The sequence below is a fragment of the Mytilus californianus genome, unplaced genomic scaffold (genome assembly GCF_021869535.1).
Source record: "Mytilus californianus isolate M0D057914Y unplaced genomic scaffold, xbMytCali1.0.p SCAF_22, whole genome shotgun sequence".
Classification (NCBI taxonomy): Eukaryota; Metazoa; Mollusca; class Bivalvia; order Mytilida; family Mytilidae; genus Mytilus; species Mytilus californianus.
The window spans coordinates 5470448-5542536 of record NW_026262671.1 but is presented as its reverse complement, the minus strand read 5'-3'; the positions used below and the strand labels follow the sequence as shown (position 1 = coordinate 5542536).

The following is a 72089-nucleotide window of genomic DNA, read 5'->3' as shown; positions in this document are numbered from 1 at the left end:
TTCAGGTTGTTGTAATACTTTTTACTTGAAAACTATCTGTTCCATTTTAACTATCAAAAGTTAACAATACTCACAGTATATATTTATCCTCATCTGAGATTCAATTTTATATATAGGAAATTGTCTCATTTTACTTATCACTCCTTTCTTTTAATGGTCTAAAATACTTCCATAACTCAACAAGTCCCCTGGGAAAGAAACAAAACACAATTTTAAATAACGGACCGATTTAATCCCGAATAAACATAATTATTTGACAACCGTGCACGCCATAATTACAATATGACAAACAAAATTTGATATCTCGTGCAAATATTTGAAACAGAAGACATAAGGGCGGGGCATGGTGTGTTTGTGTGACAAAACCTACCTGGGAGTTCTTTATTGTCCTGATGGACAAAATATTAATGAATTCTCCTGAAATGATCATTCCTGATATAATATCTGCCCTGACAATAGTCAAACTCCAACTCCAAGTTCCAGTCAGTTTTCAACATCTGACTTCAACACTGTCCAGGTGTTATACTGACAACACCTTATCTCAAGACTAGTGTTTCTAAATTAACCTGCCTAACCAGTTTCTCACCTTCACATTACCTGTTTGTCAAACTTGATTACTTTTGTTCTATTTATAAATCACTAAGATTTAAATCCAGGTAACACTCAAAGAAGGATAACTCAAAAACTTTACAGGGCGTAACTCCTAGAAAAAACCAGAATCATAATTTCCTGTCGATATGCACATCTACATAGTATGTCCTTATTATCTAAAAAGGTTTCAGAGGAGTTGCGATGACAAGAACAGGACTGACGGACTGACGAACAGACGGCTTGACGGACGGACGGGTAAAAAACATTATACCCTCCGCAACTTCGTTGCGTGGGGTATAATATAAAGATATCGTCTCTTATTTCCAGGTTGTCATTGTTCAGCTAACCGGCGCAATTAAAATCGTTTGGAAAAAGCCCAGCATTAACGATCATTTTGTGTTTAATACACTACAGCAAAAAACAATTTTATAAATGAAATAAGAACCCTTATCAATTATAAGTAAGCCCGTAGCATATAAATTATGATTTTCAACATTTTACTATTTTCGTTCAGAAAAAATAATATTTGTGAATATAATTTTTACCTAAGACCTAGTAAATTGTAAAGCAATAAGGATCTTTCTGTCATCATATGTCACCATACGTCAAAGTAATGTTGGGATCTCATATAAAAGACATTTAAACCAGTTGCCTGCAGACATTTTATGTTTCTTTTACTCATTTTGAGCGTGACATCAAACATATTATCCTAAACATAGAAGAGAATCTTCCACTTATTATATATGACTATGCATACAAGAACACCATCAATTTTATTAAGAATCCGGAAATCACTTTCACAATGTCCGTTTTGTTTTAGTTAATATGACCTTGACCTCCGAATTTTTACCTCAAAAACAAAAATGACCTTCTTTGCATTGGATTTCAACACATATTAAAAAGTAAAATCACAAAAATACTAAACTCCGTGGAAAATGCAGAACGGAAAGTCCCTAATCAAATGGAAAATTCAAAGAACAAACGAACGGACTTTTTTAAAGTATGGTTGAAATTCCATATGTTGGAAATGACTTTTTTGACACACAACATTTTAGTAAAGAATGTAATGATAACGCTTCAACCATGTCAATATTATTTTTCTTATTTAAAATGAAATACAAGCATATGCTTAAAAATTATTTGACAGTTATCCACACGGTGATGTGTTTAAGCTTTAATTTTGCCTTTTATATTAGTTTTTTTTTTAATTACGCGGAGTTCGGTATTCTTATTATTTTACTTTCTAGTGAACGTAGGACTGTATTAAGTTTACCACGAATTTAGATAAATATTCCGTTTAGCCCTTTTTCAAATGGAAAAATTGCTAAATTTTTCGATTCCGTTTGATTGAGTTAAGCCATTTCAATTGATATTTTATAGTGTGTCTTTTTAGCTCACCTTGCCCGAAGGGCCAAGTGAGCTATACTCATCACTTGTTGTCCGTCGTCCGTTGTCGCCCGTCGTTGTTCGTCGTCCGTCGTCGGTCGTCGTCCGTCGTCGTCCGTCGTCCGTCGTCGTTAACTTTTTACATTTTGAACTTCTTTCACTGAATGGAATGGAACCAAACATGGCAATAATGTTCCTCATGAGGTGCTGACCAAGTGTTGTTACTTTGTAGCCGATCTATCATCCAAGATGGCCGCCAGCGGGGGACTAAGTTTAACATAGGACTCTATGGGAAATACATACAAATGTCTTTAGAGAACCACTGAAGGTATAAAACCACTAATGTTTTGAGAATCACTGAATGAAATGAAATCCAAACATAACATGGATGTTCCTTATGAGGTGCTGACCAAGTGTTGTTACTTTGTAGTCGATCTATCATCCAAGATGGCCGCCAGCGGGGGACTAAGTTTAACATAGGACTCTATGGGAAATGCATACAAATGTCTATAGAGAACCACTGAAGGTATAAAACCACTAATTCATGGCCCCATTGCTTTCTATGTTAAATTCTGCAATTTCAAGCAAAAATGGCTACTTTGTCTTAAGTTCAAATAAAGTGGCAGTTATTTCATGTCAAAACTGTACCTTATGCTGACTTGTGCTGAAAAAATAAACATACCTTTAATTGCATATTAGAGCGTACTGGTTCCCGGAAGTTTGATAGTACAAAAACAGGAACTTCTGATCTGAACAACAGGCCAAATGAGCCCTCCTATTAAAATTTCATATACTTCTTTATTTTTCAAATAAAACTTTCAACAAGGGTTCTACAGTGATTCCAAGTCCCCAATCTTTCATTTGATACTAAAACTACCCAAATATTCCCACTATTGACAAAGATACAGCTATGCGTAGGAACTATTTTGTTTAAAATATGTACTACTTTCTTGTATGTTCTTTCCGACCGGGCCTGAATTAGTGGTTCTATACCTATAACATCACCAAACTTGTTATATTGACTTCTGCTTGACTTTTATTTCCTTCTATGATCTTTTCTAGCAAAGAATAGCACATAAAGCTTTTGTCAAAACACTATATCACTGAATTCAAGCTCAAATTGGACTGGTAGTAACATATGCGGTAAACAAAGAAAACTACATATGGATACTAATAGTGACAGATATGACACTTTTTCAATTTTTACCAGTTCTGATATGTTAATATCTACTCAAATAACAGTGTTCTTACCTATATGTCTTTTTTTTTATCAGAAATTCTTCTTTGAATATAAATACAGTGGTCCAAACATAAAATATAATTGATAATTTTGTCCCTCCTTTTTTCTACATGTTGGAAAAGGAGAGTGATTTGGTAAAAAAAACATACTTTTATGTGTAAACATGGATCAACAAGAGCAATTAATGTATCTCCAAGTTAGACAACTTGCTAAAATGGTTATAAAATGCATTTCAAGTGAGATTTTGGAATTCCTATATAAGTATACACCAATTTTCCTTGAAATAAATAATTCACAAGGAAACACAATAAAACATGAACACATACTAGATAATTTGACCAAAAACAATATTTATACTATAAACTAGTCATAATATACAAGTTTCATTGGTTTCAGTGTTAGATAATCCAAATATTTAAATTTCAGGTAAAATCTTAACTGTGTGCATGCTAAATGAAAAAAAAAAAGGCTAAAATGACTTATTGTAGCAATTTGAGGGCTTTAATTAGACACTAACATAATTGTTACATAAAAAAATAATGTAACATGATTTCTGACTACAAATGTGACCAATTTTCATTGTATAGGGTATGATTTCTAAAAATAGAATTTCACATGCCTGTAAGTAATAGGTATACAACCACAGCTTTCTATGTTAAATTCTGCAATTTCAAGCATTAATGGCTACTTTGTCTTAAGTTCAAATAAAGTGGCAGTTATTTCATGTCAAAACTGTACCTTATGCTGACTTGTGCTGAAAAAATCAACATACCTTTAATTGCATATTAGAGCGTACTGGTTCCCGGAAGTTGGATAGTACAAAAACAGGAACTTCTGATGTGAACAACAGGCCAAAATGAGCCCTCCTATTAAAATTTCATATACTTCTTTAATATTCAAATAAAACTTTCAACAAGGGTTCTACAGTGATTCCATCTCCCCAAGCTTTCATTTAATACTAAAACCACCTAAATATTCCCACTATTGACAAAGATACAGCTATGCGTAGAAGATATTTTGTTTAAAATAAGTACTACTTTCTTGTATGTTCTTTCCGACCGGGCCTGAATTAGTGGTTCTATACCTGAATGAAATGAAACCAAACATATCATGAATGTTCCTTATGAGGTGTTGACCAAGTGTTATTACTTTGTAGCCGATCCATCATCAAGGATGGCCGCCAGTGGGGGACTTAGTTTAACATAGGACCCTATGGGAAAAACATATAAATGTCTTCTTTTAGAGAACCACTGAATGGAATGTAACCAAACATAGCATGAATGTTTCTTATGAGATGATGACCAATTAGTGTTACTTTGTAGCCGATCCATCAGCCGATATGGCCACCAGATGGGGACTTAGTTTAACATAGGACCCTATAGGAAATGCAAACAAATGTCCACCCATAGAGAACCACTGAATGAAATGAAACCAAACATAGCATGAATGTTCCTTATGAGGTGCTGACCAAGTGTTGTTACTTGGTAGCCGATCCATCATCCAAGATAACCGCCAGTGGGGGACTTAGTTTAACATAAGACCCTATGGAAAATGCATACACATGTCTTCTTATAGAGAACCACTGAATGAATGGAATGCAATATTAAACCAAATTTGGTCTCAATCATTATTTAAGTATCTGTTATGATTTTTTTTTATATATCATTAAAAAAACCCAAGTAGAGTCAGGTGAGCGACACAGGCTCTTGAGAGTATCGAGGTATGTTGTGGCTTTACAAGGGTGAAGGTTTGGTACCAATAAAACGTTTAAACCCGCTGCAATTGTTTGCACCTGTCCTTAGTCAGAAATCTGATGTTCAGTTGTTGATGTGGTTCATAAGTGTTTCTCGTTTTTTATATAGATTAAAACATTGATTTTACCGTTTGAAGTAAATTTTGGGGCCCTTTATAGCTTGCTGTTTGGAGTGAGCCAAGGCTCCGTGTTAAAGACCATACTTTGACCTATAATGGTTTACTTTTATAAATTGTGACTTGGATGGAGAGTTGTCTTATTGGCACTCATACCACATCTTCTTATATCTAACTAAAATCTTACAACTGCTAGACATATATTATAGTGGTTATCAGAGATGTACTGTAATTTTGTTAATGTTTTTTGTAGATGTAATGTCTGATTCAATATAAAATATTTATCCATATAATTCAATGTATTTGATATGATATAAACAAATATGGACAATGATCATGATTCCAAATAATGCTAAACACACCAAAAAGAGTTAACTCGATTCCATTTGCTATGTTATTATTCTAAATCTAGCATAAAAAGGGCATTGGGCAAACTGTTGGAATATACAAGTACCCGGCCACGTCCACTCTGCGTTTTTGTTAGAGGTATTACTATTTGTATCCCAGGTTAGGGGGAGGGTTGGGATCCCGCTAACATGTTTAACCCCGCCACATTATGTATGTATGTGCCTGTCCCAAGTCAAGAGCCTGTAATTCAGTGGTTGTCGTTTGTTGATGTGTTACATATTTGTTTTTCCTTCATTTTTTGTACATAAATTAGGCCGTTAGTTTTCTCGTTTGAATTGTTTCACATTTGTCGTTTCGGTGCCTTTTAAACCTGACTATGCGGTATTGGCTTAGCTCATTGTTGAAGGCCGTACGGTGACCTATAGTTGTTAATTATGTGTCATTTGGTCTCTTGTGGATAGTTGTCTTATTGGCAATCATACCACATCTTCTTCTTTATATTAGGTGGTTTCATGATAATTAACACTTGTTAATGGAAACTTGGTTTGAAAGAAGAAAAATCGTTGGGTTTTTATTCGTAGTAATTATATAAAATAGAAATGAAAAACAGTAAACGGTTCTGTTCTGCCAGAAAACAATCGGAATATGCAGACAGTGTTTAACCGGACTTGCATTCCCATTACAAATGTGGTATGGAAAAAAAAAAAAAACACACACACACACACACACAAAATAACAACCATACAAACGACAGAGAAAGCACAAAAAGTCCAAGATGCCTACCATTAAGTAGACTAAGCAAGTTCTTGTAATCGGTTTAAAAATGGATAGCTGTTGCAGTTACAAAATTATCAGGTAGATGTTTAGTTATTTGTTCTCTTTTGATATATTCTACTTCTTTTGTCTGTAATTTCTGAACTTAAATGTCGTAGTTTTATTAAAATAAGAATACTCTTTTCATGCAGAATACAAATGTACTTGTGCTCCCTTATTCAGAAAAGTAAGAATATGGAATGATAAATAATGAGAAAAATATTAACCAAAAGATAAAGATAAAACAATGATGGCAAATAACTACAGCGAATTACTTTAAAACTGACTATCTGTTTGTTGTTTGTGTTGCCCTGGATTGTGTCCTGTGATTAAGTAAACTGAATTAGTGAGAATGAATGTGTGTGACAAATTGTGACATATGTCTATTTAACATTTTGTTATTGATTTGTGGTCATTATCAATAATTATGACGGATGGGTTTTTTACGACTTAGTAACATGTTACCACCATGACAACTAAGGTAAGTCGTCTTCATGACTTATTTGTTATCACGACCTAATAACTCATTGTAATCTCTACGTAACTAGTAGTCACGAGTAGGTTAATTCGTTTTAACTACAGCCTGACACTAGCCGGGGTTCAAAGCATCGCTTGTAGCCCACGAAGATTAATTTGATTCTTGTTGACGTATATTCCAAATCTTATTTAATTTAAAAAAAAACGAATTTACATTAATTTCTAGAATATGAATACGAACGCAAGTATCATGACCTCAATTTTAATGCCGTGTAAAAAAATAAATATATTAATATTTTAATATTTATTTCTTTCCGTTGCAAATGAATCGAAATTCGAAATAGTTACCGGATTCACTTCGCTCTGTTCATTATTTAGTTGTTGCCTCACGTCTGCATTGTATATATGCGGAACGTCCATTGGAACACCAATTATATCGATGCTAACAATATGGCCATTATAATATTACTTTTTCCTTGAAAAATTTAAGGCGTCCTCATAGGTCAGACACGCGGAAATATACTTTGAATCCCTTTTCATCTTATAATGGCTACCCCATGCAACATGATAAGCAGCTGTTACCGTCGACCGCTCCCTAAGATAATAGTCTTTAGCTGATAATCCATACTCAGGATTATCATCTTGTGCAAGACGTCTGTACACTTTTCCATTATGAAATACAAAATGTGACGCCATTGCTGTATAATGTTGAATGACACTGCACGCACTATCAAATATTTGGAATATAACTTGATATACACTTTTGCATTTCTTTACTAGAAATTTCTCCTGCAAGCAAATGTTTTTCTCATTTAGATATTAACCATTCTGAAGTTAACAATACTATGAAAACATAATTCATGTAATAACAAGTTTTATTATAATCTAATAAAGCAAAAATCCGATTGGTGTTTCTTTGGTTTCAGATCATGATCGACCACGTCTTTATTTGAACCATACATATGTTTGATGCATAAATCGGGAAAGAATGGACACATTATGTATAAAATTCTTTAGATAATCTTTTAGACATTTGGTTTCCGGATATTAACTTGAATATAAGTGTTTAGATCTCTATGAAATTGTCCCATAAGGACGTATACCATTAATTCATGGCCCCATTGCTTTCTATGTTAAATTCCCTCCATATCAAGCAGGCACAACTCTTTTGTTCAAATAAAGTACCTCATTACATGTCAAAGCAACACTCTATGGTCTCTTGTACTGAAAAAATCAACATACCTTTAATGGCAAATAAGAAAGAACTGGTTCCCGGAACTTCGGATGTACCAAAAACAGGTTCTTCAGATCTGACAAACAGACAAAATGTACCCTCTTTGTAAAATTTGGTGCAGTTTTTTTAATATTCAAAATTATAATTGCAGTTATCACCAGTCCTTCAGCTTTCATTTGATACCAAAAATACCTAAATATTCTACATATTTTGAAAGTTACACTCATGCGTAGGAACTATGTTGTGTTAAATATGTACTACTTTCTGGTATGTGCTTTCTGACTGGGCCCGAATTAGTGGTGTTACACCATAAGGTTCCATAACTCAAAAGGAAGTTTTGAATTAAGTTTCGGAGTTTTGACCTAAACGGTTAAGTATTGTAAAAGGGCTAAAAAGATGACTTTCTGGTTTCTGAACAATGGCTTGAGTATTAGTCTATCGATCTCTATGAAATTAAACCAAACGAAGGTTGGTATTGGTCTTGGGGTTATCGTTCTAATTTGTTTAGTAATTAGTGGGACAAAACTTTGCCAATACTTTGTATACATTACTTATTTGTCGATCCATTTCAAAGAGGTCTAATTCAAAGTCTTGGACTCTTAGGGTTATTTATCATGCTGATGCTGTAACTGTGTTTAAGATTATGGATTTTAAATAGGTTTACATTGAGGTCCAAAAATTAAGTTTTAAACATTGTTTGATTTTAAATAAAATTGAATTATTTCGGTTCTTAATATGCCAAAGCGGACCGTGTATTTAGATTTGAATTTTGGGATCCGTTTTCAAATTAGAACATTTAACATGTTTAAAGATCCATTAATTTTTGGCAAATAAAGAAAAACACACTTACTGTTTCAGTGGCACACAATCAAATCACGAACTTCGTAATAGGATAGATAAGAGCTTTGTTTACGGAGTGCATGTTCTTAAATTATAACATTTTGAAATTAATACAATAAAACCTATATGAATCAGTTGTTTTCATTTTGTGTGTTATAATTTATGGTTTTCTTGTTACGGCGTTAATGACCCACAACTTCTTGACTTTGGTAACGTATATCATGTAAATATATTTCAATATAGATATTACGGGCTGGAAGGTATTTTAAGGATGTTCGCTACTCTGTTTCAAAATAACAAGCTTTTTAAAAGACTGTTATAAATTGATAGTATATAAATAAAGAAACTAAAAAAGCAGAAAAAAATGAAGGGTCCGTGTGCTTGTTTCCGAGATATAAGCCAATGAAAATTTGGCGGGAAATACTTCTCTCTAGATTTTTCATACATTTAACATTGACACCTTTTTTCTTTCAAAAACGATGAAAAAATAACAAGGATTTTATAAGATTTTCAAAGATGGCATTTTAAACTATATGTAATCAAATTACGGAAAGAAAAGTAGGGGTTAGTGGGCAAATTTTTTAATGGCTCTACATGGATAAAACCAGAGGATTCCGAATATCTGGCAAAAATTCAAAAACAAGAGGAGCGAACATCCTTAAACCAAAAAGCAATAAAAATAATGGATAACATCGAAATATCTATGTAACCCAAAAGGTGACGTTCGTATTTTGTACTGTGACAAGTGATTAACGAAAAACAATATGTCTACTAATGATAAAATCAGACAAGTATGAAGTCAAGAGAATGATATCATATTGTCATTTTGTGTAATGGATAATATTTGCATTTACTAATCGAACAATTGAGTCGCTTTGGTCGTTACAAATATGTTAAATATATCATAGTTCTTATGATAATAACGAGTACATTTATTAAAGCATATTTTTTCAAACTGAACTTTTTGTGTGTCATTTTTTTATCATATTTCATTGATATATGTGAAGTGAGCGATAGGTTCGTTATTCGTTATTCGATATTCAAAATTATAATTGGTTCGATAATCAAATATTCTTAGCTGAATATAATAGAAATTTAAACATTCGGTAACATAAAAAGCATGATAGTTATATTTAAAAGAAGTAAAGAAGAGAAATAGAAAAATCTTTTTTGGACCAATTCAAGTAATCGTAAATTATAGTTGCGCTCAAATATAATCTTTATGTAAATCGAATATTTTCTTTATAAGATATAGATTTTTATCAATGACATACTGTGGATTCATTTATTTTCGTGGATACCAATTTTCGTGGATTGAGGAAAACTTATATTTTCGTGGATATTTAATTTCGCTGTTTTGGCAAAGTCTGCATACATTCCTTTAGAAAATTTGTAATTCGTTGAACATTTAAATTCGTGGTTGCCCTGTACCCACGAAATCCACGAAAATTGGTATCCTACGAATATTAATGAAACCACAGTACAATCGTATAATCAAAGATGTACATTTAACAGATGATATTTCAAGGAACAAAAATAAACGGCCTCTCTAGTACGATTTGAAAACATAACTAGAAAAAACTATGGACAGCCTCCAGAAAAAGGATATCCTCGATTGACAAAATATTTAAGTTGAGTATAGAAAAGAAGACCCAGGGTGTTGGCTAAATCTTCCTGATATCTCGATCTTCATAAAATTATACATCAAAATATACGGATATGAGATAAATCAAATAGAATTTTGGTAACATTTTCGTCTTCTATGTTTATGAAGGGCACAACGTGTCAGTTTGATATTCATAATGTACAATAAAAACCTACCGCAGAACGCTGAAAAAAAAGTGATACCTCACTAGTCTTTCAATATTCATAAAACTTGATAATCTTGTAGACTTCCCTGATATTAATTAATTTAATGTGCTATCAAAAGCATTTCCCAGAATAATATCATCTTCGATATGAACGCAGGGCTTAAAGCGTCAATTTTCAAATAAAAATCGTCAAAAGTTAAAATAAAGGGTCCCTGGGCGTTGGCTAGGTTTTCCTGATCTCATCTATCGTAATAAAATTAATATAGAAGATAAAGTGAAAAGACTAATCAAGTAGACTGGAAGTTAGTTATACATATTTCGTAATATGAACTAGACCGAGAAATCTGAAAGACTTCTTTTCTTGTCAAATAAAATGAATCTATAGCTACCCATTAGTCTTCTTTACTGTTATAGTACATATAAGTTACATCAAATTGCAGCCAAACGACCAATACATACATGAGAATACATACACAACACCATCATCATCATCATCATAGAAACAAAATGAAAAGATATATACAAAATATCACAATTTATGAACAGAATTGAAAGAGAAAAATTCAAACAGATGTGGGAAGTCAATTTTGTAGATCACCTCTAGTTTTTTTGGTTCGTGTTGCTTAGTCTTTAGTTTTCTAGGTTGTGTCTTGTGTTCTATTATTTGTATGTTTGTCCTTTTCTTTTTTAGCCATGACGTTGTCAGTTTATTTTCGATCTATGAGTTTGACTGTCCCTTTGGTATCTTTCGTCCCTCCTTTGTAGGATATGGGATTTATATTTAAATTACATAATTAGGGATGATGAAGATAGTTTAACAACTTTCTTATTTTGAACTTGTGGTAGATTTTAGAATATAAATAAAGCGAAATATGGTGAAGATCGAAATTCAAATAATACTTATACCGCAACATAATTTTACTTCAAAATAACTGAATTGAATGAAACGCAGAGTACATGTGAACCCAAACAAACAAGTCCTACATCGCTGTTGAAATCAACAACTTTAATAAATTGACCTGCTTTATTTTTCAAAGAGTGAGAATGAGGCAAACATTTTGTCAATGTAAGACTTGAGTTATAAAAGAAAGATAATGGTGAATAATTAGAATAATAGTAAGTATATCATGACAGTCTAATTGATATGTAGACAGGAATGCTAATTCCAAACATACTATTAACTGGTCTGAAATAACTTTTTCACTAGTACAAAATTACATGATTTACGATGCCACTTGTTTAAAAGAATAACTTTTAGTGCATATTCGCATTCAAAGGAACACGTTTTGATATATTTTATTGAGACAGTAATCTATCAATAAAAAAACAACCCACAATAGAAAACAAATTTGGACTTTAGATAAGGCATTGTAAGTGTTGTCAATAACTTACAAAATACATTTTGTTGTTAGATTTTCGTGCATGAGTATGCATATACACACGTTTGTTTAAAATATGCGATTTCGCTTTTAATTGTATGATTTTTTTCGTCGGCACTTATAAACTTTATTCTTTCTAAAGTTTATTGGTGAATCAGCAAAAAGAAAATATTTTCAAACGGGTTAATTTGTTATAAATATAGAAATGTAAAGAAAAATACTTTCGAGGAGAGATACTGTTTTTCGAACGTTTTAAGTTGCTGTCGCATGCCATAGTATAAGGCCGGATGGTTATACAACAAACAGAATGTACTATAAGTTGGTTTTGGTAAATTTGAACACAACTGTTGACATAATATGTTAACTTTCATCAAGAATGAAACAACAGAATTCCAAACAATTATGAACAGAAATTGTCGCAGTAAACACAGGAATTCGTCATTTGTCAGGGAAAAAAATGAACTAATTATGGTCTTTCATCAGGGGTCTGTTCACTAGCATGCATCACAGATAGATCATCTTGGTCTCTCATTGGACGCTGGAGAGCCCTAATTTTAATTCTTTTCCTGCTTTTTTTCGGTTCTTTTGGCAAATATTTTTTCATCAGCAGTCCAGTATGCATTTATGTTACCCCTATATTTCATCAGGGCTAATGTTTCTACAAACGTAGTTCTAAATGTGATCAAATTTTCCGTGATAAATGTACCATTTTCATAATATTTAAGTAACTTATTATTGGGATAAAACAGATGTTTCTTCCTGTCCGAAACAAATCTCTTATAACTTGGGATTGACCATTTCGTGGCTTTCCTAGTACATGAGTCCTTCCAATGTGATTGATGTTGATGTCTTGATTCATTTTATTTTGATAGATATCAAGTATCAGACGATAAGTGTTAACATGAAGTTGGATTTGGCCTTGACTATCAACAGGGACTGGAACATTATGAAAGTCTGACACTGGTTCTTCTAGAACATCGGGACTGGACAGAGCTTCGAGAACTTTGTAAGCAACTCTTACATACAGACTTGTAGGTTTTTTTTCAATGTCTCGCTTATATCGCCGATAAAGTTGCGTCCACGGATTTGTCTAGTTTGTTGTTTTTGAGTACCTGGTAGGATTTCAGGACTTTTAGGGTCACCTAGTTTACCGTTATGGAACAACCGCTTCACAGATGATATCGGATATGTTCCTTACGTCGTAACTACAATCCCCTTCCCTTTTCATGAATGGGACCTACCGAATTAGACTATTTACCGGGTCTGTAATAACATGAGCAACACGACGGGTGCCACATGTGGAGCAGGATCTGCTTACCCTTTCGGAGCACCTGAGATCACTCCGAGTTTTTGTGGGGGGTTCGTGTTGCTTAGTCTTTAGTTTTCTATCTTGTGTCATGTGTACTATTATTTGTCTGTTTGTCTTTTTCATTTTTAGCCATGGCGTTGTTAGTTTATTTTCAATCTATGAGTTTGACTGTCCCTCTTGTATCTTTCGCCCCTCTTTTACAACGTTTACCAGGGTAATATATTGAAGGAGTTGTATCTGGGTTTGGTTGTGAACATGTAAAAAAACTTCTTGCTCAGTGTCATTGTTTTTTTCTCATGGCAGCATCCATTTTCTTTACATCCATTGTGAGTAGTGTCCGAATGTTTTAAATGTGTAGGGAAATGTCACTTGAAATCTTACTTCACGCTAATACATGTATTCGCTTTATAATATCAACACTTATCTTAGTAATTTAATATTACACAAGCCATCAATAATATCACACTAATTATCCCATTGTTTGTGTGGACTCGTTTAACCTGTCATTTCTGTTTCGTGCATGATCATATACTATATCGTAGGTTAAACAAAGTAACTGAATAATAATATGTATATTTAAGCTATTCCTTCTGTGAAAGTCGAAACAGAACGCAACAACGAACATCTGCTAGTATCAAGGTTGGAACGGAGAACACACGGATAATATTTACACATCTATCTTATTTACACAAGTTAAACCGTAGTAACATCAATGAATACTGTCAATCCACAGGGGAGTAACAATCAGCAAGTACAGTTTAGAGTTATAATTTGAATATCTAATCTAAATTGATGACTTAAAATGCGCATACATGTATAATACATATTTGTACACCAATTATGTATATAAATTAGTATGTGATTAATAGTTTATATCGGCTTCTCTCAGCTTACTGCTGTATATCTCTTAAGAACGCACAAAGTCCGGAATAAGCTGTTCGACAGTTCAATATATATTTATGTGCGGTTCGCGTATGATTTTTCAAGCATGTAATTAATTCTTATGAATTTTCACAATAGTTGAAAACTCGTTTTGTGGGTCAGTATATACAGAGAGGTTTGCACACGATTTAATTATCGAGGTTTGGGCAGTGACCATTGTCGTACGTTTCCTTCGTTATAAAGTCTAATTTTCATTAAAAATTGTGTTTTATGGTGTATTGAAGTTGTATCCACATACGTACTATATATATTTATATTGTACTTATAAATATAATTATTTCTGTGACTGTATCTTGCATTAATTTGTAGGATCCTTTACAATAGATAATTCAGCTGATCTGTAACTATTCCATCTTCATGCCTTATACATCATGTACTGTATTACGACGCTCGATTAAAACTGACGAAGAAAGGTAACACCCGGCCACCGAAAGCTTTATTATTGTGAACCCCAGGTGGTCGAGTAGTCTAGCGCGTCGGATACAGTGCAGGCGATTTGGTGTCACGATATCTCAGCAGCATGAGTTCGAATCCCGGCGAGGGAAGAACACAAAATTTGCGAAAGCAAATTTACAGGTCTAACAATGTTGGGCTGATGTTTAGACGAATTATATATACAGAATTTACACAGCCATGTATCACCATCACTGCTGTTGTAGGGTTGTCACTGGTTCAGACGTACTTATAAATATAATTATTTCTGTGACAATTCCATCTTCATTCCTTATATATCATGTACTGTATTACGACGCTAGATTAAAACTGACGAGGAAAGGTTACACCCGGACACAAAAAGCTTTATTATTGTAAAGCCCAGGTGGTCGAGTGGTCTAGCGCGTCGGATACAGTGCAGGCGATTTGGTGTCACGATATCTTAGTAGCAGGAGTTAAAATCCCGGCGAGGGAAGAACAAAAAATTTGTGAAAGCAAATTTTACAGATCTAACATTGTTGGGCTGATGTTTAGACGAATTATATATATCCGAAATATTTATAATATAATGGACTTTATCTGTTTATTATTTTAGCTTGATGGCCTTTTAAAACAGATTATATTGTATGAAAGAAATAAAATTTGAGATGGTCATTGGGCCTAACAGAACGTATTATGTATTATTTCTATTGTGCCTTTATTGTATAAAGGTACATGTCTGAATATGTTCAGATATGTATGCTATACAAAATCAAGAGAGATTTATCACATAAACATTTATGTTTGTTTTAACATAATGAATAGTGAATTAAGAACATTAACCCTATGTATGTTCAAGTAAGCATCTAAGTTAAGTTTAAATTTTGAATTGTATATTTCTTCAATATCAAATCTATATTGTCAGTTTTTTGCATGTCCAATTATCACATTAAAATACAATAAAAATTCATCGCACTTTCAAAAATCCCTAATCAGAAATGATTAGATATCCAGTGATAATGCATCGCAATTATAGTTAAAATAAATCGCTTTCAACAATCGATGTTCTAGATTCTTTTGCTTTTTTAAATTATAATCCTGTTAATAAACTTATCAAAGATACCAGGATTAAATTTTGTATTTACGCCAGACGCGCGTTTCGTCTACAAAAGACTCATCAGTGACGCTCGAATCCAAAAGAGTTAAAAAGGCCAAATAAAGTACGAAATTGAAGAGCATTGAGAACCAAAATTCCTAAAAGTTGTAAGTGTACATTGTAAAGTCATATTCTTATCAAATTCATTCAAAACATTACAAATATTATTTTTCTCGTACAGCTTTTAAACAACCGAAATAAAAATACTTGGAACAACACCCAAATGTCTATATGGACGTATCTTCATAGACGGTCCGAGTTGTAGTTATTTATATACTCAAAATTGGCTTCAAAACTTTCATCAGACAGATACTTTTCCCCCTTAAATCATGTATTTCGTCAAAAGTATAATTTTCTACGTAAACTGTCTGAGTTCTTATTATAGACGGTCCGAGTTGTCTCCGGGCCGACTTGTCTTGCGCCCATAAGTAATACAAACGAATGACGGTGAACATGAACAATCTGAATTCGTACTTTATGTACACTGATTTGTGACCCAATGATTGTGAATTCCGTTACGTCTGATTCACACTAAAATTCTGTTTGTAAATCCAAAACATTGCCATGTAAGTGGGAGGTTTGGAAAGCTATAAAACCAGGTTCAACCCACTATTTTTTTCTAAGAATGTCCAGTACCAAGCCAGGAATATGGCAGTTGTTATTAAATAGTCTGTTTCTATGTATTTTGGCTTGTTGTATTGAAGCAGTTCAGTGTTTCTGATTTTCCGTTATTTTTCTCTTAAAGTTGATGTTTTCCATCGGTTTAAGTTTATGACCCACAATTGTTTTCGGTTAATTGATTTTTGACTATTTAACAGTGGTATACTACTGTTGCCTTTATTTATAAACTAGATTACAAATCTTGTAAACAAAATAATATTTTCTTATAGATCATAGAGATATCTTAAAACTAATAGTTGTATCTTTATTACTAAATAAGATATTTAGTTCAACCCACCATTTTTTTCTTAAAATGTCCTGTACCAAGTCAGGAAAATGGCCATTGTTATATTATAGTTTGTTTCTGTGTGTGTTACATTTTAATGTTGTGTTTTTGTTGTGTCGTTGTTCTCCTCTTATATTTGATGCGTTTCCCTCAGTTTTAGTTTGTAACCCGGATTTGTTTTTATCTCTATCGATTTATGAGTTTCGAACAGCGGTATACTACTGTTGCTATTATTTGTATATTAAGTTATATATCTGACAAATAAATCATAAAATATATCTTGTATGGCTTATAAGATATCTGATAATTTAAATAAGATATATTATATACTATTACATTTCTCTGATAAACTAGACAATATATCTCATAAAGTACTGGATTAATAATTAACAGACATTAAAGATATATAAGATATCTTCAAAACTATATAACAGATATCTTATTTGAATCAAAAGATATCTTTTAAAAGTTGATAAGATATGTTTATAAGTATATTTTATATCTAATAATTTCAAATTAAAAATGGTATTTCAAATAGAATACTAGATATCTTAGAGGTTGCACAAGCCACGCCTGTTTTGGGGAGATATATAATATTCATAGATATGTTAATTTGCTAACGTACTGGTTCCCAGATATGATCAAAAAAAGACATTTGGGAATGTAACTAGTATAGAAAAACACGTTAGCGCCTAAAATTTAATTCTTAGGAGGTCCAAAAGTATAGGTAGGGGTAGTATATAATTTTAGTATAATTTTAATGAGTTTTTGTTCAACGCTTGTAAGTTCAGGGCATATAAATGTTGAAAATTTGCCGCAAAGCCCTATATTTTGACCTTTGAATAAAATAGTAGTGCATATAGTTTTCACGAAACTTCATAGTAAAATTGGCACAGTTTTAGCTGCAAAGGGAGTTCCTACGAGAAATTGCATTGACTATATTTACAGAATTGCAACCTATATATGATAGTCTGCCAGTTTTGCACTATCTATTTCCCGCCACAAAAATGATAACATTCAGGAAAATTAAAAAAAAAAAAGGTATCTGTCGATTTGTTAAAAACGACCCTGCAGTTGTTATTAAGTGCACACGATAGTCCTTCCCGCGAAATATTCTTACATGGAATAGGTTGGCAGCACGTGCATACATGTAACTAGAGTTATAGTGATATCTAATGGATAAAAACCAATACTCCACCAAATAATATGAATTAGTAATACGCAATTATTCCAAATAGATTAGGAAGATCTTGTTTCCTTGTTATAATTGTTACACAATTGTTTGGAACAGGACAAACTACGAGGATTTCATTGTTGGCATTTGCAAATGAGTAGAATCTACTGATAGTGTCAGTGTCCGTAGAAGCAATATTTTCCTGGAGTATTAGCTGTTGTCTCACATACTCATCCCGTACATGTATAACAGTCACCGGAGCGTGATCAACATAAATGCTAACAATGTCTCCATTTAAGTAGCGATTTTTCTTTGACATTGACAAAGCGTTATCATATGTCAAACAGGTTGATATATATTTTGAATCCTTTTTATATTTACTACTACCCCAGGCAACATGAAAAGCAGCTGTAACATTTTCAGCATGTTCATTATGCCTTAGAAGTCTATAAACTTTTCCGTCCCAAGGTGTTACCGGAACTAAAGGGACTACTTCTTCTTTTGGCAACCCATTTGGTGTCATCCAAGTTGTTGTTGTTAACTTATATGTACACGTTTGTGCTGTCATTTCTGCAATATAGTTGTGTTATTGTTCAGATGAACATTATGCAACCTGTAAAAACATATTACATGTAAGATTTTTAGTAATCATGTAAATCAATTAAAAGATCTCACATTACCAAATAACTTATTCTTTTTACTATATGCAAAACAACTTGTAATACACGTTTATCAAATATTTGGTAAATAACAGAGCATATGATATCATATAACTTTATTCGCAATTTTAAGCCATTAAACAGTTTTTTTTTGCTCTGTTCCTTCACTTCATAGGTCCCAAATTCTAGCAAATATTTGCCTTATGTTGAACGTTAATATCACTGTAAATATCAGTTGTGAGCTTTTCATACCTGAAGGCCGATATGAGACGATTATATTTGATTTACATATTAAAAGAAATAAATAAATATTATATTTTTTCTCTTATTTTAAAAAGAGCAATTAACTGTGGTAAAATAGGGAAAATGTCATTATTTTAAAATGTCCAAATATAGTTCCACTTTCAGAAGATGTTTTAAATTATTGATTTGTGAATTTGAATGAAATGGTAATCGCGTCTATTTTTCTGTCGTCAAATTGATACCTTATTACTGCTTTTGCGTGGTAATATGAATCGATGTTAAAGAAAAAACTAGACGAAAACTAGAAAATGTAGTTGTTCGTATAGGAGAATTTATCACACGAACTTTTATGATACAAAAGCTTGACTATTGAAAATAACTAAGGAGCCGAAAAAAAAAAAAAAAAAAAATAAACTCGACAAGAGGTTGAACACTTCGGAAACATCATGATAATTTCGTTGCATATTCTGCATTTGACGACTTTCCTACTTGAAATAAAAACTAACACAACATTATTCAAAATAAGAAACAAAAAAAATTTGCAGTTTTGACTCAACTTGTAAATGTGGTTGACAACGCAATATCATTTAAGCGAGCATGCTTTCCGAGCGTATTTGTAATTTACTCATGGATACAGCGGCGAGTAACTTTGCGGATAATTTTAGCAAAAACGTAACCAAAATAGAAATGTGTTTGTTACCTGGAAAAATGTAAGCTTCTACTTGGGTAAAGAAATAGTTATCGTGCACAAAATCAAAAGCTTTTGATAAATCTTTTGAAAAAAGCAGCTGCAAATGTCTTAATATCTTATGCCTTATCCAGTTTTGTAAAAGCTGAAAACAAAACATTAAAAGGACTATAAAAACTTTTCATTATAGTTCATAATTAAACAATATAACATTGAGCAATTTAATGTAATTTCCTCTATGTAATGTGCATAATGTGTGCATATGATATACATTGACAGTTTGATTTCCTTTGTATAACATTGTCTCTATCATATATTAATAAACATTATAATTGACACTTGTTAAATGTTGGAAACCGGAAGTCAACATCAAGCTGTTTGTCGATTTTTGTCTTCTGGAACTGTTCCAATGACGCAAATTGCACGTATGTGCAGAGTTGGATATATTCAATCATTTTGAATTAGCTTATTATGAATGAAAAGTTTGAAAAATAAAGTAAAATGCTGAATTTTTTGTTTCCGATCTCTTAGTTAAGATCGCGACTATTGGAATAAACAGCTGCGCTTTTATTGGGTATATTGATATGGTTGCAAGAATGAAATTGGATTTTTTAGCAGACCATAAACAAAGAAAAACATGCATGAGGATACTGACGTTGTATATCATCTTTAAAACGTTTTCTGATGACACTTTATTTTTATTCGTCTATTTGAATACTACTTTTACTGTCTATCTTTAGTAATACCCATTTGGCGTGGCTCGGTACTTATACAGCCCGTCATTGTGTTATTGTTCTATGGTTAATTAATGTTTTTCTTGTCTTTTAATTTAGCTAATGTGCTTTGTCTATATGCCTTTTTGTGTTTCTTAGCTTAAATATTTGTTTGTTTTTATAGTTATTCAGATTATAACATAATGCTGGCTGTTGTTTCCCTTATTTGTGACATGTTTACCTATTATGTCTTATTTCTTTTATCTGTTTGTTTTGTTCACACTTTGTTGTCAATATAATTGAATTGTATGTGACTGTCATTCAAGTTAGGGGTTTAGCTAGCTATACAACAGGTTTAAGCCACCATTTTCTACATTAGATGTGTTTGAGATTTTGATTTTGCCAATTGATTAGGAACTTTCCGTTTTGAATTTTCCTCGGAGTTCGGTATTTTGTTATTTTTTTTATACTAGTTACAATAACACTCTTAGTGCTGATTTTCAAAAAAAATCTACACTGCGCAAACTGTTTTATGTCGTTGATGTTTATATCATTTTAATCAAATTTTATTAACAATTTTTTTTTCATTCCGCGCCAACAGAAAGAGATGTTCCGAAAGTACCTTATTGTGTAATGCAGATGTGTTGTCATGCAGAAAAAAAAAATCAATATTTAGTGTCTATTCCATCTGACTGGATCATTTAAATTATCTAATCAATGATACCTGTGCGTGACCAATGAATATTGAAGTTATAGTTACTTCTTTGTTAGATAGACCTTTAAATAGATTCAAACTTGTTAGCTATAAATAACGAAAAAGTACTAATAGCTTGTAATTTACTACACAAAGACGACTTAAAAACACATTGAACTAGATTATAACGTTAGTTTCAGCATGGACTATCACACTAACTTAAATTTAAAATATCAGTGTTAGCACATACATACATGCATCTTACAAATAACCTTGTTTTATGTAACACAGTTTTTCTGTTTTTTTTTTAAATATTGTTATTGAATTAAATAATTTTGTAACATAATAATGCTTACAAAAGTTGTCTTACTGGCAAATTGTCTTGATAGTTGTATTCAATAAAAAAAATAGTAAAAATATTTCCGTTATCAAATGGCAAAATAAAAAGCTAAAACACATCAAACGAACGGTTAACAACTGGCATATTCCTGACTTGCACGCACTAGATAAACAAAACTCAATGTACAAAAAACAATACACAATGTTTTTTTTTAATTCAATTTCCAAATGAGGTCCAAAAAGAAAATTCATATACGTGTTACACAGTATACCTTTACCCATTGCCGGATTTAGAAGTTTCAAAAAGAGAGGGAGTCTGAGAGGTCCATTTAAAAACACAGATATCTGGCATTCAACAATTTGAAAATGCGCAATAGACACAGTTTTTGGTCTAAGTTGCCTCTTTGATTCGCCTGAATGTTAAACAAAAGTGTATTCTTCCTTTTTACAAATCCCATATATATATATACAATGCTTTTTTCATAAAAAAGTAAATAATTAAGATTACCTTTCAAGTTATAAAAATGTCTTCTTCTTTAAAAGTAATTTCTACTCTCGTTTCATATGTATAATAAAACAGACGTCGTCAAGTAATTTATCCATACGTGTATCTTGTATTCAATGGATTTAAATTCCCCCTCTCATGTCCGTCCGAATTTAAAGTATTTCTTCACTAAATTCCTTTATACAAATAAGACGTACCTCTATATAGGTTTGGTTGATCGCAGTAACGTGTTCGTCGAATTTTTCTCTTGCAAACAATGTTTGACAATAAAATACGTTAGTAAAAAAAATAACCCTATTGAAATGTATCCATCTGATGAGTTAGATTATAATCCTGGTACCTTTGATAACCAATTAAGCCTTTTTCAGCCAATTTTTATAGTTCGTTCTTATGTATTACTGTTGCACCACTGTCCCAGATTAGGGGAGGGTTGGGATCCCACTAACATGGATAACCTCGCCACATTCTGTATGTATGTGCCTGTCTCAAGTCAGGAGCCTGTAAATCGGTGGTCGTCATTTGTTGCTAGGGACCTCGACGGCCAAGTGGTCTAAGTAGTTTTACTACTGTAATCACTAGCCTGTCAACACTGAGGTTGTGAGTTCGACATGTTCGATTCCGCCTGTGCAGATGCACTCTACTCCAATCTTAATTGACTAGAATTGTCTGTATTCTTATTGAAGGTGTGTGGTTTTCTCCGGGCACTCCGGCATCCTCCACCAATGAATTAAATTATTGAGAATGATTGTATGTGAGAAAATGTTAAACTGTTTTCTTTTCAACATTTTATCTTTGATTAGTAGTAATTATCAATCATTATCATGGAAGGGTTAAGTTTAATACGACTTAATAACTCGATATAACAACTAAACTTTCTAACTAACTATCACTGACGAATCAGTTAAGTCGTCATCATGACTTGGCTTATTTGTTATCACGACTCAATAACACATTGTAACCAGTTATAACGAATATGTTTATTCACTGTAACGAATTACTAAGTTGTTATAACGTGTTAATAAGTTTTGATAACGAGTACAGCAAAGTCATGAACAAGAATTAGAATCTGATGTTCAGTAGTTGTCGTTTGTTGACGTGATTCATAAATGTTTCTCTTTCTCCTTTTTTCTATAGATAAGACCGTTGGATTTCCCGTTTGAATGGTTTTACACTAGTCATTTTTGAGGCCTCTTATAGCTTGCTGTTCGGTGTGAGCCAAGGCTCTGTGTTGGAGGCCGTACTTTGACCTATTACGAAGTACTTTTATAAATTGTGTCTTGGGTGGAGAGTTGTTTCATTGGCACTCATACCTCATCTTCTTATATATCTATAAGAATTAAACTACAGCCTGACACAAACCGGGGTCCAAAGCTAAGAATGATTCGTGTCTCGTTTACGTTTATATTCCAAATCTCATTTAATAAAAAATCAGAATTTAGATTTCTAGAATATGAATACGAACGCACCATTTAACCAACTATTATGTTAATATGAAAGTAGCCAACATTACTAAGCACTTTGGTGACTCTTAATAAGTATCATAAACTCAATTTTAATGCCGTGTCAATTTATTTTTTTGAAGCAAGAAATAAAAGAATAATGTTGGAACATTTTCAGCTGATTTTCACCATTCAGTGTTTTGTGAATGACTAAGTCGATAAAATTAGTACCGCGGTGCATCTCCATTGCAATTAGGAAGATCTTGTTTCCTTGTTATAATCGTCACACAATTGGCTGGAACAGGACCAACTATAAGCACTTCATTTCTTTTCTGGGCAAAAGAGTCGAATTTCAAAATAGTTGCCGGATTTTCTTCGTTTTGTTCTGCATTTAGCTGCTGCCTAACTTTTGGATCATATACATGTAGAACATTCAATTGATCTGTATCAATGCTTACAATGTGGCCATTGTAGAATTGATTTCCCTGTGAGAATCTTAAGGCGTCATTATAGTTAAGACAGGCTGAAATATATTTTGAATCCCGTCTCCTATTACTACTCCCCCAGGCAACATGATAAGCAGATTTTACCTTCGACCGCTCCTTCATATAACAGTCTTTAGCTAATAATCCATACTCAGGATTATCATCTTGTGGAAGAAGTCTGTAAACTCTTCCATCATGGGTGCAACATGTGACGCCATTGCTGTATAGTGTTGAGTGACACACGATTATCAAATATTTGGATCATGATCGACCACGTCTTTATTTGAACTATACAAATGTTTAATGCAAAGATCGGGAAAGATAGGACAAAATATGTATAAAATCTTTAGATAATCTTTTAGACATTTGGTTTCCGGACATTAACCTGAATATAAGTGTTTGGATCTCTATGATTTTGTCCCATAAGGTTCCATACATCAGAAGGAAGTTTTTAATTAAATTTCGGGGTTATGACCTAAACGGTTAATGTATTTTCAAATGTTCAAAGGGCTGAAACAAATGACTTTCTGGTTTCTGGACAATGCCTTGAGTATTAGCCATCGATCTCTATGAAATTAAACCAAACGAAGGTTGGTATTAGTCTTGGGGGTTATCGTTCTAATTGTTTAGTAATTAGTGGCCAAAAAGGGGACACAACCTTTCCAATACTTTGTATACATTATTATTTCTCGATCAATTTCGAAGAGGTCATATTCAAAGTCTTGAATTCTTAGGGTTCTTTACTATGCTGATACTGTAACCGTGTTTAAGATTATTGATTTTAGGGCCTGTTTCAATAGGTTCACATTGAGGTCCAAAATTAAGTTTAAAACATAGTTCGATTTTAAATAAAATTAAATTATTTCGTCTCTTAATATGCCGAAGCGAACCGTGTATTTAGATCTAAATTTTGGGCACCGTTTTCAAATTAGAACATATCAAGATCCATAAATTTTATGCAAATAAAGAAAAACACACTTACTGTTTCAGTGGCACACAATAAAATCACTAACTTCGTAATAGAACAGATAAGGGCTTTGTTTTCGGAGTGCATGTTCTTAAGTTATAACATTTTGAAATTAATACCATACAATCTATATGTATAACTAGTTGTTTTTATATATTGTGTTATAACCTATTGTTGTTTTTTCGTTACGGCGTTTACAATGCACAACTTTTGTTAACGTTTATGTAAATATAGATATAACGGTCTGGAAGGTCTTTTAAATGAAAAAAGCATGTATCAAAAAGCAATAGTTAGCATGGTTAACATCGAAATATCTGTGTTACCCAAAAGGTGAAGTTCGTATTTCATACCGTGACAAGTGATTAAGGAAAACAATATGTCTATTAATGATAAAGTCAAACATATATCATAAAACCAAGCGAAAAATATAATATTTTCATTATTTTGTAATGGATAGTATTTGCTTTTAATAATCGAACAATTGTGTCGCTTTGGTCGTTACAAATAGGTAAAATATATCTTAATCATTAAGACACTAACACGTACATTCATAGGAGCTTATTTTTGTAACTTTTTTGTGTCTTTTTTATCATATTTTATTGATATATTTGGAGTCATGGCCGGTTCGTTATTCGTTATTCGAAATTATGTTGAGCAAGATCTGCTAACCCTTCCGGAGCACCTGAGATCACCCAAAGTTTTCGATTGGGTTCGTGTTGCTTAGTCTTTAGTTTTCTATGTTGTATCTTGTGTACCATTATTTGTCTGTTTTTCTTTTTCTTTTTTTGACATTGTGTTGTCAGTTTATTTTCGATCAACGTGCTTTGGTCAGATCTACATGATCTCTCAATCTTCATAAAATTATGCACAAAGTTAATAAGTATAAAGATATGAGTGACATCAAAAGGAATTTGGGTAAAATTTTCGGAAATCCTTTTGATACGATCCGTGTATAAACATAGTTTAAATGATTAATCAATTTTATGGACCTTGAAAGACCAAAGGGGTCTCATTGTCATTGAAGCGGTGTCCGGAAGGATTTCACTATATATTACGAATATCAAACTGGCATTAGATCCCTCCATAAACATAGACAAAAAGAAGTTTACCCAAATTCCCTTTGGTGTCATTTGTATCTTTAAATTGAATAACTATCTGCATAATATCATGAAGATTGAGAGAACGGAGGGGTCTCAACATTGCCCTGTGCCTTTCGGTCTGAAATTTTGACAAGTTTTACATAGTCTAAATATCATTAAATTTTATTGACATTGAAACATCAGTAGGGCCTCATTGTAATCTAAGCGGTCTCCGGTAGATTTGCAGCATATATTTGTAGAAAGTATTTTTTTCGCTGTCAGGATAACTTTGCAGATGTTTATAAATTTGATCGCTTTGTTCATTATAATTCAGGGGTTATTCCTTTTTCAAGCAAAAATAAAGTTTCAAATTAACCTTTAAAAGCCTTCAGTTTTAAGCAACTTTATACAACGCATGACTGGTTGAGATCACCCCAGTATTTGATGTTGTTTGTTGTTTAGTTGTCTATGTTATAATTTGTAGAACTTTGTTTATCTTTCCGTTCTTTTTTCTTCGCCATGGAGTTGACAGTTTATGACAGATTTATCATGTTTATGAATTTTGATAAACCTTTTGTATCGTCCGCCTCTCCTTTAAACAGCGTATATCAGCGCGTTACATTGGCACGATTTTTTCTACGTTTGCGCGAACAATTTTTCAAATTTGCGCTTTTCGTCAATTAAAATCGTTAATTCTTAAAATGCGTGCGATATATATAACTTAAAATATCTGCGAGGTCCTAAAAGAATATAATTCTAATAAAAAACTAACTGTATAACCCATTCGGCGCACCTCGATAGATCTAACAATTTAGAGTAGCGAAATATGCCAAGGTGTGCCGATTTAATCATAACACTCCAAGGATAAGAATGGTTGTTTTATCTTTATAATATGAACTATACAAAAAATATGAAATTTAATTTTCATGCATAGAAAGATCACATCACTGCTCATGAAAACAGTTTGTAATTAAACACGACAGTTGAATAATGTATTTCAGAAACCTAATGATGCACTTGTTTCTTCAAACTAACCATGCTTATAATTACCAAGGCTTAATAACTGTATTTGTTGAATTTGTAACTTTTAATCCAATGTTAACTCGACTGTTTGATTGGTTATCAGACACGAAGAAAAGGATGTATATGCAAGTAATATATACAGTTGCATAGATAGTATGACAAACAAGAGGATCGCAAGAGCCTGAATTGCTCACCTGTAATTTTATGCTTAAATCTTTCATCAATGATTATTTTTACTTTTCAATATTTATTAATGAGTAGCTTAAAAATGCCATTTAAATGTTCTATGTATCTGTCATATTTTCTTCAAAAGCAAACACATGCATTTTACTCCTATGATCCATATAAACTCATCATATATACCAGGATTGAAATTTTTGTATTTGGGCCAGACTCACGGTTTGTCTACAAAAAAACTCATCAGTGACGCTAAAAAAAGGTTAAAATGGCCAAATAAAGAACGAAGTTAAAGATCATAGAATTAAAAATTCATTTTTAACCATAGCTGCTATGTTTCTTGACGCGCAAGGAAATACAATATAAATGTATACTATATACTCTAAAACTCATTCAACCGAAATTTGGCTGAATTGATTCAGCAGTTTCAAAGGAGAAGATTTTTTTAAAGTAAGCAAACTAGATGAACAAATTATGAAAAATTGTCCTTAAAGGGCAATAACTCCTTAAGGGGTCAATTGAGAATTTTGTTCGTATAAACATACTTGTAGATCTTACTTTGCTGTTGACAGTTAATCTTTATCTTCAATAACATTCAAGATAACCAATAACTGCAAAATTTCCTTAACATTACCAATTTAGTGGCAACAACCCAACAATTGGGTGTTCGGTTAATCGGAAAATTTCACGGTTGATAGATCCTGACCTTTTAAACAAATTTACCCAACGTTTTAGTTTTTGAGATATATGGCAAAAACTGCATTTGACCACTATGTTCTATTTTTAGCCATGGCAGCAATGTTCATTGATTAGTCAAAACCTCGGATACAATTTATAAACAAAATACCTTAAGGAACATTCATTTAAAGTTTAGAAGTATAAGGCCTGTAGTTTCAGAGAAGAAGATTTTTAAATGTTAGCAAACATGATGAACAAATTGTGTAAAACTGTCTGTAAAGGGCAATAACTTATAGCTATAGGGGTCGATTGGCAATTTCGGTCAAATTAACTTTTTTTGTAGATCTTACTTTCCTGATCATTTTTGCTGTTTACAGTTTATCCCTTTTTATAGTAATATTCAAGCTAATAACCAAACATTGAAAAATTTCCTTAAAAAACCAATTAATTGGCAGCAACGAAACAATGGCTTGTTCGGTTGGTCTGAAAATTTCAGGACTGATAGATCTTGACATATTGGACATATTTACCTAATGTCAGATTTGCTGTAAATGCTTTGTTTGTTGAGATATACATGTAAACCGAAAACTGCATTTGAACCAAATGTTCCATTTTTATCCATTACGGCCACGTTTGATGATAGACCAAAACTTTTTGACTGGAAGATTCAAACAAGAAGATTCTTGAAATAGTTTACAACGACGACGCCAAGACAGAAGACGGAAAACGACGGATGCCAAGTGATGGCATAAGCTCACATGGGCCTTTCGTGCTCCGATGAGGTAAATACAGAGGTGAAAGATACTAAACTAAAAGGTGAAAAAAAACTTACAACAGAAGACCAGTTAATGAACATAACAGAGAAAACTAAGCAACTTTGACAGATGCCCCGGAAGGGTAAGTTGATCATGCTGCATATGTGGCACCCGTCGTGTTGGTTAACAAAACTGTCACGTAACGCAAAAAAAAGTTAGAAATGCGTTGATATATGATTTTAAAATGTAGTTGTCCTATGTTGAATATAAATATCACGGATAATGGTCATTCTGTTTACTTAAAAATGTAAATAATCAGTTAAAACCAATAAAAAAAAGTAAGTATTTTTTGCCCGTAACATAGTTGGCCCGAGTCTGATTTTAGGTTTTCAATGCTTTTCTTTTTGTTATTGTTTTGATTCTGACGACATTGATAAGTCTTATGCAGACAACACGAGCAACTTGGTTATTCTACTATAAGCCTTGTATAAATCAATTTTTGTTTGAGCAGAAATTTTTTTATACGCAACATTCCAAACAAAGAGGAATGTGTAAAATACATGTGTACATTGTTGTGGTTTTTGAGGTAACATAAAAAAAGGAAAACAAGAACAACTAAAATTATTTGAAATACAAAAGAAACCGATCTCTCTGAAAAAGAATGCCTCACTGTGACTTTGAGATGGCGATCAGAACTTAAAACGCGGTATTTTGCTTTTTGTGTGTTTTTTGCTGTGCATGTACTGATTTTGTGTCATGAATGGATCCCCATAGCCTTTCTTTATATATTATACATCCATAAATTTATGAGGTAAACCCGAGGGTAAACCAATACAGCACATTTTTCCTCTCTAGACTGTATGTCGTAAAATCTAATCGCATAATAAGAGATATACGCAGTGCAGCTAACTACATGATATCTTCTCGAAGAAGTTAATATAAGACGACACGTAATAAAAAAAACAAATCAAAGATACCAGGATTAAAATTTTGTATGTCAGAAGTGGGTTAAAATATTTTCGCCTACACCTTACACAGGAGGTTTGTCACACCTGTTGCTTGAATACTGCTTTCATGTCGTCTTATTAATATTTGAAATCTGTAGTACATGCGAGAGGCCATTAAGCATTTAAAAAATATTTAAGGTATATGAACGACACCTTAAATATCATATTATACATCATTCATGCTAATTGTACAGTATAAACACTTGAAATAAACAGTTACTTTATGAACTTAAAATCAAGTCGAAGAAAAGAAGGTAACACAATTGCAAAAAAAAAGAAGATTCATTTACCAACTACTGACGACGAAATCACTATACTGACAACTAAAGGTTGCTGTATACACTGGTGCTACAAAATTGATGTGGAGGATGAGCAGTTTGTGGTCTTAAAATTTCACCAATCGTGCAAAATCCAATTACTAAGTTGGATAACTGACACACTTACTCGTGTAAGTTATTTTTTATTATTCAAATTTTTGAAAGAAAGTTAACATAAACCATGTTAATAGAAAGATTCAGGGATAATTTGATGTAGTGATTAATTTTTCAGATACAATTTTGCTTTTTAAATATTTGCACTTTGACCTTTCTCTTTTTCCTGAATATGCATGTTATATTCCCAACTGGAATTTAAACATCAATTAATTAAACATACTTCAACATTTTATTATCAAATGCAGAAACACATGTGACAAGCTAAATGTTAGCATATAACATTTAAAAAACACTTAAAAATGTTTAAGTACAAATTGTCATGTTAAAAGCCCCAGTTGTACCTCCTACGTCATACTGACCATACATTGTACACGCGTCGGCTGTAACTTGACCAGTATAAGATACAGTGTAAGTAGGATATGTTTTAAAAAAATTAATGTCCTTAGATAATGGATTCCAAGATCCATTAATGATATATGTGCCAACACTATCGGAACCTCCTCCGGTGATGGAATTTCGGTCAAACTGTATAGACATTGACCAGGAGTATTGCTCATCTGCATATATATAGTATCCAGAACAAACTCTATCTCTGTCATACACAGGCAAATTTTGTTCACGTGAATTTAATGTGAAATTAACGTGAATTTCACGTGAAAAAATTCACGTGAATTTCACGTTAATCGAGCTTATACGCGTAATTCACGTGAAATATTTCACGTGAATTTCACGTTAAACTCACGTGATTTTCACGTGAAATACTGATTCACGTGAAATTTTTCATGTGAAATTCACGTGAATTGAGCCTTTACGTGAAATTCACGTGAACTTTTCACGTGAAATTAACATGAATCGAGATTCTTTTTTTTAATGAAATTAAAGTGAATTCAGCCTCAATCACACTAATTTCACAGGATTTGAGCTTATTTATGTAAGTCAATTCTAATCTAATACAAATTCTGTTTTGATATATATATAAACATGAAAAATATTATTCTTGGTCTGGACCATGTGTTCATACTTCCATTCTGTTTTACTTTCTTTGTTTCCAAAATTTTTTGGTCTTAAACAAAGAAGGCAAGCAAATGCATCACAGGATATAAATTATATCCAGGGCACCTTAGTTCACTCCTAGAACTTTTTTGGTTGTGTTGAGTCTCAATCCTTTTTTGTAAATGATTTATGGACTGTGGTCATTTATAGAAGTTGATTGCACTGATGTATATTTCATTTGAGTTGATTTTTATTATGTTTGTATAAGTCATATTGTGTGGTCATCAGTTTTGACACAAACCAATCACATTATGGAAAAGACTTACTTGCAAAAGATGCCAATTCTCTTTAAGAAGGTTTTGAAGAAAAAAAACTAGTTCACCTCGCCACTTATTCATGTACCTGCTTAAAGCCAGAAATCTTTTCAGTGGTTGTCAAAAATCTCGTCTTAATAAAAAAAAAATATTCAGAGAATTTGGTGTTGATGGCTATTCTTGATTCATATTGTAATTTTTTTTATAGCCTCTGGTCAATTAAATAGATCATGGCATATCTTTTAGACACCTGTCTTTTGTTGAGGACTGCATGTTAGCACCTTAATGCCTTTCAGGTGTTTTTGTTGTTATATTGCTGGCTGATTGATGTATACCTCATGTCTCATTGTACTAATAAACTAAAATAGAAAGTTCTGTGAAATATAGCTGATATACAAATGTACCATATTGAAAGGCTCTCTGTAATTTACAACCATTTACTTCTTATTTCATATATGCAAAAATAGTTTTTTTCTCATTTTAACACTGATCTTAAGGTTAAGGCAAAATGTTGACAAACAACAGGCATATACCATTAAAAGATCTCAAAGTTTGACTGCACAATAAGCTAAAAATTCTTGTTATTTCATTTTTTTTATATAAAATTCATTTTAAAACATGCATTTTCATTTTTTTACTGTAACTTGTATGTTGACACAATAATTTGAATTTGAATTGTATTATATTCTGAAAGTACTTGTGGTTGAAAAAATATACACAATTGTTAATTCCAGTTGGTTTACGTTTCTTGAAAACACCACTACTATGACTACATGTCTGTTAATAATGTTTAAGAGTCCTCTTCTGCATATAATTGCTATTTGTACCCAAGGATTCCTTCATACATTTGCACTTCTCCTCCTAAGATGTTGCTCCAATGATAAAATCCTGTAATGCATACTTAGCAATCAGACTCTTTGAATACTTCCTACAGTTCCTGTAATATAATAAAATCAGCATGTTTGTTTCTGTAGTCAAGCAAAAAAAATAACACCAATTTAATCTCCAATGATTACCAAACTTATAATTAGGAGATAACTGTTTTGTTTTTTAAGCTCAGACATGATCATTGGTGATTTGATGGTGATTTACCCAGTAAAACCCAGTGATTCCCACTGGGCTGGGCACTACTCATAAAACCCAGGTTTTTGCCAACCCTGTTTCAGGACATTTTATAGCTCGCTATGCTGTATCAGTTTTGCTCATTGTTGAAAGCTGTACATATGATCATTTACAGTTGTCAATATTCAGTCATTTGGACTCTGGTGGATAGTTGTCTCATTGGCAATCATACCATGTCAAATTTTATAATAAATTACTTATGAAAACAAACCACATTACCTGTATATATAAGTATACTTAGTGCCTATAGAAACACAACTCATCATTTTCAAGCCCCCTTCTTACATGTCTTAGCCCCATTTAAATTACAATACTAACACAGTATGTTTATGGCTCTATGCATTCTGGAAACATCTGGTTACCTGATACTTTTCCAGTTAAGAAATTTGTGATTAGCTTCCATAGGGGTATAAATCAAAACTCCAAATGCTCTGAAAATTGATAATCTAGCAGACTGTACATTTTTTAATTACCTCTGCAACGGAGGTGTGGCGGTTCATTATGGTTGAACTTTGCCATGTTAACAAGTTGTACCTCCAAAACTGTAGGAGGAGATAGCCAGACAAACAAAGTATCCTCATCCGGACGGACAGGGGTAAATTGATATTATTCCCCCTCAACTGTTGCTGGGCATAACTACATGTGCTGTAGCATGTGTAAGGGGACCAGAATTGTGTTTTTATTGGCACTCAGTATAAATTTATATAAAATAGATATCACAAGAGACGAGTAAACACGCTGAAATGTCTTGCATGTTTTGCTATTCATGATATATTTTATGTTGATTGTTCTAAACATGCTAAAGATATAATTTTACTATAAGTATGATATATAAACTTAACATAACCAATGATCCATGAAAAAAATACTGTCAAGCAAATAATGCCAAGGTCAGAAAAACCAAGCCAGACAGACATGTGCACCTTACAATCATTGCCTACCCCAAATATAGCTGATCTGTTAATTGATTATAGCTTGTATAGTATACAACAAACACAGTGGCAAAATCAGAAATTTTCATAAGTGGGGCCCACTGACTGCCTAAGAAGGGGCCCGCTCTGGTCAAGCTTCAGTGATTCCCTATATAATCAACCAAATTTTTCCCAGAACAGGGAAGGGGGGAGGCCCCCTGCCCCCCTAAATCCGCCTCTGCAAACAGACCAAAATATGAAACTTATTATTGACTAATGAACTATGAATATCAGGTCATGGTAAGATGAACCCTGCCCAGACAGACATGTACACCATACAATCAGTTGCAGACAAGACAAAAATGGCCTAATTCATGATAGCAGTTATTGTTTAATCTTGGTCAAGCTATTTTGATAATTTTCCTCAAACTACAAGCATAACATATATACACATGGGAATATTAATATGAAATAAGAATTGAAATCTAAGGAAATCCAGAATATAATATTCTATTTTCATAAATTTACATGGACTGAAAAGGGGTAAACAAATCTAACTACATGCCTATTCCATACATGTATATATAGCAGATTAACTTTTCCCTTGATCTGTTGATTGATAGTGTTTTTTTATTTTGTCAGTTTGCGTGGACTCCTTTTTAAATTTGCACAGGATTCGGCATTTTTGTTATACAATTTTGACAGCAAATACTGTAACAAATACATACCAGTTACATGTACTGTATCTATAGGGTCTCCACTACATGTATATCTAATCAAGTCATTCATTTCATCGAAACATATAACATGTATAACTTCACTTCCACTTACATCTGGGGAGCTAATTCTGAAAATTTAAATTCCAGTGATTATTATAAATATAAGACCTGAACCTGATCATGCTGATGAACTGTTTTCCAAATAAAAACATGGCAATACAACTGAAAATTCATTTAGATATATGTCAAATTCACACAGGCAATTGTTTTAAATAAATGTTGATAGTGTCCACATGAGGACACAGATGATGCCCCTGCTTGCATATCATATAGTTATAAAGGGACATAACTGAAGAACGGTAAAAGTGATGCTACCCAAATTTGAACTTGATCTGAGTTTTGTGGTAATAAGCATTGTATGTAAGTCTCATAACATTCGGTTGAGGCTAACTTAAGTAGAAAACAGAAACTAAAAATTCAGCAATTTTTCTATTTGTAAACACGCATAACTCTAGAACAGTTGTGTATAAGTTTCATAACATTTGGTTGAGGCAAACTTAAGTTAGAGAACGGAAACTAAAACTTTTGCAATTTTTCCATTTCTAAAGGGCATAACTCTAGAACGGTTAAAGTGACGCCACCAAAATTCAAACTTGATCTGTGTTTTGTGGTAATAAGAATTGTGTATAATTTTCATAACATTTGGTTGAGGCAAACTTAAGTTAGAGAACGGAAACCAATTTTGGGACGTACGTACAGACGGACAAGGGTAAAACTTAATGCCCCCACCGTTACGGCAGGGGCATAAAAATATTCACCAAGAGAGAAAACAATTAATTTTTCTTTTAACCAATAAGTGAACATCACTAGCAAAATGACTAGTACTAAATTTCTAGATTGAACTGTTGCGCATTTTGTCAGGATCTTTAACAGCTGAGTAAACAGTATTGTTCTGTTCATTGTTGAAGGTCTTAAAGTGGGCTAAAACTGCTTACATCCCCTTCATTTTGACCGTGGCTGATCATGATAGTTTTCTTATTGGCAATTCTACCACATCTCCTTATTTTCAAATTACTAAAAATTATCAATCTGCAACAATTAAATTCTATTTATATACACAGCTACTTTTGCATAAGTACTATTTCTGTACCAAACATATGTAGTACTGGAAATCTACTTTTAATATTCAGTACTATTTTGTTACTTTAAAATTAGTGCAATATTTAGGAAACTTTATTTTACAGTAGCAGTGTACATGTACATTGTATATATATTGATTAAAGGTAATCTGATCATCACTATGAAGCAATGTTCAAAACACTCTGCCATTATCAGAAATCAAATTTATTTAAAGTCCAATGACAAAGTATATGTGCAAAACACTCAAAACTTTTTTTAAGTACCACAATCTGACAGAATTCATACATATACATAATCAGTGAGGCATAAAATGAAGGTCAAAAAGATATACTTTTTGTTGGATGCTACATCATCATTATTAGTTAAATGAATGCAAGACATTGAGTACATGTAGTTACTAGTACATAATATTTGAACTTAAAATAAAGGATAATCTGATTTTTATCAGTCTCTGATCAGAAATAAAGCCACACAACAGCGAAATATATGTATCAGAGATGCACATACAATCATTGAATATATGTTTAAGATTAATACTTAGCATTGGCTGTCAACGTACATTTTTTGGTACATGTAAAAATGGACTGTCTGATAGGCAAACTCCACATAGAGATTGGACACTACATGTAGGTTACTTCATTAATTCCAGTATCAGTCATTATCAATAGTCAACTCCTCTGCCCATACCTTGTAATACTGCTGAAAGGGAGAAAACAGTACATTTGTGGACGTAATACTATTCAGAGTTTTGCAAACAATTAGCTTATAATATACATGTATTTCTTGCTATATGTATTTATATTAAACTTAGAATTGTACTATCAAATATCAACTAGAGGCTCTCAAGAGCCTGTGTCACTCACCTGTATCCACTGTTGTTTTGAAAATCATAATTAATAGTATTAGATACCCTTTTAATGATTTTATTAAATTTGGTCCAGTAGTTTAAACTAAAAGCAGGTCATCCCATTGTAGTCTTACAACAGTAACTGAAGACCCCTTGTCATTATTAAATTAGTTTTCAAGTTGTAACCATTTGAAATTGATTGTTTACAATTTCCCCTTAGACTGTATGGGATTTGCTCATTGTTGAAGGATGAACTGTGACCTGTAGTTTATGTTAACTTCTACATGTATGTCATTTAATCTTGGGTGAAGGGAAATTATACCATATCTTCTTTTATCTATATATTAGTTCAGGTGTATGAACATATACAAATGATGTACAATGTATATTATTCAAGACTTAAATGTTTTGAAACCAGAAAATCCTTCTTTTTTTTTGGCCCCAAATTATTAAATGGTTTACATGGTTTAGTCTGTTACCCCAAAAATTAATCCAAACCTTCTTTTGAGGTATGGAACCTACAAATGACCTATTAAGTAGTACAATTTTATAGTTATCCTACACTTATACACAATTTATTACCATGAAACATGAAAAATGCTTGTTTTGGACCATAATTCCTACATTTGTCCTAAACAGTTTCTTCTATAAAAAAAAATCATCTGAACTGAAACAAAATTTGAACTTGATATGCAACTTGTCATGGTAAAACTACATGTATACAATAATCATGAAAATTATCAGATCAATATCTTCAAGCATATATAACAATAAAATGCTCTGCTGGGCGCAGCTTGATACGACCGCAGAGGTCGAACCCTGAACAGTTGGAGCAAGTATGGATACAACATTCAAGCTTGATACAGCTTTGGATTGTGATTAAATATTTGACACAGCATAGGTTCTGACACAGAATGAATGTGGTCAAAGAACTTAAAGATTCAGCATATCAAAGAACCCCAAGAATTCAATTTTTGTTAAAATCAAACTAAGTTTCATTTTGGACCCTTTGGACCCTAATGTAGACTAATTTGAACAAGAGGCTGTCAGAGAGACAGCAAACCGGATTTTCCTGCAGAGGTCTAACACTGAACAGTTGAGCAAGTATGGACACTACATTTAAACTTAAAACAGCTCTGAATTTGGATTGTGATTGAATATTTGACACATCATAGGTTTGTGACACAAAATGAATGTAGTCAAAGAACTGATATATTTGAAATTGGACATTTAAATACCTATTATGGTCCAATATCCAAAATCTAAGTACATATTAGAATCAGCATATCAAAGAACCCCAAGAATTCAATTTTTGATGAAATCAGACAAAAGTTTAATCTAGGACCCTTTGGACCCTGATTTGGACCAACTTGAAAACTGGGCCTAAAAATCTAATATCTAAATAGAGTTTAAATTCAGCATTTGAAAGAACCCTATATATATATTTAATTTATGTTGAAATGAAACACTGGTTAATTTTATCCATAATATTTTCTGTGCAAATGGAAATAACTCAAACTGGATAAATAGTTCTCTAAAATAAGATATGATGCATTTTTTCAAATTATAATTATATATATAATCAATAATATAATAACAACAACCAGTGATGACTAATTAATATAAGTTCTCTAAAATTAGATATGATTTAACACTCAAACATTGTTAGAATCAGCATATCAAAGAACCAAAGAATTCAATTTTTGATGAAATTAAACAAAAGTTTAATTTAGGACCCTTTGGACCTCAATGTGGTATTATCTTATTAATAATGAAAAGCTCGACCGTTTACAAGTTCTTAAACAGGAGGGGGGTGGGGGTGACTCAAAGGGACTCGCCTTATACCCCATGGATTTCATTTGATTTGTTTTATTGTCCCATACAAGAATATATATGGTTTCGGAGATCTTGACCCTTTACAAGTTTTCAAAAAGAAGGGGTTGGGGGTGACCCCAGGGGACTCGCCTAAAATTTTGAGGCAATTACCCCCAAAATCAAACCCAGCATTCCCTTTGTGATATGGAACCTTGTGGTACAATGTCAGAGAGATCCATACACTAACACACAAGTTATTGTCTGGAAGTTACAAAAATGCTTATTTTTGGCCCCTAATTCCTTAACTGTTGGTACCATAACCCCCAAAATCAATCCCAACCTTCCTTTTGTGGTATCAAACCTTATGGTAAAATTTCATAGAGATCCATTCACTTGAACTAAAGTTATTGTGCGAAAACCAATGTGTCTTCGGACGAAGACGACGACGCCAACTTCATATCAATATACGACCGCAAAATTTTTTAATTTTTTGCGGTAGTATAAAAATGAAAGTGAAAAACTGATTGTTTGCGTGAATGTAGCTCTGCAAAATTAAAACAACTTAAGTTATTTTTTCTGAACAGAATATATATTGAACTTGATCTGTGAACTTGTCATAATGTATACATATCTAAATATTATTGTTTATAATAATATTGTTTGTTTGCTATATGCCCTTCTGGGGCCCTAATTTGGTGAATAAAAATATTCTATTCTATTCTATATATAAGGGCGAGGGTTTGGATTCCCCTAACATGTTTAACCCCGCCACATTCTGTATATATGTGCCGGTCCCAAGTCAGGAGCCTGTAATATTAATTCAGTGGTTGTCCTTTGTTGCTTTGTTACATATATATTTGTTTTTAGCGTTCATTTTTTATACATTAATTATGCCATTAGTTTTCTTGTTTGAATGTTTTACATTTGTGATTTTGGGGCCTTTTATAGCTGGGTTTGTGGTATGGGCTTTGCTCATTGTTGAAGGCCATACGCAACTATTATCAGCACCCGCTTTGCGCATGCGTCAAATTTGACCACAATCGATATCGATAAATTTACTATAGATTGTTAAAGGAAATCTTAAATTTTGATTAGCTGTCTGTAAATATCATTAAATTTCTTTTTCATTGGCATCAATTTTGAAAGTTCAATTTATAAGCTTTCTACAGATCTAATTTGTATTTTGATAAGGATTGCAGAAGTTAGGGCCTTTTTCAATTAAAGAACACCGGGTGCACGACCTATTACATTGTACTTCATACAATACGAAACCAAAAATGTGTGCACATGGGTTTTCTTTAATGAATTGACATAAAATCTTTATTAGAAACAGCTTCATTCGCATGTATATTTATTCTCTGGTTTTAAATCTATCCAACGATATAAATTTCATATTTTACAATTTTTTTTTGAATCAGGGCCTTTTTTATTCAAAAATCGAGATGCGATCATTTTTTGAAGTTGACCAGAAATAATCTAAGTCAAACCAGGTAAATATAATATTCATGGATAAATAATTAACACATGACAATGTGATAACTTCTGTTATTCTCAGTAGACATGAGTTGTTTGTGTTTTTTTTCTTTGACGGTTTAACAATGTTTAATAGCCTCTTTCTTTTCAAGTTTACTTTATAAATTGTAAATTTCAATGCACAAAAGTTTCAAATGAGAAAAAAAAAATATTCTCCAAGATAAACCAATTGCCAAAGTCTTAAAAGAATAAGACAAGGGCAGCATATGTGCCAGTGTGGACTATATACGAAAATATTTGTATGTAGTAATGCTAATTTAAAGATTACAAAACGACAATCGCTTAAAATTGAAATAAATTGAACTAAAATATTTTAACAGTTTAAGGAAGATGGGGTGTCTAAATTATAATCCATAGAATTTTTTTAATAATTTGCCAAAATGTAGTTTATATCATGCTTTTTAAAAAAAAATAATAAAAAGAATGGGACACGGGGCTTATTTTCACGCTACAGGTTGTGCAAAATTGACAGATTTTGTAATGATTATGCATGGAAAACCCAATTTTCTGCCATAAAACGAAAACTACACCATAGAATTTTGAGATAAAATATGTGAAGATAGCTCTACTAGTATGCTTTCAGATAAGAAAAATAAAAAATGGGGTCATGGGACCCGTTTTCTTGCTACATAATAAAATAGGTAAATTCCTAACACATTCTAGTGTAAAAGTAACTTTATCTGAATTATCTGCCCTTACATTTGAGTTGCCTCCCCTTATATGGCAAAGTTGGAAAAAATAGAATCAAACAAAAGTATTCTGTTTTTTTGTAAAATACAACCATAAATATGATAAAATAGGTCATTTTCTATATTGAAATGAAAATTCTTACACATGAATTACCTACTACTCTCAAAATTTGCACCTTTTATTAAAGATCTAGACCGATTGTTTTCTGGTATTTCAAAATTCAAGATGGAGGAAGACACCCTATCTACCTTAAGAAACAAAATTTTAGATACATACATGTACATGTGAATTTACTAGTCTATTGCTTGTTTGATGCACATTCTCCTTTTATACACTTAACTTTTAGAAAAATAAATCGCATTGAACAAAATAAATATTATTTTTAATTTGTCTCCGTCCTTTCAAAAGATTCTATCATGAAAAAAATTTTAATTTTGCAATTGAACATTTATGTAAAATATTTATTAAAAAGGAAACTTATTTTAATTATTTTTCTGTTAATGTAAAGTTTACGGAGAGCTGTCTCATTGGCACTCATACCACATCTTCTTACATTTACAAAATTTATAAAAAAAAAAAATGTATATTGTACATTTTTTGTACATGTATTTGCAGAATTTGAAATTTTTAATTTATCAAATGAATAAGATAATTGGAATCGTTAAAATTCAGAATTATACTTGAAAACAGATGCCTGCGACCCCTGTTGTTTCGATTAGCATGTTTTCTAAAGATATCCGTGTGAAGTTCACAAATTTCAACATGTATTTGGTCACCTGGTGTGAATTTCAGATAAAATTGTCAAGTTCAAATCTGTGGTTAAAACTTTCCTTTACATATCAGTTATATTATTATCTGGGCAGGGTACTCCCCCCCCTTTTTTTATATTATACTCTGAACATTATTGTATACACTTTTTCTGTGGGACTTTCTTTATGTAAAACAAGATAAAAATCTACGTTGTCTCATATTCGGATTTACGTCGAAAGAAAGGTTTAAGATATATCAAAATCGAACAACATCGTGTGAACATTTCTATTGATGACTATAGTGAATCATTTTTCGATTATGTATTTTGTTATTACATGAATTACATCTATCCATATTTTGATTGTCAACTCATTGCATACTTCTCTAAAAATGATGTTACTGAAATCAAGAATATTATATCTAATATAATATAACCTCACAATTACAACCCTCTTGCTTTTGAAATTGTTAAAGAACAATTTTAATTTTATGTAAGTGCTTTTATAAACTATAACAAGCCAACGATTTAATGATAGATATATATACATGTATATATGTTTGGTTATCATAATCTCGTATTTGTCCTTTTTCGACTTTTTATTTTGTATGTTTGATATTCGGTAAAATAGAATTTTATCTTTTGGAAATAAAGTCAGTTTATACAACTCGTATTCATGTGGAACCTAGCATGCTACAATGTCATATGGTTATAATATTGTTTACTTAGTGTTGTCAAATTATTAACGAGTGTCAACATTGTCTTTACAAACTCAGCATGTTGTCTTGATAAGATATCACACACAGAAAAGACTGATCAGACGGATAAGAAATTAAAATCATGCGCGATAACTTGTACTGGCTTACACTGAGGATAATAGTTGGCCATGCTGTACAGTGACCTGTAGCATTCTCATTGGCAATCATTCCACATCTTCTTTTTTATACTGTATCGTTTTGTTGTCATTATTGATTTATACCATTTGTAGTTTTCTGTAATCTAAATATGCTGGAATAAAAAAAATTGACACAATTCAAGTCAATTGTGTTGCTTCTGATATGACGTTAAATCTAATGTCAAAGTGAGGTACAGCCACGTGACCAGTATTAGAGTGTACATTTTGTACAACAGATTAGGTACATTGTATTTGATCTGGCTTTCAGTTACTGCTAGCAAGTCCGGAAACTTGTCAGTGATTGTCTTGTGTCATGTATGTGATAACTGCAAGTCAGCCAAGTGTTTGTTATCTATATAACTTTTGAGTTAATCATAGATAAGATAGTAATACGTATGATTTGAATCATACACAAATAAAAAAAGAAGTGACAAATTTATACTGTATAAGACTCAGTCAGAATTTGACATATCCATCTCCATTATTCATAAATATTTTTTGATCTGCCATTATCTGGGAAGTTGCGACACTTAAAGAATTCGATATGAGAAACTAATTCATGAATGCGTCTTAAAAGATTTAAGTATCCATATGAACATTGAAAAATTATAAGGCAGATTCCATATAAGAAAGTGAAACAACTCCCATAAGCATGTTAGGCAAAAATCATAAGCAATGAACTTCTGTTTTTGAATACATGCTTTACTAATAAAGATAAAGACAATTTGACCCAAAAAAAAAATATGAGCATCATCCTTTTTAAATAAACGAAGCCTTAAATATTATGTTTCTGACATAAGATTTGACAGACTTTATTGTTTCTGACATAAGATTTGACAGACTTTAGTGTTTCTGACATAAGATTTGACAGACTTTATTTTTTCTAACATAAGATTTGACAGACTTTATTATTTCTGACATAAGATTTGACAGACTTTTTTTTTTTTCTGACATAAGATTTGACAGACTTTATTATTTCTGACATAAGATTTGACAGACAAATTGAGTTTCTGACATAAGATTTTGACAGACTTTATTCTGACATAAGATTTTTCATACATAAGATATTTTGACAGACAATATATATTTGTTTTTTTTGACTGACATTGGAAATCAAATCCTAGTTGAAAGTCATTTTTAAAACTCCTGGAAAATACTGCAGCCTAACATCTAACAAGATTTCACTACAGGTCAAAGAACTTTAACTGTTAGCACATTCAAATTTTTCAGACATAAGAAAACAAGTTTGACAGATCTTATGTAGGAAACATATAAGTTAAATCTATTGCTTGAATAAAGTTAAATGAAAGAATCAACATGTGTTTTTTCTTATGCACAGCGTGACTTACAGTTTTAACTGGCATATATTGGAACCTAAAATGATTTTGAAAGTTTTTACAGCGATGTTCCTGACATAAGATTTATTGACAGACACTGAGCTATAAAGCAAGATATTTGAAAGTGAAAAAAAATATATATCACAGATGTTTTTGACTAAAAAAAGTAACAAATTTGGGAACAGGGATGTTTGAATAACCAGACTACACTAGTAAATACCAGTATACAAGTGTCAACATAAAGCATAGCAACACATAAACATTGTGTAAAAAAATGGGAGTTAATTCTGTCAAAATTTTTGCATTTTGTCAACTTGTTTTAATCATTTCTACTTTAAACGGAAACAATCATATCCAAAAATTATTTTTATAATTTCTTCTAACATCATTATTCCTCAAAACATTCACAGATTATCTTTAAAATAACAGTAACTATTATTTTTATTTATTTATTCATTTTGACAGACATTTCAATTTCTTATATGGAATCTGCCATAAGCAGGTAATGAACTAATAAGTTGGTAGTTTAACTTTAGTTTGTTCAAATTGTTAAAAAAAATCGATAGCTTAAGACCCCTTGACTTCGTGAATAACATAATGCAAGCTACGTTACTGTATACAAATAATAAAATAACTTACAATTCAACTGGAATTTGAAATTAGATGCGTTAGGTCCTATGGGGCGAACGTGTATAAAAATTATTTGGGAGCGAACGAAAACGATACCAAAATTGAAGATGAAAACCATTCTCATTCAGTCATTGCAGATTTCTGTTTATTCCTGCACTATTAAATCATTTGTTTGAGTTACCTGTAGTACATCCTCGAGTATTCATTGATTCATAGCTCCTTGGTATTGTTTGTCTTGTTAAATTAACTGAAACAAGTACTGTTGTTGACAATCGGCTGACGGCGTTCTTCTCTTTAAGATGCGTCATAATCTGTATCTTTCAAGCGTTTTAAAAAAAACCCGACTCCGGACGAGAGATTCACGGATATTGTCCTGATCTGATGTTCAAAGTATTTCTCCATGTGAAAAGTGAAAAATAGGTACCTGCTAGTTCCCCCATTCCTACTATACAAATCCTTGGAACATATAACAAATTATTTTGTTAATAAGCATCCTTTACATAGGAGCACCTCCACATGGAGCTGTTAGTTAATTAAACCCTTACAACTATTTAATATATATATTTATAAAATCTGGGACTATTATACTAACTTAGTATAATAGTCCCAGATAAAATATAATAAATATAATTTCAATTATGACTGTGATTTCATTGTGTAAAAGAATATATATATATATCTATACAAAAGTAAAATGTTTAACCTTAATTCAATGAGCAAGCCTTGTCTAATTGGCAATCATTTACCACACATTTATTAAAGCTTAAAGAATGTAAGTTTTTTTTAATAATAAAGTGTAAATGTAACCAAGGAATTGTATATTTAAATATACAATTCCTTGATGTAACCATTCATTTTTTCTGAATAAAAACATTAATCTAAGAATACAGGGACGTAAAATTGTTTTGTAATTTTAAAATGTGTCCCAGTGCAACAATTGATCATGCAATCTTTCAATTTCAAAGATTATAAACAAAATTTGCTTCTTGTATAGATGTCATGTTATAAAAAGCAATACAAAAAATTTTATACTGCACTTTCAATATACTTAAAAAATTGATAAACATTCAAATTTACATTTATTGACAAAATTTAGTACATATAAAATTCTTTTCTGTATTCTTACTAGTTTTTATTCATATATGTCCTAATGTTAAACTTATGTGCGATTCAATGCTCACAAATTTTCTTGACTTATAAGTTTGAGGAAAAGTTTTATGCACAGTAAAAAAGGGAGATAACTCATGTTTGGAAGTTAATGATATATATATGATATATATTATCCTTTTTTTCTTTGCAATAATGGGAAGTAAAGAATCTATTACAGTAACAGTAATCTATTTCATAAGTTGGAGTTACCTCCCACATTTTTTAAAAGTATAAAAGTAAAGAAGACATAAGATGTGTGAAAGTAATTAAATTTACTACTTAATAATTATAGAAATATTACTAGTAAATCAAATTGTCCATCAATATAATATAGGCATCTAGGAATTTGAAATAAGAGATACACATGTATACAAAATTCCATCCTAATGACTCTACTAGAGATAAATATAAACAGTGATAGAAAATATAATTCAAAACCAACATGTTTTTGTAGTTGCATCTAACCCACTATCAAGGGAGATAATTCATGCTTAACAAAAAGATAAATATTTATCATTTACAATGATTGTATGTCCAAATGTGTAAATCTTGAGAGACAAAGAATAACAGTTTTTAAAATGATTCAATTTTGCAAAAAGAAAATTGGAATGAATAATAGCAAAATTCAGGTGAATTTGTTTCTCATGTTACAAAAATTTAACTCAATAAAGTTAAATTTCTCTTATGAATTCATGGTTTAATTCAGATAAAATGAAACATAACATTTTCACATGAGTTTTGATTCATGTTAATTTCATGTGAAATTGTTCACGTGAATTTAACGTGAAATTTTTCATGTGAATATATCATGAAATATTCACATGAATTTAACGTGAAATATTCACGTGAATTTCACGTGAAATACTCACGTGAAATACTCACATGAATTTCACGTGAAAATAGAATTTTTCAAATTAAATTAAGATTTCCATGGAATATATGATACATATAATACAAGATATTAGAGGTTGACAAAATGTTTGATTTTCGGTTATTTTTTTTTAACTTAGACACCATTTATATTTTTTCACGTGAAATTCACATGAAATGGTTTACGTGAAATTCACGTGAAATAATTTCACGTGAAAATTTAACGTGAATTTCACGTGAAATCACTTCACGTGAAATTAACGTGAAATTCATGTGAAATTCATGTGAAATTCATGTGAAATTCACGTGAAATGAGATTCACGTGAAATTCACGTGAGCAAAATTTGGCTGTGTATGACTGCAAACAGATGATAATGGTTCAGTGTGATAAGATTAAAAATATATTGAACAAATTTTAACCACTCATAATTAAAAGTTGTTTTTCATTTAACAAAATGCAAATGAAAATGAAAACCTGTTCTACATAAGGTGTAGGGGCTGCTTACCCTTCCGGAGCACCTGAGATCACCCCCAGTTTTTGGTAAGGTTCGTGTTGCTGTCATTAGTTTTCTATGTTGTGTTTTGTATACTGTTGTTTGACTGTTTGTCTTTTTCTTGTTTAGCCATGGCGTTGTCCGTTTATTTTCGACTTATGAGTTTAAATGTCCCTTTGGTATCCTTGCCTCTCCTTTCATATTTTTATTTAAATTTATTATCACCTCAATTGATTTGTTTTTTTGTTTTAAACAACGAGTGAATTCATGCTGTGGGTCTTAAACCATTCACAAACAATCATATACAGATGACACCACAAAAACATTCGTTAAAGATGCCGGATATACTTGTAGTCAGTGCTAATCAGTCTTGATGTATGACGTTGTGATTTTTGCCAAAACTTAAACTTTTATGGGCGCAACCTTAGGGTTAGTTGACATCCGCAAGTTGTTGGCTACTTTATCGGATTGAATGTTTGATTTTGCTTTACATGATAAGAGAATCATTGCACTGTATAATTATTTTATCGCCTACATTTTTTTTTCAGGTTCCGGTTACATTTATTCTCCTATTTCATGTCGTTCAATCAACAGATCAAATGTAGAAACTTAATAAGCCACAACTGACTAAAATTTATCTTTAATCAGATAAAGAACTGGTTCCTTGTCATTTTTTACCTTTACTTAACTTAATGTCTTTTTGGTCGTATCAGCAATTTGTGAATACGTTTTGGATTTTCGAATATTTTTGCCTCAAGCATCATTATTGTAATGTTCATCCGGGGCAGTAAAATTGGTACCATTAATAATGTTTCGATTATATTATTAAGTCTGCAATATGATTGAATGACGCCGCACATACGTTTATGGTTACCTCGTCAAAGCAACAGACAGCATTTAAAATATGACTGCAGCCGCCAGTGCTATGGGCTCCACCACATCTTTCAAGCTTGTCACAGTTTCCTCCACCTAGTGAACATTCAGATATGTATCCTGAAATATTTTAAACAGATATGAAAATATCAAGGAAACAATAAAAAATCACATTTCAAACAAGGACATACAACACCATTGCCAAACAATCAGGTGAAAAGACAATCAGTAGTTAACCAAAAATCTCACAGAAAAGTACAGAATGAGCATCTAAATTCCATTTTGAGCCGAAGGTAAGCCGAGGTCCCGGGGTAGTTTTAGTCAATCTATTTCACTGCACAAATACTTTATTTGTTAAATGGCAAGCAAAAGTGAAAATCCAACAATAGAAATACTATTTGTTGATAAGTTGTGTGTGCATACATTGAGTTTTCTTTTATATAAATAAATGGTATACGTAAATAAGACAACACCCAGAGACAAACATCCTAAAGTGTAGCATAAAGTTTGCAACAATATTCTTAGTTCTTATAATAGTTGGATTATAAATATTTATAAATTCAGATCTACCTTTATCATATATCGTCTACTGTTGCCTATTAATTATAATACAACGGTACTATTTATTAAATCATTAGAAATCAGTATCATCCTTTATGTACTTCTTAAAAAAAAGCCCAACTATTTTAAAAGTATATGCATTTACAGTAAAAGAGAGGCGAAAGATACCAGAGGGACATTCAAACTCATAAGTCGAAAACAAACTGACAACGCCATGGCTAAAAAAGAAAAAGAGCGACAAACAGTAGTACACAAAACTATACATAGACACACATAGAAAACTAAAGACTGAGCAACACGAACCCCACCAAAACCCGGGGGTGATCGCAGGTGATCCGGACTGGTAGGCAGATCCTGATCCACATGATGCACCCGTCGTGTTGCTCATGTAAGTACAAACCTGGTAATAAGTCAAATTCGGTAGGTCATATTCGAGTAAAAGGGACGGGATTGTAGTTACGACATTAGGAACATATCCGCTATCATCTAAGAAACGGATATTCCATAACGGTCAAACAACTCGTGATGACGTCCGTAAAACTTTCGAAGGGATGATTTCAACTTCACCACTTGGAACTCTTAGTTTAATTACCTCCTTGTGAGCAGCAACCCTCTTTCGAGGAAATCATGATAGGAAATACAAGCCTGGGAATATCGTATCAATTGGGAGATATATACTCCGTACGCAGGCGCTGCTGGAATGTTGCTACATAGAAATGGAAAGTTCACAATGGGGAAATCATCTCTTTTGTCGTAAAGTTTTGTTTTCAACCGACCTTCATTGTCAATTTCTAGATGTAAGTCAAGATATGTGGCAGACTTAACTGTATCGATTGTATCCTTTATCTCAAGTTCGATGGGATAGATGCATTCAACAGAGTCACCAAATTTTAAATTATTTAGTGAGAGAATCATCTATATAGCGGAAAGTAAAGTTAAAGGATACTGCTAACTTCTTTTCTTTCTTCTTAAGAAGTTCCTGTATGAGGTCAGCCTCATATGAATAAAAGAACAAGCCGGCAAGAATAGGGACACAGTTTGTTCCACTGGGAATGCCAATTGTTTGTTGAAAAACACGTCCTCCAAAAGTAACAAATATGTTGTCGATCAAGAAATCAAGCATCTTGATATTGTCAGTTTTGGAGAATTTTTTGCTCCAATCAGAGTGATTTTTTTACAAATTAGGAATTATCCCTCCCTAAGACAAGATATTTGTATCTACGTTGGCCATTCTTTTTTAATAAACAAATCAGGACAAACTCTTTCAATTTGTCTTTTAGTTTGGAATGGGGAATACTTGTGTAAAGTGTTGGACAAAACAAATCAGATTTTTTTTATATCGTTTTTAAATATTTTGTATAAAAGAACATTCAAATTCAGATATGACTTAAGAAAAACGAGGTTCCTATGGACAAGCATATACACACGTTGCTTGGAAACGCAAGATTTTTTTTAACACTGAAGCCTACCTTCTTAAATATCTGTCAACAAATTTGCCAAAGCAATATAGCCAAATATACAGTTCAAATCAGTATAAAAAAGTAACCATTACTATATTTTTTGAAAATAAATTAAAAAAGTACAAGGAAAAATAGCAGATCAAGGTATCTTACTTATGGCCAATTGTTCACAAAGTTAAAGTCTAGCAAGACCTAGTGTTAACTAGTGTGAATTTGACTTTGTATAGGTTAGTTCAACCACGCATTAGTAAGAACATTCTCATTTTCAATTATCAGTTGGAACATCTAATGTAAAAAAAAAGATTATTGATTTGATAAGACATTTCAATACCACAACAGAAAACCCTAATGGTATTCTTATTGTACCATAATAACATTTCTATTATTTATTTTATATGTTAAATAATTGTAGATGTATTATACTTTCTGAAAATAACATCATCACTCGTAAATAAAAGTATAATTTAATGGTAGTCAAGTGTAATGAGGTAATACTAAAAATTTTCAGTTTAGGATTTGGACATTTTGGATAGAATTACAGTCAGAGTTTATTTCACACACCAACCTCATGAACAGTGCAAGCATAGGAATACTGTCATCAATGTTTTAAAAATAGCGTTATGGACAGTGCGGGAAGACACAATTCTATGCCAAGAAAAGAATTGTGCAAATATAACAGATATAAATGAAAAAAATAGTCGACAATCAAGGTTACTGTGACGTCACTTTTTGTGGCATTGATACATTCGTGTGACGCAGAGTTCATAATTCTATTGTGGTGTAAATGGGAGGTGTCCGTTGTTATTCTGTGGTTTACATGTTGTAATGTACTATTATATTATGTATTTATGTATGTCCTGAGTGTTCTTGCATTTAGTTGTAATGTATTCCTGTCACGTAATGTTGTCATTTTAGCGGTATTTTTTACATTGTCATATAAGCGGGAGGTTTAGCTAGCCATAAAACCGGGTTCAACCCACCATTTTTTCTTAAAATGTCCTGTACCAAACCAGGAATATGGCATTTGTTATCAAATAGTCCGTTTCTATGTATGTTGGTGTTTGTTTTTGTAAGAGTTCAGTGTTTATATTGTTCCGTTGTTTTCCTCTTATAGTTGATGTGTTTCCCTCGGTTTTTGTTTGTGACCCGAATTTGTTTCAGTTAAATCGATTATGACTATTAAACAGCGGCATGCTACTGTTCCTTTATTCAATTCATGTATCATAAATGAATTAACTATGATATGATTTGACATTTTGTCTTCACCCAACTTCATAATGGCAGAAGATCAATTGTAATGAAATATAGCAGTATAAAATGACAGATTATGATATCATGTTCTAATCAAGAGATAACTGTATTGTATTTGAAGCTTGGCCTACGTAAAACGTGGATTTTACGGTCGCAAATTGAGTTTTACTAGCGACGCATAGCGGAGGCCAAGCTTCACATACAATACGGTTATCTCTATTGAAATACAAAATAAACAAATCAGTCCATTCAGTCATTATTTCGTATGCCGTACTTTGATCTATAATGGTTTACTTTTACAAGTTGTGACTTGGACTGAGAGTTGTCTCATTGGCACTCATACCACATCTTTTTATATCTATTATTTCGGTGTTAAATTTCATATAACAAAAATTCCGCGAAATGATGTTATTGTCTTTAGCAACTTAACAAAGTGACGTCATATGTATGTTTCCGGCTTCAAATGTAAACACCAGGCGTTTTCCGCTTCTTGTTCGCCTAAGTATGTAACAAAATTAGACAAAAAGAACATTTTAGGTGAAAAAAGTAAGTTTTTATTATTTTTGAAGAAATAACATGTCAATATATTTCAGAATTCAAAATATTTGCTTCCCTTGTTTGCAGACAGTAAGATAGAGGATTTTACGCTTGTTGCCATCAAGTCAGAACCATACATAATAATTGCATTAGAATTGTACATATAATCAAAACTTGGTATTACAAAGGGTACAAACTGTACTCAAATAAAGAAGAACCTTATAAAAACAAAAAGAAAAAGTATCTAACAAAATTCTTTAGTTTCACTTCCAGATATATTGATAAAGCTCTGTCACTTAATAACCCACATTTCAAAAGTACTTACATGTCATGAACTTCATATTAATGACAATACCGAAAGTAGATGGTATGCATCATATCTTGATCATTACCCCGATATAGACACAGATGGACGACTTTTAAACTTTTAAACTAGAATCTATGACAAACGTGATGATTTCAACTTTCTGATTGTCAAATTCCAATTTCTCAGCAGGAACATAACCACTACTCTGTCCTACATTTGGATACAGACCACGCATAACATAAAATAAACGCACGTTAACGCCGCGTGCACACATTTCGTTAGTTAACTTCAATTTTCGCGTTAACCAGTAAACGTGCGTTTACTATAATTACGTTAACGCGATCAAATTGGAAATTTCAAATGTCTCCCCGAGTAAACGCGCGTTTATTCTGTGTCCGTTTAGTCAGTACGAAACAGGCGTTTACTAAGATTTCGCAAGTTTATTGCTACCTGCAATTGAAAGTAAACCGGCGTTTACTACAGATTTCACAAGTGTATTTTCTACATGCACTTGAAAGTAAACGCGGGTTTACTTTTTGCGTTAACTAATGGTGTAAATTATAAAAAAAAACGTCGTGTACATTTGTACATTTCTTTATTTTGTTAAAATGACTTTTAACTTAATATTTACGTATATGTAAAATCGTAACAATTCAAAAGCACTTTTAATTCGATATATTTACATTTATTAATTGCAATAAAATATAGTTCCAATAATCTTGAATAGCGGATTTTCTATATTTCTTTTTTTCATAATTTACAAATATTGATTCCCAAAAATGTTTTTAAAAAAAATATGGCAAAATTAAATACTACAAAACTAGATGTACATGTAAAATTATGTCAGATTTAATTGGGTCATGCTTCAAGAAATAAAACAAACGACTTAGCATTCAAACATTTTGTTCCATGCCGTAACACATTATCTATTCATCTAAAAATTTATATAAATAGTTGTGTGAAGACCAAGCATAACATAAAGTACAATAGAAAAAAGAAATTATATCACTTTTTACTGTTATCGACATAAAGAGTTCTTAATTTGTGTCAAACTTTTTATCCTTAAGGACCAAAACGAACAGAATTTAAATGCCCTTCTATATTATGCTTACAAAATAGAAAATATTAGCCACTTTTTTTGATGCAGCAACAAATTTTGCAATTTCAAACTTAAATTTCTTCACTTTTATGTCTTACAATCCATTCTGAGTTTAAAGTACTCAATTATCAGGCCAGTACAAGAATATTAAGAGAAAAAACAAATATTGTCACTTTCATTGTTATCGACATAAATATTAGCAGCCGTAGACTTATAGAGCACTCAATTCGTGATTTATCTTTTTGCTTTATGTACAGTTTAAAATTTTGAATTTATTTAATACGTGTCATATCATGCATTGTACTCTTTAATCTATTTGTTTGTCGAAAATGTGCAGTAAAACATTTTTACGTAGCTAGTTATGTGATATAATAGGTCAGTGTATCCAGGATACGACGACAATCTGCGTTAACGCGCGTTTTCTACAAACTGTAAACGTGCGTTTACTTTTAACAAAAATAAAAGACGTGCCTTTTTCACGTTTACGCTGAAGTAAACGCCCGTTTACTGTTTATAAAATTAGAAGACGCGCCTGTTTCGCGTTAACGTGGAGGTAAGCGCGCCTTTACTTTTTATGTCTCTTGATATTTTGAAGTTAACGCAGAGTTAACGCGGCGTTCACAAGAAGTGCACGTGAGTCATCGCCGCATAAACTGCCCGTCTACATGTAATGCTTGGTCTGCACCCAACTGTATGGGGTTTTACATATGTCAGTAAATACGTTACCAGCTTGCCTGCTCAGGCTATACGGACTTCGTTAACAATGATGTCATCCTAATACAAAAACTGCTCCAACAGAGTAATGAGGTAGAACGACTGAAATTGACACTTCATAAGCATAACGGTCACCGTCTAAAAAATTGGTTGGCCGATACTCACTAGCGTCATGTTTACGGTGTCTAAGATCTCTAGAATACCGGTATAGTCGTGTGATCTGTAATTTTTATCTCTTGTGTCCTTTTCTTGATTGTGACATTTTGACTGAGTGTGGATTCGCATTGCGGGTGATGCATAGATATCAGAAGACGTTTACCCTGTCGACACCCCCGGTATAGTTCCTTTTACGGTTCCATCAGTTTTTTATTTGTTTGTTACCTTGATTTTTCTCTTCTTGATCTTTGAAAGTCGTCAATTATTAAACGAATAGCCAATGAAAATGTCGCAATATCGTTTTATAATGCTGGATAAGCTAATATAATTAACGCATGTTTCGTATTTTTTGTCATACCACACTACCATGATACGAGAAACGTGTCTTCATGCAAGAAATAGATAACAGGCCACAAAAATAAAAAATACATTTTTACTGTTTTTATGGAAAAACTCAGATGCTCAAAATCTGATTCGCTTCATTAATAATTTGGTCTGGCGTGAACATTTTCTGATTTAATGCTCAATTTCTGATGATAAATGTCAATGTCAGAAAAAAAAAGGTTCAAAACGTAAACTTGATACTACAATGATATAACTTCACAATAAATAAAACAATGCGACTTACATTTAAAATGATAATGTTTCATACTCCTAACTCAGTTCAGATTGTAAAAATACCAAATGAACATATAAATGATCATGTTTGCAACTTACTCAAGTTAATTAAGATATTACTCTAGAATCTCGTAATCCCTAATTTTATCTCGTCTATACAAGTTGTTGTTGTTTTGAGAAAACTGAATAGAATCGTAATTTGGAGTTTTGATATATGATACCATCTTAGCAAATGAATAAAAAGTTACGGAACTATCAAACCAAGTTTTGACTCTGGCAACGACATACGAGAAAAATAATTTATAATCAAAGCAGACAGAAATTGAAAATAAATATTAACCTACCGTTCAATAAATCGTTCTTTAAGCAGACATGACCATTTGACTGTAAAGGTTTACACTTTGTTTTCTCTGGGCAGGGATTACTTGGCCAACAACTATCTGCATCCTGAAATATAAAGTACTTGATAATTATATTTACATACAGACACTAGAAATATACAGTTGACAAAATAGGAATATAATTTTTTAATTTCTCAATAATTTCCAAAATTCTGGTCTCGCGAGTACTTGATGATGTTAATTCCAGAACAAAATTCGCCCTAAGGGAGCAACCATTTAACTTCTAGGGGAGTTATGGTTTTTTGTCTGAGTCAGAAAATTTATTTCCATTTTTGTTTTAGTTTTTCGACGCTACCAATCAAATTATTTTTTTCAAAATTTAACACTATAAGGTATGGGGATAATCTGCATTCAGAATATTTTTTTTTGTCATCTGCTTGACCACAATATTTTTTCCCTCAAATTAGGGATCAGAATATTTTTGTAGGAAAAAACCATTCCCCCCTCTTCGAAGTTAAATGGTCGTACTCTAACTGAATCGGTATCTAAGGTATATATTGTGAAATATTCAGTGTCAAGTTATTCTATCTTGTTTATTGTTCTTTTAGTAGTAATGAAAATATAAACAAAGTTTTAATAAATTTGAGTGAATTCATGAAATAATCCAAGGTTAAAAAACCCGAACAAAATTTGAGGGAATCGCACGAACTCCAAAATGAGCGTAACCGGTTGCGTCGACAGATTAAGCGTCTCCTGCTATGCATGTAATAGCCGTTGTTTCGAATCCATGCTAGGTAAAAATTAAAAAAAAAAAAAAAAACAGGTTATTGATCTCACAAGGACATTTTGGTTCTAAAATTTTTCTAGATATATATATGAAAAAAATAAAGATTTAAAAACTACAAACGATGTAAGCTTACCATTGTCCAGTATGTTATGTTTGAGTAACTATACCCTGACCTGCTGATCAACTGACTTTCTAAGTTCGAAACAGACAACAGCTCGCAGTTGAGAAAATCCTTGTGAAAGTTTATACCGTTGCAATTCTTTATCCGTAAACATTCTCGAATGCACATTTTGGGACCAATATTGTCGCGAGTTAAGATAATATGAGAGTCCATTTTCTTGTTTTGTTGGAAATTTCCACCATTTACAGTATCTTGACAACACATCCTTATTTTAATATAAATGATGTAGATAAAGATGATTATCATGTTTGTTGAAACGAAATACAGTTATGTTTCATGTATTCTAAACTGTTTAAATTATTACCGTCGGAGTAATTGAATTTTAATTGAATTCGATGAAATTTAATATATCAAAAACGAGAATATAAATTGTTTACATTAACAGTAATGAATTGTTGACGGTATGGATATCATATTATGCTGTCAAATATAATAAGTTATAAAAATTGATATGTTTACATTATAGTGATATGATAATAAAGAAATGCGATGTGATTACCAATTAGATAACTACCAACCGGACATCAAATTAGCGACTATTGGTTCCCACAAGACTGTTTTTCGTAATCATTTAAGCAATCAGCAAATACAGATTTCCTACTTTCAATATGAGATTAAAGTACTTGCTTCCTTCCTAACTTACATCTTGATTATTAATTTAGTTGTAACAAAAAATACAGGATATAATACGATAAGATAGGGAAGTGAATGTAAATGTATTTGCGGGGTTCTAAAGTTTTATCCGCTCGTCCATATCTATTTTATTTTTATGAATTTGTTCCTAATCCTTATAAAATGACCTCTAGTAGAAGACGTAACTGTAAATGAGTCTCTTGTTTTCCTCTGATTATTTGGTTTTTAGCTGTTTGATGTTTATACAAATTTTTATGAATTTTTCTTCCCAAACTTTAGTTCTCGAGTTAAAACTCATAAAGGTTATTCATAAAGGTTATTTCGGAAAAATGTGCCTCGGCATGTATCAATACGGACATTCCGAGATAATCTATTTCTCCAGGTCAAATCTGATTTATTCGGACCAAATTTCAACGTTTATATTATCATTATGCTTTGCTTTTCGATATCTAGAGTGTCACTAAAGAGACATCAATTTCGAAATGTTCAATAATTGGTGCAGCAAAATTGGTTACGATTAATATGATTACACACATCAGTTATATGTTTAAGTCAGAAAGTTAGGCATAGTTGGGATAAAATATCGACTTATACGGGTAATTTCTATTAATCATAGGATTTCAACAGGGTAAGTGAGTCAAATAAGAAAGTTGGATTTATACCCCTAATAAAGGGCTGTAGGTCCCGTGAGGTTTCAATTTTAGGCTTGTAACCAATCACTGTATAAGATAGGTTAACAATATTTGGTGTTTACAAATGTATATCCGTTTGACATATGTCAAAAGTCTTTGACACTATTTTCAGGTTAACACATATGAAAAAGCTTAAGTCGATACCGTACCTGATACACTGATGAACGAAATTGTGTATGCCTGTTGAATGTAACGGGTATATTTTCTTCTAACATGTCATATAACTTCGACTTGTTTTCCGTTCAATTCATCAAATTAGATTTTGAATTTTTTTTCTATGCATAATAAGAAAGTAAAATAACAAAAATACCGACCTCCAAGGAAAATTCAAAACGGAAAGTCCCTTAACAAATGGCAAAATCCAAAGCTCAAACACATCAAACGAATGGAAACCAACTGTCATATTCCAGACTTGGTACAGGCATGTATTTATGTAGAAAATGTTGGATTAAACCTGGTTTTATAGCATGCTAAACCTTTCACTTGTATAGCAGTCGCATACAAATTCCATTATATTGACAACAATGTTTGAGCAAAACAAACAGACATAATAGTTAAAGATTTCAAAATGGGGGTACAGCAGTCAACATTGTGTTATAATCTTAATCACTATTTGTCGTTGGAATACAGTTTCTTCTACCGGTGGCACTTTCCTGGAAAACAAACGCATGGATGCCATTATCATGTATTACTATGCAAAAGAGAGGCAGAAGATAACAAAAGATAGTCAAAGACATAAGTCGAAAAACGAAAAGATGATGCAACGAATAAAAAGAAAAACGACCAAAAGACAACAGTCTATAAACCACAACAAACAAGACTTAACACTGAACAAGTCGAACCCCATAAAAACTTAGGGTGATATAAGGTGCTCAGGAATGGTACTCAGATTCTGCTCAACATGTGGCACATATCGTGTTGCTTATGAAAGTAAATGCCCAGTGATAAGTGTAATTCGGTAAGTTACATTCGAAATCGGAACATATTTGTCGTCATATGTGAAACAGATATTCCATAACGGTCAAACAAAATGTGATTGCGTCTGTCCAATTTCCAAAAAGATAACTTGGAACATCATCTATATAGGGGAACTTGAATTTAAAGGATAATGCTAGCTTCTGTTCATATCTTCCCAAGAAACTCCTGTATGAAGTCTGCTAAATATGAATAAAGCAATTTGTCGGCAAGCAGAGGAGCACAGTTTGTTTCTATGGAAATGCCAATTGTCTGTTGAAAAACCAGTCTTTCGAACGTAACAAATACGTTGTCAAATAATCAATCATTTTGATGATGTAATTTCAGAGAGTTGCGATATGTCTTTTACTTTGGGATGGGGAATACTTGTATGAAGAGTAGAACAGTCAAATATTTAAATACTTTTGCAAGATGAGTATGAGAATTAGTATTAATATCCAATAATGTTGCAACCTGATTAAAATACAAATCCTGTGTCCAAGCTATGCTTACAGAATCTAAAACTTTCTGTTCTGGTGATTATTACATCAGCCAATGAAATTTCCGCTTTCAAATTTTGAAATGTGTGTTTTAATCCAATAAAACCAGAAGATCCCGAAAGATCTGTTAAACAGAAAGTAGAATAGAACGTTTTCAGATCCTTGTAACCGGATTTGTATTTTATTCAGATTGCGACAATACAGAATACTACTTTATTTTGTTGTTCTAAATACCACATTCATTTAGCCATGAATAAAATTGAAATCTTTAGTTCTTTTTCAGGATTGAAATTAAAAACAAATAAGACAGAGGGGTTATGGCACAGGCACTTGTCTCTGAAAAAAAACCTTTATAAATAGATTCTTACATTGGTACCAGTAGATTATCGGATTTATCCAATCGAGATAGTTAAATGATCGAATTTTAGAGTCCGAGGATCTGCGAGGACTTTAAAATTGATAATTTCACTATCGAGATTGAATAAATCCGATAATCCACGAGAAAGCTATGTTAGAATCTGTTTCTCTAATGATCATCAAAAAATTTTCATTTTAGGTAAGATTTATAACACATATCTTGACAAATTAAATTTGGTATATATATGTGAGACTCAGATCGACGTCCGGTTTCTAATCGACGTCCGTTCCTCAATTCGATGTCCAAATCTGACGTCACAATGAAATAAGATTCGAAATCGACGGCCAATTTTATACCCCTCTAATTGACGTCTTTTTTATTATTCTTAAATCGACGTCCAATCGTTGACTTCTCTAATCGACGCCCGTTTTATGGACTTGCTGTAACGACGTCGTAACTTTATTAAATGACGTCGTTGATAGCTTCAACAATGGATCAAGACACAGTACCTAATGAAGGATATGATTTGGAGAAAAAAGAAAAGAAAAAAGGAATAAGCAAAGATCCAAACGCCGAGACATTCTGGACCGACATGCCATTCATGGAAATAACCAAGGCATAGGAACAAAACTGCAAATGGGGACCTAAAAAGAGTATAACAGATTGAAACTTGGATTGTCTGAGAGAGTTGTGAATACCGTTCTAAGTCAATATTTTTACGACCAAGATACAAAATTAATGTTTAGAAAATCTGTTGATTTAGATGTTTACCATTGGAGATGTGTAAGTAAAATTGAGTTAGTGGATATGATAAAAGAAAACCACAAGAAAAACCACAGAAAAGCTGATACCATCTACGAAGCGCTAATAACTATAGTTTTTCCCCGTTGTAAAAGAAACAGTCAAAATTCTTTTCAGAACAGAAGTTAAGTGTCAGCAATGTGCCAGAGCTATTGAACTACCGAAAACTACAACAGCACAAAGACCAATTTTAGCAGCATATCTTAACAGTCGCTGGCAAGTAGATTTGAAAAAGATGCCAGTAGTAAGAGGATTTTCATAAGTATGCAATATAATTGATTGTTACTCAAGATTTGCTTTTGGAGGACCAACAAAAACCTAGACTACTAAAGAAATAACAGATTTGATTTTAAAGTTCCTATACCTGTTAGGATCACTAAGAATTTTGCAGTCTGATAATGGAAAAGAATTTTCAAACTCCAACCTAGCAGATGTTATTGATGTGTTTAAAACACGATAAATCCATGGGCATCCTTATCATCCCCAAAGCCAGGGCCGGATAGAAAGGTTTTACAGAACGTTAACAGATTTTTTTTAGAAACCAGATGTCTTTACACAAAGACTGGCCGTCTGAACTTCAATAGTTTTACTATAACTACAATAACAGAGTCAACAAAACACAAAGCCAGCAACTCCTTACCAGTTATTTTTCAAGCGACCAACTTTTGTCCCTCCAGTAGATGAACAGGTGAGTTAAGGTTTATAATAATGCCGAAATACATTCTAACGCTATTTTACTAAAAAAAAAGGAATATTGAATGCCATATTTGCACATTTATTGTGAATGTTGAGTTTTACTAATTTACTAAAAAATAACTTTCAATTTCTCTGATTTGAAACGAGACTTATTTAGTGAAGCACGATTTATTTTTCGCATTTCGAAAATATTTAAAACCTTTTTCACAGAATTTCCTCATGTTCTTTACAGTGAAATATCAAATATAGAATAATCTTGATCCGTGATTACACGAAGGTTTTAAACGTTATTTGTGTCAGACGCCTGTTGAAGAAACAACCCTAAAGGTGGTGCCGTAAAAAATAATACTAAAATTTGATCTTTTGTTGTTAAAGTAAAATTATAAATTCCAAAAGACAAAATTTTAAGAGTATCAGCATAACAAACTTAAAGTAAGAACAAAATGAATACTCCATAAGACAATAATTTCATTAAAGACATAACAAAAATATTGATAAAATTTAAAAAGTCCGTATAATTTCACTCTTTACTTTAATTATTACACACATGCAAATAGTTTATTTTTAATAGTGTTTCAATTTAAAATATTTGTAGATTCCATTCACAATCCTTACCAAGGAAGACAGATTATTTTATACCACAGCACATTTCAGTGTAGAGGATGAAGATTCCGAATATCATAGAACAGAAGTATCTACAGAATCATATACAACTTTTGTTTGTAAAATAATTTTCTCTATGCAACAGCTTATGGATTTACCAGTCCTAGTTAATATAAAAAAAACCACAGAAGATCATCCTCTAGTTATAAGCATTTTATAAAGAGAGATTTAACATTTACTTGTAAAGTACTATAAACCAGCGTGCCAAAAGTGCAAAAAAAAAAAAAATCCCGAGGTCATCATTACACATACGTTGATACTTGGTCGCGTAGCAACTAAGTTACAGTTGGTACAATCCTATCATAATACGCATACCCTGTCGACACACCTTATTGTGGCTGTAATGTTATTACAAGTTTTTTTGCTTTTAAATTCCTTTTTGTACTTCTCTCATGCTGGTGGATCCTTCTTTATTCGGGTTAACTTTAAATGTACATTTGCTACTAAAATTTAAATCTTTTTCAGTTGTAAATTTAAAAAAAATGGGGGGAGGGGGGCTTCACTACAATAAATGGTTAAAATATTTGCAAAGACAGTGTTAACTATAATAATTGCCAGAATGAGTAAATTGCAAAAATAAGGCAAGACAAAATTGAAAATTTAAATAATAAAAAAATTTATAAATATTTTCTTTTAAAACGCAGAAGCTATGGATAAACATAAGATATTATTGTAGGTTACAATCTGTAATGAATAACAAACTTGAAACAGTTTAGATCAATGTAGAAATGTCAATTATAACTATATGTCAAGAACAACTTTAACAATTAGAGATACAACCTATTTCGGTGTTTATGACACGAATGAAGACGAATCAAGTAAAGGACAAATTAATGCTACAAACGACAATAACAAGACTGAAAATGTCCCTAAGGTAGTCGAGAGCTCAAAACAGTCAAATTCGATAGAAGAAGACACTGACGAAAGAATGTGTATTGATGTCAATGAAATATGAACAACTGTATTTATGTATGTGAAAAAGTAAAAGTAGATGCTAAATTGCAAGACAAATGAATAGACAAAATACTAATTAGGTTATCGCTAAAAAAAACCACACACACACACAAATGAAAAAAAAAAAAAAAAATCCAAAAAGGTCTTTTTACAGAAAAATAATTAACACATATTTTGTAAGATGACTACATATTTTTGAAATTTCATTGTGTTACAAACAGTATAAAAATAACAAATCAGTATTTCACACAAGACTTAAAAAGCGCTGTAACTCACCAACCAAGAATGCTAGTTTTTGTTGTTAATGTTGTTGGATGACTGTCTCATTGAAGTAAATATAACACGCATGTACTTTTATTAAAATGTAACGTTAAATGTTAAAAATAGGAGATAGTTCAATAAGAGCTAACTAATTGGAAATCTGTGCGAAATTACTCTAACAATGTAAGTAAATGTTGAGAAAAAACGGGTATTCGAGTATTCGAGAATCGCTCGGTAGTACCGAGTATCGAATACCTAAACCATCTCGACTGATCGGGTTCCTGTTAGAATATTGCTGTCTTTTTTATATAAAATTGATCTTCTCGAGAACCTCTTTCGGAAAATTAAAAATGCATCACTGATTAATCATACTAGTAAATAAAATACATTGTGTTTCAAATGTTTGTGCTAAATTGTCATTTCAAAAGCTTCCAAAAATACGTGGGCTATACCTAGGCTTACACTTTAAACTAAACATGTCTTAGCCATTCCGTCACATCGGTACCGTCAGAACAAATATTTTCGTCTGCAAGGCTGTGATGTACAATTTATAAAACCGACTGTCCCCAATAATAGTTGACAAGAAAATGTTTCCAAATAAAAGAAATTCATTGCATCCTATGGTGACCCTCAGTGAATAGTTAAACTTCTAATCCTTACGCCTTTGTAAACTTTAAATGTGTTTTCGTAACGATTACCAAATACTATTGTTTTATATGGTTTTTCCTTTTTATAATTTTTAAAAAGGTATTCAATAAATTATATTGATTAGATTATTGTTTTTTACTTAATTAGTACTTGTAGGTAAGGATGTTGTGTAATTCTTTGTCCCAGACACTTATGTAGATGGGTTTTCGTCCGTTGAACAACAAACCACAGAATGTGAAATATGTATTTTTTTGTGTTTCCGTGTTGTACATATATTCACAAGAAAGTACTCGAGTATCGCTCGATAAAACTAAAAAAAAAAACAAATTATTAAGGAAGATGTTGATTTCGACCCATTGGCCAGTGCCAGTCATTATTACAGAGGTATCTATGAGCGTCAGTTTGGAACAGATATTACCAATACAAGTAACCCGTAACCCAAATTTCGTAATATTTAAAATTTGTTACCGTTACCGTTTAAAGACAGTACCGTTCAAGAGTATAATGTGATGAAAATTATTAATTTTTGATTTCTTATATTATTGCAAATTGAAATTTGTCACTCTTATGAAGAATAAATTAATATTTAACCCAACTGATAAGATCATCCAGACTGAGGACAAATTTATCCTAAAAGTGATGTTTTTCTTAAAATCTACATGTTATACTTTTTGGTTGATCTAGACAAAGTCGTAATTTTAAATGCACTTTAAAACAAATTATTTATTTTTCAGAATTCATGTACTCACAAAAACATCAAGTGAACGAGGGACTTACACAATACTTTTATAATGAAAGGCAGCTTGAATTATATTCCTTGGAGTTCTTTGGGGGAGGCTGTGAAAATGTATTTACTCCAAGCGTCGGGGAAGTTTTACAATTTATGAAAAACCCCGCCATGAACAAAGAAACAGCTATATTTGTCAGTTGATATTGGCGAAGAGGAAAATGCGTAAATGTTATAAATAATATGTATAGATATTTGTAATAGAAGATGCCAATTAACACAAAGAACAAATTTGAACTGAACCAATATCAGCTTAGACCTTACGACTTTTAAACATATTATGTCTGACAAATAAAATAAGTTTAAAAAAAAATGTTTTCTAAAATCTATTATCGATGTACACAGGTTGTGATATCAATTTTAAAATTTAAAAGATTATGCATGTTATATAAAAATAAGGAGATGTGGTATGATTGCCAATGGGACAACTATCCACTAGAGTTCAAATGAAGTGGATGTAAGCAATTATAGGCAACCATACGGCCTTTAACAATGATATAAACCAATACCGTAAAGTCGGCTATAAAAGGCCCCGAAATGAAAAATGTAAAGCTGTTTTAAGAAACTAATTGTCTTTATAAATTACGAATCGTAATGACTTAGTAGAGTATGAGAAGGAACAACAAAGTCAGTTACATCTCTTCCCAAAGAATCAACCAAAACAAAACAAAGGACTAACATAGATATATGACAACAAGACAACCACCGACATCTTATAACATAAACGTGCATATTAATATTTATCTCGAAAGAAGTTAATACAATCGATCTACGTTGTTGTATATCATTCATATTCATATTAATAAATGACATGTGAGTATACGTCAATGAGAAAAAACCCAAACGACTAAGAAAACTAAGTGACATCTAGAGGGCAACATTCAGTCTTCAACAGACTTTGTAAGCTATTTTTCTACAAATTTCTGAGTTTTACACCTGGAGTGAAACATATACAAAAGAAATGGGCATTATGTTTTTATGCTGTGCTGTTACACTACTGTTCCAGGTTAGGGGAGGGTTAAGTGCTAAAAAAAATGTTTAATCCCGCCACATTCTTTATGTGCCTGTCCCAATGCAGGTGCCTGTAGTTCAGTGGTTGTCGCTGGTTTATGTCTGTCATATTTGTTTTTCGGAATACTATAATTGTAAAGTTAAGTAGTTAATCATTCCAACATTCAAGATAATATAAATATTAAATCCTGCGTCTGTCTCCAGTCCACATCTCACTGTATGTCTATTTATCAATACAAGTTTACAATTTCTGCCTAAAATTGTCAGTTTAGAAATCTTGTCACAACAATATCATCTCTAATCATATATCTAACATAATTTTAGCTAATATATGAATTAGAAGTGTTTAAACAAAGCCATATTTGCAAAAGTTGTATGTATGAAGTTACCAGTCTGATGTGCGAATTCACTTAAAGTTTTATAGAAATGACTGCTAACTTCTGTTTTTGGCATAATTTTTTGAGCACAGTTATTGTTTTTTTTTATATACAAAAGACCTTTATAATGATAAAATCATAGTATTTACAGGTTCATTTATCTATTTTAGGACCCAGGGGTTAGGCATTTTTCTCTGTTTTTTGCCACTTTGGTCTCGACTGTTAGTGAAAGAAGTTTTCTACTAGTATAGAACTCACAGAAAAATGGCATTTAACATTTTGTTTTTAAACTATCTAAATATATTTATTGGAGGCCTAATGGAAAAATATTTATATATCAACTAAGTGCATAACCCATTCGGCACAACTCGGCAATCTAACAAAGCAGAGAAGTGAAATCTGCCACGGTGTGCCGTTTGATGCAATACCCTCTTAGAATAAAGAATCGTTGTTGTTGTTTAATACATAAAAGTTATGAGATTTAATATTCATAGAAACATTGAGAAAGGACACATCACTGCTTATAAAAACAGTTTCTAATTAACTACGATGGTTGAAATATACCCTTGAGAAATCATGTGTTATATACCTGTATCTTAAAATTGATCATGCTCATAATTAGCAAACGCTTAACAAATGCATATATTGGATTTGTAACTTTAAATCCAGTGTTAGGTCGCCTATTTGAGAGGATATGAGACACAAAGAAAAGAATTTATGTACAATTAATAGTTAAAGTTATATAGACAGTATAATAAAAGAGAATCGAAAGATACTCATCTAATAAGTCGAAAAAAAAAAAAAAAACCGACGACGCCATGGCAAAAAAACCGAACAAAAACCAAAAGACAAACAACAGTAAATCAAACACAGCATAAAAAACTAAAGACTGAGCAACACGATCACAACCAAAAACCGGGTGTGTTCGCAGGTGCTCTTAGAGGGTAAGCAGGTCCTGCTTTATATGTGCCACCCGTCGTGTTGGTTAGCAATACTGTAAGGTTTACGGTACGTTAATATACATATTAATGATTTTAAAGACGTAGTGGTCCTATGTTGAATATGAATATCACCGATAATGGTCATTTTCTGTTCCTTAAAGTTAATAAAACGTTAAAATCATTTAAAACAGTAAGTTGTTGTTATCCCGTAACATAGACGGCCTGAGTCAGAATTTTGGTTTTAATGCTCTTCTTTGGTATTGTTTTGACCTTCTTACTGTTTTGATTCTGACGACACTGACGAGTCTTTTGATTTGAAGGCAAAACGATCATCTGGTGCATTCTATTATAAGCCTTGTATTAATTAATTTTTTTGAAAGATGATATTTTGTTTATACTATTATGTTTTAGAACATACCTACCATAAAGTGATGTGTCATAGACATTGTTTGTTGTGCTGTTTGATGTACAATATAAAAAGGAAAACAGGAACAACTAAAAATATTAGTGATACGAAAACCAAACCAGCTACCACCAACCAAAGAAGACCTCACTGCGGTTCTAAGATGGAGAACAGCACTAAAAGCGCTGTTCCTTTTGCTTTTTGTGTGTTTTTTTGCTGTGCATGTACTGATTTTGTGTCATGGATGGATACCCCATATTCTTTGTTTATCTATTATACATCCATAAATTTATGAGTTAAAACCAATACAACCCCTTTTCCTTTCTAAACTGTATGTCGTAAAAGTAAATTGCACAATTAGAGATCTGTACAGTGCAGCTGCCTACATAATATCTACTTGAAGAAGAAAATATATGACGGCATGTAGATAAGCACATCGTAGATACCAGCAGGTTTAAAATTTTGTACGCCTGAAGTGGGCTAAAAAATTTAGCATACAAAAGAAGTTTGTCACACCTGTTATTTGAATACTGCTTTCATGACGTCATATTATTGAATTTTATTAAAACCGGCAGTATTTTTGATAGGCCAGTAAGAATTTGAAAAATATTATAGTTCTAATTACGACACTAACATAATATTTTACAGCTATCATACTAATTGTTCAGCATAAACACTTGGAATAATCAGTAACGGTATGAATCGCTTATCATAAGTCAAAGATAAGAAGGTAACACAATTTCAAAAAAAAAAAGATTCATTTTCAAACTTCCGACGACGAAACACTTAACTATACTGAAAACTCAAGCTAAAAAACATGGGTAAACACTGGTTCTAGGAAATCGGGATGGAGGTGGAGCAGTTTCCGGTCTACTTATGTCACACATCGTGCAAAATCTAATTAGTAAGTTGAAAAACTGAGACAGTTACTCTACTCGTGTACTGTAAGTTAATTTTAATTGTTCCAAACTTTTGAAATAAAGTAATAAACAACTGTACTCATAGAAAGGTTCAGGGAGTAATTTAATACAGTTATTTTTTTTTAACATACATTTTGTTTTTTTAAACATTTATGCTCTCACCTATCTCTTTTTCCTGAATATGCACGCAATATGCCCGACTGGAATTTACACATCAAGAAATTAAACATACTTTAAAGTATTCAGATTTCAAAATCAAATGCAGAAACACATGTGACAAGCTAAATATTAGCATATAACATTTTTAAAAACCCTTGAATATGTTCAAGTACAAATTGTCATGTTAAAAGCCCCAGTTGTACTCCCTACTTCATACTGACCATACATTGTACACACATCGGCTGTAACTTGACCAGTATAAGATACAGTATGAGAGGTATACGTTTTCAAAAAATCAATATCCTTAGATAATGGATTCCAAGATCCATTAATAGTAAATGTACCAATACTATCGGATCCTCCTCCGGTTATTGAATTTTCGTCAAATTGTAAAGACATTGACCAAGAATAGTGCGCACCATTATATACATAGTATCCAGGCCAAACTCCATCTCTGCCATAAGACTGCAAAACAGAAAATAATGGCTCAGTGTGTAATGACTCAATGTATAAACGTATACACATTTACATAAGCTATTTATAAAGGTTTAACGATACCATTGAGGTTTTGATGAAGTGAATTTTATAATATACCAAAAGCTATACTTAAGTACTATTGATCACCTTTTAAATGCTAATAATATGTTTAACACATGGAACCACTCACAATGAAAATAAGTTTTGAAATAAATAGGTATTCATTTAAAATAATGCAAATAAATATAAAAATGATATAAATTTGCCTGTTTCATATTTTAATTTTAATTTCATTATCCTCTTGATTGATTTGTGAATCGTCATTTTTGTTTTAAACAACGTTTTTATTTCATTCATGCTTTGCAAACCCTCATATAAAGATGCCAACATCTCTAAAACATTCATTAAAGATGTTGGATGTACTTGTAGCCAGTGCTGATCAGTCATTATGTATGACATTGTAATTTTTGCGAAAACTGAAACGTTTATGGGCGTAACCCTAGGGTTAGTAGAATTCCGCATGTTTTTGGCTACTTTATCGGATTGAATGTTCGATTTTGCTTTCCATGTTTAGGAAATCATTGCACTGTATAACTATTTTATCTCCTTCATTTTTTCAGGTTCCCGTTACATATATTCTCCTATTTCAATCGATGTCACGTCAAAAGTTCAAATGTAAAAACACGGTACAGTTAAATGAGAACCATTAATATCATTTCGATTATATAACTAAGTTTGCATTAAATTATGCCGCACACACATTTATAGTTACCTCGTCAAAGCAACAGACAGCATTTGAATTATGACTGCAACCGCCAGTGCTATGGGCTCCTCCACATCTCTCAAGCTTGTCACAGGTTCCTCCACTCATTGAACATTCAGATATATATCCTGAAATATTTTAAACATTTTTAAAATACCAAGGAAACAACAAAAAATCACATATCAAACAAGGACATACAACACCATTGCCAAACAGTCAGGGGGAAATGACAATCAGTAGTTAACAAAATTTCACAGAAAAGTATAGATTGAGCATCTCAATTCCATTTTAAGCCGAAGGTAAGCCTAAGGTAAGGTCCCGATGTAGTTTAAGTCAATCTATTCCACTGCACAGATAACTTATTTATTACATTGACATGAAAAGTTAGTATCCAACGATAGAAATAATATTCATTGATAAGTCTTGTGTGAATACATTGAGGGTTTTATATAAATTTCTCTAATTCTTACTCGATTTATCCCTTTCCTGACCTGTTGATTATTTTTATCTAATCAACGTGTGGTTCGTTTGATCTCAGTTCTTAATTAGTCAAAATTAGATTATGACGTCAAATTGTCTTGCTTTCCTCTGAAATTCCTATTGTGACGTCACAAAATAAGGCGACCATGCCTGATGACGTCACGTAGAAAGAACACATCTTTTTTTGCATGCAGGTCATTCGAAAAGAAGGATTAAGATTGTCTGCATATCGTCTTAAAATTATTAGAGAAACAGATTCCACCACCAAATCTCGTGCAATACAATATTTATCCACTCTCGACAGTTAAATTTTAAATATCTAAAACGCTCGGCGAGCTTCGTGTTATAAATTTTAAATTTAACTGTCTCTAGTGAATAAATATCGTATCAAACTCGATGCAGTTGTAGAATCTATATATATGATATACGTCAATAAGACAACAACCAGAGAAAAATATCCTGAATACGTCTAAAGAGTAAAATAAAGTTTCCAACAATATTCTTATACCTTATGAATAGTGAATAGTAATTTATAGATTTAGATTTTTCTTTATCAGATATAGTATACTGTAATATTTATTAAATCATTAGAAATCAGTATCATCCTTTATGCACTTGTTAAAAAAACCGTCCAACTATTCTAAAAAAGTATAATCATTTACGGTAAATTTAACGAGATCACATGCAAACTTGTAAAAAAATATTGTTGAATAAATGGTGTCATAAAAAAGAGGCAAAGCAAGTAATCTTTATATAAAGAACCCATCAAAGATACCAAGCTTTTGATTTTGTAAGCCAGATGCGAGTTTCGTTTACAAAAGACTCGCCAGTGATACTCGAATAAAAAATTTAAAAGGACTAATAATTACGAAGTTGCTGAGCATTGACAACCCACAATTCCAAAAGGTTTTGCCAATTACAGATAAGGTGATTTATTTCTGGGATAGAACAGTTTATATATTCATCTTCTCAATGTCCATATTTTCTTTACAGTGTTCAAAATTGATCTTTTGATGTTAATTACCTTCGTATATTTATTGACAAGTTATAAGTATCACTGTATTAAAATTGTATCTACAGTTCGATTGAAGTGACCTCTTGATATCAGAGTAAGCCTCATGTCAAAACTTGTTCACGCCAGATGAATATTGTTGGTCAAAACAAATCAGATTTTTCTTTTTTATATCGTTTTTACATAATCTGTATAAAAGAACATTCAAAAAGATATATGACTTAAGAAAAACGAGGTTCCTAAATGTGGACAAGCACATACACACGATACTTGGAAACGTTAGATTGTTTTAGCACTGAAGCCTATCTACTTTAATATCTGTCAGCAGATTGACCAAAGCAAAATAGCCAAACTTACAGTTTAAATCACAAAAAAAAAAGTAATTATTACTGTAAGTTTTGTGCGATAGACCAAAATACAAATAAAAGTAAAAAAAAAAAAAAAAAAAAAAAAAGGACAAAAGCAGATCAAGGTACCTTACTTATTGCCAATTGTTCACAAATTTGAAGTCTAGCCTGACCAAGTGTTAAATAGTGTGAAATTGACTTTGTATAGGTTACTTCAACCGGGCATTAGTAAGAACATTCTCATGTCCAACTATCAGTTGGATCATCTAAAGTAAAAAGAATGATTATTGATTTGATAAGACAATTCAATACAACTGAGATACATAATGGTATTCTTATTGTACCATAATAACATTTCTATTATTTATTTTATATTTCAAAAGTTTATAGATGTATTTATACGTTCTGAAAATAACATCCCCAATTGTAAATAACAGTATAATTTAATGGTAGTCAAGTGTAATGAGGTATCCGATTTGTTTTGAGAAATATGCTCTTCAAGTGGAAAAATAGAACAAGAACATCATGGAACAGCTAACTCTATAGAGATCTCATAAGTTAACTATAATTGCAATCTTCAGAATTGTACTTCAGAGTTTTGTTGAGGTATTTTTGTATTTCATCTGAAAGAACTCCAAGCATTGAGATATATATATATATATATATATATATATATATATATATATATATATAATCATACATTATAGTATAAGTATTAATATTAAAATTTTCTACGGCAGTCTGCAGCTAAAATGTTAAATATGTCACTTTTATGCATATATGGTAATAATCGACTTAATCAAACTAAATTAATCTTTTATCACTTTGGTATAAATAACATGAACAAATACGAAAATTTAATGATGGCATTGGCCTTCTCCTCTTGCCACATGTATCTCTGTTAATAATACGACTTAGAACATGGAAGGCACCGGAACAGGCTACCAGAGATCATTATCATGTAAGGGTCTGACAGAAAATTTATGATAGAATCACAAAGTCGGAGTTGATTTCACACACCAAAGTCATTAACAGCGCAGGTGGATATGGTATGATTCAATCTCATCAAACAAAAACAACGTTTGCAATATAGAAACTATAAAGAAACATTTGATTCGTTTGAGAAAACCTAGGGATTCTGTCATCAATGTTAGAAAAAAGTAGCTTCATGAACAGTGAGAGAGGACAACAAATGTAGGGAATGAAATGTAGAGAATTGTGCCAATATAACAGATATAAATGATAACCAATAAAAACATTGTTTACAGACAATCAATGAATTCACTATGATACAATTGCCATTTACAACGTCGGTAATGGCAGAAAGTCTGTTGTAATGCAATTTAACATTTTAATAGTAAAAAATGACAGATTGAGGTATCATGTTTTAATCAAGAGATATCTGTATTGTATTTGAAGCTTGGCCTTCGTAAAACGTGGGTTTTACCGTCGCAAATTGAGTTTAATTAGCAACCCATAGCGGAGCTGGTAAACGAATATTTACAACAGTAAAACCAATCTTTACGTAGGCAAAGCTTCAAATACAATACGGTTATCTCTATTAAAAAGCAAAATAAACAAATCAGTTCATTTCAATCATTTTTTTGGTGTTAACTTTCATATAACAAAAGTTCTGCGAAATGATGTTATTGGCTGTAACAACTTAACAGAGTGACGTCATATGTATGCTTCCGGCTTCATGTGTAAACACCGAGCGTTTTCATGCTTCTTGTTTGCCTCAGTATGTAAAAAATAGATAAAAGGAACATTTTTAGGTGAAAAATGTGAGTGTTTTTATTATTGAAGAATTAACATGTCAATATATTCAAGAATTCAAAATGTCGGCTTCCCGGTTACAGACAGGTAGATAGAGGATTTTACGCTTGTTGCCATCAAATCAAAACCATTGATACAAAAAGTTTGCAATAGAATTGTACATATAACATGTATAATGTAACACTTGGTATATCAATGGGTACAAACTGTGCACCTCTACTGGCCGATATCTTTTTGAACTTATATAAAAAAGAACCTTATAAAATACAAAAAGAAAAAATATCTAACAAAATTCTTTAGATTCACTTTCAGATAAATTGATAAAGGCCTGTCACTTAGTAACCCACTTTTCAAAAGTGCGTACATCTTATGAACTTCATATTAATGACACTACTGAAAGTAGAAGGTCTGCTTCATATCTTGATCAATACCCCGATATAGACACAGATGGACGACTTCAAACTACAATCTATGATTACAACTTTTCAACTGTCAAATTCCAATTACTCAGCAGTAACATGTGATCTGTAATTCTCCCGATTGTGTCCTTTGTTCACGATTGTGATATTTTGC

At 31.9% G+C, this 72089-nt stretch overlaps 3 long non-coding RNA genes across 4 annotated transcripts; all 3 read right to left on the bottom strand.

Annotated features, from left to right (window-relative positions):
• Positions 1–7013: 7013 nt before the first annotated feature.
• Positions 7014–8941, bottom strand: LOC127732170 (uncharacterized). The gene is made up of 2 exons (XR_007996102.1): positions 8809–8941; positions 7014–7513 (listed from the first exon to the last, which is right to left on the bottom strand). It is a non-coding gene; the product is annotated as an uncharacterized LOC127732170 (long non-coding RNA).
• Positions 8942–16710: 7769 nt separating this feature from the next.
• LOC127732169 (uncharacterized) lies at positions 16711–23338 on the bottom strand. Its single transcript, XR_007996101.1, has 3 exons — positions 21771–23338; positions 19529–19661; positions 16711–18539 (listed from the first exon to the last, which is right to left on the bottom strand). It is a non-coding gene; the product is annotated as an uncharacterized LOC127732169 (long non-coding RNA).
• An 8401-nt stretch (positions 23339–31739) lies between these two features.
• Positions 31740–43826, bottom strand: LOC127732166 (uncharacterized). Of its 2 annotated transcripts, none has more exons than XR_007996093.1 (4): positions 43687–43826; positions 35570–35709; positions 33880–33998; positions 31740–32055 (listed from the first exon to the last, which is right to left on the bottom strand). It is a non-coding gene; the product is annotated as an uncharacterized LOC127732166 (long non-coding RNA). The 2 variants fall into 2 exon arrangements; XR_007996094.1 differs by having other exon boundaries at positions 35570–35706; positions 43687–43825.
• Positions 43827–72089: the final 28263 nt, after the last annotated feature.